Here is a 70,342-nt window from a genome sequence, read left to right on the forward strand (position 1 = left end):
GATGCATCTGAGATACGATGAATGGTACCCCGTACCTTGGTGAAGCGCGAGATGAAGGCCCGGAGCGTTTCCCCGGGTTTTTGCCTCACGGCGTGAAGGTGTGCCTCCACACCATGCTGCTGGTAGGCGCTGGCGAAGTTCGCTGTGAACCTCGCGCAGAGCTCTTCCCAGGACTGGATCGTCCCAGGTGTGAGGTTCATGAGCCAGGTCCGGGCTGGCCCAGACAAGGCTACATGAAAGTAGCTTGCCATGACGGCGCCGTTACCACCAGCCGCTGTGATGGCGGTAACGTACACCTGCAGGAATTTCGACGGGTTAGTAGTACCGTCGTACTTTTCCGGCAGGTGTGGGCGGAACTTGGGTGGCCACGCCACGGCACGGAGGTGCTCCGCAAGTGCAGCACAGCCCACCCCAGCCACCGGTGCGCCTGACTGTATCCGGGCGTTCACCGGAGGCCTGGGTGCTACCTCGTCCAGATCAACATTGAGGTTGCGTCCCTCAATGTTGAGACGGCGCTCTCGCTCCCTCTCGACGGAGATGCGGGCATCCTCTCCCACACGCCGGCGGTTGAGCTCCGCCCGCAGGTCCTCTGTTCGTGCACCCCTCACGGTAGGGGAGCGCACGGACACCGACGCGCCGCCCTGACGCTGGTGGTAAGGTACCACCGCGTTGCCGGGCGAAGGTCGTTGCCCAGTCCTTGCAGAACTGGGGGAGGCCTGAGCCAGGTGGAGGAGACGGTCAACGTCGTCCCGCCACTGCTTCAGGGCGTCTGGCGAGGCTGCCTCAGCCGGGGGGTTGCGAAGCAACTCCCTAGCCGCTGCCAGCGCTCCGCCGCTCGCAGCCTGTGAGGGGGCCCTTGATGGGCGCCCTGACTCTTGCCGGCGAGCGGCGCGCGCCGCCGCCAACGGTGGCTGCTCCACAGGCACAGTTGCCCCTGGAGCAGGAACGCGAGAGGCATGTGGCATGGAGGACGCCACACCCTCCGTCATCTCTACGTCATCCACGCGAACCATGGGGACGAAGAAGAAGATGAAATGCGACCAGCTAAATGGCCCCTACCTGGCGCGCCAAATGTCGTGGTGCTGCAAACCACAGCCGGGTGGCGGAAGGCACCCGCCCTAGCCCAGAGGGTGTGTACTCGGGGGTTAGCTAGTCTTAGATTGATCTCACTCAAGAACACGATGAACACGGCAGGATTTAGAGTGGTTCGGGCCGCCGGAGCGTAATACCCTACGTCCACTGTGTGTTGTATTGCCTTTCCACGAGAGTGAGAAGGTTGCGAGAGCTTGAGTCTGTCTGGATGTCCCTGTGCACAGCGAGCGCCTCCCTTTTATATCTCAAGGGGGCGCGTACACAGCTGTTGGGTCCCCGACAAGTGGGTCCAATGTTGTAGTATAAAATAACGTACTGTTCATACATTATGGCGTCGCAGGCAAGGGTGATCTCTCTCTGGATTCCCTTGCCTGCTCCCGGAGCCCTTCGTCCATCATGTCCTGGCACTGTCTTGTCGGGACGGTGCCTGACGTAGCTAGTGGCATCGCCCGCCACGTTGCTTAAGTAGGCGGTGTAGCTTGCGGCGTAGGCGGCATGATGGAAAAGTGACGTGCTGTCGTATCCATTTAATGCTGCAGGCGGACTCTGCGCGGCCGCGGCACAGGCGGCTGCACTGTGCTCCTTGGTAATACGCGGTGTACAGCGAGGCCTGACAAAGGCTGTCTCGCGTGCAGCGGCGGCAGAGCACGCCTTGTCCATCTGCATTAAATGCGGTAGGCGCGCGGGTCTTCGAGCGGAAGGCTCGCGCGCGAGCCCGTTCCTCCGGGCTACGTGGCAGCTCCGGACCCCTACGCGATAAAGGGAGGTCCGGGCGTACGCAGGGGGCCTCGGACCCTTACGGGGGGTCCGAGGCCCCGGTGGTCAACATGGAGCTTCCCTTTTATAGAGACACGTGGCGTCTCCGGACCCTTCCCCAGGCGGAGAACGGGTCCGGGGCCGTTGGCCTGGTGAGGGAAGAGCCTGACCCGTGGGCCTGACTACTCCGTTCTTCTCACGCAGTTACGGATAACTACGCAGGTCCTGCCTTACTGCAGTAAGAGTGGGTATCCCTGCTACAGGATACCAACAGATTAGCTAACATGCATGTGGCGCTAGCTGCCTAGTAGCTGTGTGTTGTTGTTAGGCAGTCAAGAACTGAGACCGTTTGTGCATGCATGGCAGCGATCGACCAAGGTACCTTGCTACGTGCAGCTTCGATGTCGATCTATACATCCACCGTACCGATCGATCGTATCCGTCGGTGGCGACTCGCGCGTGCGCTGCCTGCCTGTTTTCCATCTGCTCGAATATAATCTATCTTTGTCCATCTGAAGCCTTTGGAGCTGTCGATAAATCTGAAGCCTAGCAGCTAGCACGATCTATCAGCTCAGCTGTGTTGTCCATCGATCTCAAGTGGACACGCCCGCCCGCCCGCCCGCCCGCCCGATCATGAGGTCTGGGCGCGTGACACGCCACAGCTAGCCCACAACTAGTTTAAATTTGGGAGAAAAGATATGATCGAGACGACGGCCGGCGGCGGGTCGCAAGTGAAGGCATAGTGTACGTACATTTTGGTTATGGCGTGCAGCAGATGAGATCGATCTTTAATTTCTTGCTGGTCGGTGGCTACATACGTACTACACCAAGGAAGATAGCCAATAGTATTTCTAGGCGCGGCAGTCTAGTGTTGGTCTGTTTGGCTATACAGAAATACTGTGGTATTCTATAATATTTTTTTAAAATTATTTACTCAACTACGCACTGGCTCCGTACGTGGACTATCCTTCAGAAGCATACTTTGTAGAACAAACTTGTAGCAGCATCTCATTTTTTGGAACAGGTGGTCAAGGATTTTTTTTCCCAGGCACATGAGTGGCGGTCTAGTCTTAGGATTGATAGTTATTAGTGTCGAAGGCTCTTTGTCAAACTCTTTTAGGCTGTGTGTCGGTTAGTCAGAGGTCTGGAAAATTTTAAGATGATGTATCACCTTGATGTATTGTGCTTAAAATCAATAAAATTTTCCTTTTAAAAAAACACCAAAGAAGATAATAAGCAGCGTCCACATTGATGCCGATTGACCAATTGAGGCGCAGCGGACCACCGCATGCAGTGTAGGATAGATTACGGTTTCCTTATAAAAGGCATTAGAAATTTGGCGTCAGGCTGACCGGCAACGACTTGCAGCACCAGCTAGTCGTTAGAAGATCTGCCGGCCGGGCAGCCACTATATAGTTGTTAAGATGAGACGCCATTATTATTCAACTAAATACTATAGCTGGTCTGGCCTTAATTTTGAGCTACGTATAAGACCAGTCTCAGTGGAAATTTTATAGGCACAGTTACAAAAACTGAAAACTAGGTAACTGTGCCAGATGAGTTTTATGGTGATGAAACTTTCCTCACATCTCATAAAACTCTAATTTTTCTCTCCTTGACATGTCAATAAAATTGATGATATTTAATTCTATAAAATTTTTTATAAAACTCCTATTGAGACTGGAATAAGATCTGCCTGCCGGTGGCTGGCTAGCTGTTTTTGCGTGTGTAGTACGTAGCTAGACGATGCAATGGATGGCTGGCCGACGATGGAATATATAGCTAGCTGTTATGCCGGTGGCTGCTGGCTGGTTTAATTCGTGCAGCTGCTGAATCGCAATGGAACGGAGCACACAAGTACTGCTAGCTAGTACTACTAGCTCGTACAGGATGCTATTTGCATCTTTAGCTCTTAAACTAATTTGAGGACTAAAATTTAGATATTGAATTAGCTCTCTAAAACTTAGCCTCTAGAGTTGTTTGGATTCATAGGCTAATTTGAGGACTAAAACATATATTCCAATTATTGGCTCTACCTTCCATGCATAGAGTGTGAGGAGAAAAATGATTTTTTGATGGGATCCACACAGAAATAATTCCAATAAACACCTCTTGGATGGACTAATTTAGGGGGACTAATTCACTTTAGCCCCAACCAAATATTTGGATTTTTGGGGGCTAAAAGAGGATGAGCTAATTTTTAGCCCCCGGATCCAAAAAGGCCCCAAGTACTTCAGCGCACGCTCTGAGCAAAGATTGTTAGGTTAATTGGAGCTGCATTGAATTGAAACAACGCAACGGGGCGCACAGAATTTGAGATGCACCTATTTGAAATATTAGCTCAGGGATAATTTCGACGCAACGCCGCGGCTGGCGCGCACGGACGCGCCATGACCGACCAAGAGGCGTGGGCGCCACCACTCCCGCCACGGCCGGCATCTGTGGGTGCGCGTGCAGAGGGAGCAGGCCTCCGGCGCGGCGAAGCAGGACGCGAATGGGACCGCGTACACCTTCAGCATGGCGGGAAGCTGACCACGGTGGTGGGCGGGGCGGATCTGGTGAGACCCTACCGGCGACGGCACAGATGGGGTTGGGTCAAGACGGTGGAGCGGATGAAGTTGGGTCTGGGCGGCGGTGGCGCGGAGATGAATGTAATGGAGGGTGAGGACGGTGGCGCGCATGGATGATGGAGGGTCAGGGCGGCAAATGGCGACCACGATGGCAGGGGACGCGCCGCCGCGAGCGGATGGGGTGCGGCGGGGTTCGGAGGGAGGATGGGGTGCGGCGGGTGGAGGACGGATGAGTTTCGCGAATGGAGAGGTAGAGAGCCGATAGGGGTGCAGAACAATAAATTTCAGTGGGGCACATATAAAATTAACCCTATTAGTACCCTTTGGAGAGGTTAAGGACGGGAGCTAATGTCTTTTAGCTCAAAATTATTCTATCTATTTGGATGCATGAAGGTTAAGTTAAAACTAAAAGAGTTAGGGCTAACAAGTAACAATTATCCTAGGTATCCAAACAAAAACCCTAGGCCTCTCCACGAGACCACTGCACGACGAGTCGACTCCGTCCATACCAAAGGGGCAAAAGGTGCAGGTGCAGCATCCCATCCCTTCCCATTGTCGTCTCGTCTTTTAATACCACTACGATGAAGATGAAGGAACTCCGGACGCCGCGCCAACGCGCTACGCGACGGCCCTCCTCCTCTCGTCTTTGCATTGCACGATTTTTTGGCTGGCCTGGGGTTGGTTTTGGATGCCAAGGGAAGGTCGCGGATGGGAATGGATCATTCTGTTTGGATTCAACCAAGCTTGTTTGCGGTTGAAATGCACTGCGGAGCCCACAGCCCAGCCAACGTTGTTTAGCTAGTACTATACTATAGATCCAAACGCCAAAGGCAAAGCATTTATTCTCCATCTTGACTTGAGCGCTGATTTATGTTATTTCTTTCCTTCCAGTCAGTCCCTAGTAAAATCAAGTTCCTGTTTAGTTCAAAAAAAATTACACAGTACCTATCACATCGAATTTTCGGGCACATGTATGGAGCATTAAATATAGTTAAAAAATAACTAATTACACAGTCTAACTGATTAGTATGAGCTGAATCTTTTAAGCCTAATTAGTCCATAATTAGACATTATTTGTCAAGTAATAACGAAATATACTACAGGACAAAAGCCCAAATTTTTTCACCAACTAAACACACCCCTAGTATTCACCCCGTTCGGCTGGTGGGGTGGGGGCTGCTTCCGGCTGCTGCGGGCTGCTGCTGCTGTTCGGCTGCTCGCCTACTAGGAGGCTGGTCGCTGCTGCTGGCTGCTGCTGCGAGCAGCCCCCACCCCACCAGCCGAACGAGGTGATTATAGGTAAGCAGAATGAATGATGAGCTGGAAGAGAGGAGATGAGAGAGAGGAAGCAGGATGTAAGCTTGCAGCGGATTTCGACACAAGAATCAAAAAAATTTATGAGAGAGATATGTAAGCCATATTAATAATGAACAAACTAACCACTATACAAGTGCGCTGAGAGGTATGCTGTAAGTATTTTTGCAACTAGCAGCCAGTTAATTTATTGTCCTTACTCTAACCATTATCAGTCACACGTGTTTTGTCCTACTCGTTCGTCATCTCATGATCGATCAAAGAAGAAGAAGAAAAATACGGACTCCAAAGGGAAAAAAAATGTTTTTGTTCTGTGAAAGCAGCAGATAGAGCAGCCACACTAGACTCCATGGCCGGAACCGCAAGGGAGGGGAATAAAGGCCCGCCGGCGGCAGGCGAGGACGCGTCTTTGTTTTGTTGCGGCGCGGGCGTCGTCGCGTTGCGGGGATCGATTTATTCTCCTCCAGCTCGCCGCCTCGCGACAACGCCCGTGGGGGAGGGGCTGGCCCGCCCGGGTTCCCAGTTTCCTCCCTGGCTCCCTCCCACTACGTCACGAGGCCAAAAGCCCTAGCCACGCATGGCTTGGCTTGGTCCTGGCCTGGGCCACCACGTTTTTGCACATCCAGCGCCCTCCTATCCGTCCCGGAATAGCAACAACGCCTCGCTCTCTATCTTATTTGCTATTACTAATTGGAGGTTCATTTGAAATTTTCACTTGAAGCCATCTAAAATTCTAAATAGACACTCTAAAAAATAAAGAAATACTAAAAATTCTCACAAAAATTAAAAATATCTAACCATCCATCTAAGTACTTTAATCATAATAATAGTCATTGGATCTGTTATATTTTCTAAGAAATTACATACCTCTGTCATTATAAAATTAGACTAAAGCAACTCCCTAGTATCTAAATTACCCACCTCTACCATTATAAAAAAAATCTAAAATAACCTTCTAATCTTCTATGCCATTGAAACAATAACGCAAAATGGCCCCTAAAACCCCCTAAATCTGAATCTAAATTATATAATTATAATAAAATTTTAAAATATATCAATATAAAATTTTAAATTACTATTATTATATTATTATTTCTATAAAAAAACTACTTATGATAAGTGTCACTGTGTATTCATGTACAATGAAAGAAATAAGAACACTAATCCATAAAAAAATAGTTCAATTAAATATGTATATCAAACACACATGTTATAATCCTTATTTTTATATTAATCCTAATTAGCCGTGCGGGAAAACGGGTTGATAGGCTAGTTCTAATAATTACCCATATGGAGTAAGAGCAGATTTCCATCAAATTTCATTCAGTAGGCCAATTTCGAGTACTATATATAAGAAGAAGAAGAAGAATGCAGATCGAGAAATCTTTTCTTTGTAAAAAAACAGAAAGGAAACTGTAAGCAGTTTAGGCGTATCTTCGGGCAAGCATCTGGCCACCTCACCAAACTGCACGAGGATCCGGCCACCGCCCGCCAGGGTCTGTGTCTGTGCAGGTTAACAACAAGTGAAGAAGAACAAGGAACGGTTTTGTTTTGCGATGAGGGTGGCGATGGCGAGTGCGTCCACGTAGATTGAGCGAGGAGAATAGAAGGCTGTCCTGTCCTGTGTGCGCTTGCCTTGCTTGCGCGGGTGCGGACAAAAGCCCCAGCCCCGTTTCTTGTCGCCACCCCACCGCACACGCCTCGAAAAGCCCAAGACACCCTCTTCTCTCCTCTGCTTCTTCCTCTTCCTTCCTTCCTCCTCCATCTCTCCCTCCTCTTGCTAGGCTGCTACCTGCCCTTGCCGGAGTAGAGTATCTGCGTCGTCCGCGTCTCCTCCCCCCTCCTCTGGCAAGCAGCAAGCGCGCGTGCAAGAGCAAGACGACTCCCAACCCGCCCGAGGTGAAGGTGAGCACCACCCTCTTCTCTTTTGTTCGCTTCTGCTTCTGCGCCGGCGATGGTGGCGCTGCCGCTGCTTCGCTTGGCCCCCCTCTCTCCCTGCTTCCCTCATTCATCAGCGCTGCGCTCCCTCCTGATGAGTAGGAGTACGTACGGAATAAATGGCTCCTCTGCTGCAGCAGCTGCCCACCCAGTGGAGTGATTTCCCTTTGTCCTCTTCCCCGTCCCCGGCTGCTTGTATTTTTTTTTTCGCGAGCTGTTCCTTCCTGCTTGGTGCCACCTCCTTGGCCTTTCCGTTTTGGCGCTTCTTCTTCTTTTATCCCTACTACTAGTACAGTAGGTACTGTATCTAAGAGCTTCGTTCCGTTGCTCGGAAAATCAATCCGTCCATTTTTCCTCTCTCTAAAAAAAAGCTGGTGCCTCTGATTATTGGTGGATTCCCTGCCCTGTCTCCTTCCTCACACCGTTTCTCTCCGCATGCAGGTGCCGCAGGCTTTGCCAGGCCGCCTCCGCCTACTCCCACTGACTTTACCCGATTGGATTGGCTTGGCGCTCCCACCCAGCAGCAGCCATCAATTGTTCCTCAGCCATACCATTTCCGTCGTATAAATCCACAAGAAACAGCGCCAAAGCTCCAAGCTTTTGCTTCTGCTCGCTTCATAAAAGTTTCCGGCCGGGGACGACGGGCGAATAAGCAAGCTGGCGAGGCTCATGGTCCAGGACGACGCCTCAGCCTCAGCCTCCACGTCGTCGGTCACGTCCTCCCCGCTCCACAACTTCTCCAGCATGCCGCTCCACCCGGCCGCCGCCCCGACGCCGCCCTGGCTACTGCGGGAGCTCCGCTCCGACGAGCGCGGCCTCTGCCTCATCCACCTCCTCCTCAACTGCGCCGCCGCCGCCGCCGCCGGCCGCCTCGACGCCGCCAACGCCGCGCTCGAGCACATCGCCTCGCTCGCCGCCCCCGACGGCGACGCCATGCAGCGCGTCGCCGCGGCCTTCGCGGAGGCCCTGGCGCGCCGCGCGCTCCGGGCCTGGCCGGGCCTCTGCCGGGCGCTGCTCCTGCCCCGCGCCGCGCCCACCGCCGCCGAGCTCGCCGCCGCGCGCCGCCACTTCCTCGACCTCTGCCCGTTCCTCCGCCTCGCGGGCGCCGCCGCCAACCAGTCCATCCTGGAGGCCATGGAGTCGGAGAAGATCGTGCACGTCGTCGACCTCGGCGGCGCCGACGGCACCCAGTGGCTCGAGCTCCTCCACCTCCTGGCCGCGCGCCCCGAGGGCCCGCCGCACCTCCGCCTCACGGCCGTCCACGAGCACAAGGACGTGCTCACCCAGACGGCCATGGTGCTCACCAAGGAGGCCGAGCGCCTGGACGTGCCCTTCCAGTTCAACCCCGTGGTGTCCCGCCTCGAGGCGCTGGACGTGGAGTCCCTCCGCGTGAAGACCGGCGAGGCGCTGGCCATCACCTCCAGCCTGCAGCTGCACTGCCTGCTCGCCTCCGACGACGACTCCGGCGGCGGCAAGGACACGGGCAAGGAGGGCAAGCGCAGCAGCCCCGAGTCCGGGGTGTCCCCGTCGACGTCGCGCGCGGACGCGTTCCTGGGCGCGCTGTGGGGCCTGTCGCCCAAGGTGATGGTGGTGACGGAGCAGGAGGCGAGCCACAACGCGGCGGCGCTGACGGAGCGGTTCGTGGAGGCGCTCAACTACTACGCGGCGCTGTTCGACTGCCTGGAGGTGGTGGCGGCGCGCGGGTCGGTGGAGCGCGCGCGCGTCGAGCGGTGGCTCCTCTGCGAGGAGATCAAGAACATCGTGGCGTGCGACGGCGGCGAGCGGCGGGAGCGGCACGAGCGGCTGGAGCGGTGGGCGGCGCGGATGGAGGGCGCCGGCTTCGGCCGCGTGGCGCTGAGCTACTACGCGCTGCTGCAGGCGCGGCGGGCGGCGCAGGGCCTTTGCTGCGACGGTTTCAAGGTGCGCGAGGAGAAGGGCTCCTTCTTCCTCTGCTGGCAGGACCGCGCCATCTTCTCCGTCTCCGCCTGGCGCGGCCGCCGCTTCGACTGACTCCCAGACGCCGTCGGCGGCGGCGCCGCTGCCCTTCCCGTATTTTGTGGGAAGGAGACGTAGATTCGCTCGTGGTACTCGCGTCACGTAGTATTTGTTTTGGACCGTGTTAATCTTAGGGTGGGTGGTGTCCTGGTCGGATTGAGATCCGCTGCAGTTGGGGTGGCTGACTTTGAGCCACTCCATGTGGGGCCCACTAGCGCTGGGCCCGCTGGCAGTGACCCAATGTCAGCAGCCCCAACGTCAGCTGATCCGGTTCTGTCGTGGTCAGCTCAGGCGAAGTCGGTTGTCCTGTGTTGTTTTGTTCATAGTAAGGAGTGTATCCTCTCCGTTTGGGATGAAATGCATACTTTCCTAGGAATGAATGATCTAAACAAAAATTATTCTGTTTCTTCCCCAAACGACGTTTGATCGAGTGCTTGGATTGGATTGTTTGGCGCCTTTTTGTTCACTTCATCCAGACATCCACCATGACGTCGTTGTTGGTTACATCAAGTGACGAGGATTTGCATTTTTTTTTGTTTTAAATGGAACCGGCAGGAGAGCTCTTCCTTATATTAACAAAATCCTTATATATTAATAAGAAGAGTAAACCCTAGCAGCTAGGAGACTGAAAAAAGAAAACTTTCTAGAGAAAGACAGTACAAAACTGAAAAAACTTTACAAAACGGAAACGAGGATTTGCATTGGGCAAAAAAAAAAGAAGAGTATTAGTGGCACTACGAAAACGTGAATCGATCTCTTACGAGTTACGTAAAGGGTGACGAGGCTGATGATGAGGGGCATGCTAGTGGTCAGTGGAGAGGCATCTCGCCACCTCTGACTTTAGGCGTAAAGGTTGGGTGGAATTGCAGAAGTAGGGGGAGGTGGAACTCTCTGTTTTTCCCATGCTCTGAAACTGAAACCTCTCCGTTTGAATTGATCCAACAGCTTGGACTTTTGTAAAAAAACAAAACAGCAGCTTGGACTTTGCAGAGAAACTTCAACGTGTCGGAGGAAACCGGCCAAAGGTCGCCTTGTCGGAACTCGGACGGGATCGCGTAGGTTCAGAATGGCTTATGCAGCATTGCGTCAGGCGTGACACGATCTTTCTTGACAAAAACGTTTTCTTCTGCTGCCGTCCACCATGCACTACTGTGCAGCGCGGGGGTGCAGGCCACAGGTGTGCGGTTCCAGCTTCTCATCGGCGCGTACGTACTACATTATCATCTCATCTTCTCATCAGATGAAAGCAGATGGAAAAGAGGATTGATGGATTTGGATCCCTTTCCTTCGTCGGCAGCCCAAAAGTCTTCGCTGTTTCTGCGGAAACATGGCGGGTGCTGGTGCTGTGCTGTGTACCCCTTTTTCACATGTCCGAACCTTCTTTTCTTTTCCTGGAAGTGCAGGTGCTGCTGCCTGCTGCCACTGTAGCATGTTGTTTGTTTGTTTGAAGGCTCTGGAGTGCTGCTGCTGCGGATTTCTGCCACTGTAGCGCTATTGTTGCCTTCCCCCCTTTTTTGGGTAGTGTCTGACTGACTGATAGAGATCTGTCCACAAAACGCAGAGGAAAAATAAAGATTAGACATCATCGACAACACACAGAACAAGACCTACCCGAAAAGAAAAAGAGAAGAGAGAAGGCCAGCCCAAAAAAAAAAAAGGACAGCCCAAATGCTTGCTTCTCCACCGCAGGCATCTCATATTTCCTTTCCTTTTGTGTAACCGCCGCGTTGCGGCCCATGAAAACGGACGGGCTTAGCTAGTAGCGGCCCAGTCTGAGCCATAGCCCCCGGCCGAATTTTTTTAACTTTTATATTTTTTTCATTTTTTAAAAAATATATGCTGATTTTTTTTGCAAATTTGTCACCGTGCCACCGGTTCATCCGGCGGAAGGTGAGGCCTACCGCCGAATGGTCCGGCGGTAAGCGCCTCGCCAGTTCAAACGGCGATAGCGGGTCACTTACCGCCGGACCATCCGGCGGTAAGCGCCCCCCCTTAAAAATCGCCCGCGGTCCGGCCTGAGCCGCCTCCCCCGCGCGCTCAGCTCGTCCTTCCCCAGCGCGGCGCCGCTCGTCCCCGCCGCCCGCGCGCCGCCGCTCGCCCCCGCTCGTCCCCGCACCCGCCCCCGGCCGTTGTGCGGTAGGTGTGGGCCGCTGCCCGCACGCCGCCGCTCGCCCCCTCCGGCCGCTGAGCGGCACCGGGAGGCGGCCCCACCAGCCGTTGCGCACCACCAGTGGCCGGCGCTGGTCAGTGGTCGGCTGCCCGACGGTGCGAGGAGGGCCACTGCGCCGCTTTAGTTTCAGATACCATTCGAAATGTTTAGAAGTTCATTCGAAAAATTAGGATAGAAGTATTAGTTAAATAAAAAATAAAAATTTAAACATGATTATTAGTTTAGATAATATTAGTTTAAATACGATTATTAGTTTAAATATTAGTGAGTTGAATTATTAGTTTAGATAGGATTATTAGTTTAGATATAAGTAGTTTAAATACTATTATTAGTTTAAATAGAATTATTAGTTTAAATATTAGTGAGTTGAATTATTAGTTTAGATATTATTAATTTAAATACTATTATTAATTTAAATATTAATGAGTTGAATTTAGAATATTAGTTTGCTAGAACTATTAGTAAGTTATATTATTTTAGATATAAATACTAGAACTATTAGTCCGTTACAGAAATTTTAGGGAAAAACTTAAGGTACATATTAAAAAATAATTACTCATATTACTTATTTGAATAGTACATGTTTTAAAAATTAAGGTACCTGTTTTAAAATTATATTTGTTTTAGATTTGAATGGTCAGCACAGTAATATCAGCGGCTCACATATATTATTTATTTAATTAAAATATGGGTAGAAAATATTGTTAATATTTAGACTGTGGTCTGAATTTAACTTCACAAAATAATAAAAAGATTCACTGGCGCAAATTTTGGCAGGCATGTCAGATGATTTGTATTTTCAAGTATTCTATAGGTCAGGAGAAGTTAGATATGGTCCTGAAGGGGTAGATTTGACAGAGTTTAGCTCGATCACAAAAAAATTACCCAGAGCAAGAGAAAGGACTTAGATTTCAATATCCAATTGGCTATTTAAAGCTTTCGGACTTAATCGAGATGTACATGAGATCTCTGTCATGACAGTGGTCAGTCGAAGGGAACCAGTATTTTGGGAGCTATTGCCGCTTGAAGGGACGCAAAACTGGAAGAAGTACTAGCCGAGGGTTACTGTTTGCATTGTTTGTTCAAGTTTTCGAGAAGGTTAGGTTTAGTACTGCAGGGGGCGGAGAACATGGAGGCCAAGGAAATATAGTATCGAAAGATCCGGAGACAATGCATGAACCTCATGAAGAAGGGGCTGAACTCGAGATTGTTGAAGATGTTACAAATGCTTCACACGAACCCCGTCAAGGAACTGGTGAGGCTGATGAGGGGGAATATATTCCCGAGATAGTTAAAGAGTTTCAGAGGGAGGCTGAACAGCATAACCCTGCAATGGATGACGACTCCTCGGATGATGACGACGACGACGATGATGATGATTATCATGTCCCACAGAATTGGTCCGGGTATGATTTTTCAAAATTAAGTGTAAATGAAGGTGAAGCGGTCCTTTGGGAGTACAAGAAAAATGAGGTATGCATCGGTTCGACGTATGCCAACAGTGACAATATGAAGAAAGCTGTAAAACGGTGGTCCAACCTATCTTTACAAAGACAGTTCAAAGTAGTCAAGAGCAGTCCAAGAGCATATGACGTGCATTGTGTGCGAAGCGAATGCTCATTCAGGGTGTATGCTTCTAAGGGAAAGTGGCAGGATTTCTGGGAGATCAGAAAAGTTGTGGAGCACACATGCCTGCTTGAGCAATTAGAACCACAGCACCGTAACCTCAGTGCCGGTTTCATAGCTAACTACATGTACCCTTTGATCGTGAACAATCCTAGTTATGAACCGAAGTCAATTATTTGTGGTGTTGAGCATGAGTTTAAATATAAAATTAGGTACAACAAAGCTTACATAGCGAAGCAGAAAGCGCTGGAGATGAGGTGAGGGACGTATGAAGCTTCATATCATAATATACCGGCACTGCTGCAGACCATATGTCTTAGAAATTCTGGAAGCTACTACGACTTAAAAACATATCCATGTGCCCAGAAGCCCGGGAAGCAGGTACTGCAACGGCCGTTCTTGGCCTTGGGGGCTTGCATTGAGGCGTTTCCGCACTGCCGGCCTGTCATTTGCATAGATGGGATATTTTTGACAGGAAGGTATAAAGGCACAATCCTCACAGCTGATGCAGCTGATGGTAACAGGCAATTATTGCATTTGGCAATTGCCTTCGTGGAGAAAGAATCAGGGAATAGTTGGTATTGGTTTTTACAGAGGGTGAAGCAGATGATTGTGAAAGATGTAGAGAATGTGTGTTTGATTCATGACTGGCACAAGAGTATCTTACAAGTAATTGAAGACATACATAATGGTAGTACTGAGCGTCGTAGGTCTGCACTATGACCGGACCTAAAAAGTAGGTGGTGCATGAGGCATATGGGGGCAAACTTTCATAGCCAATTCAAGAACAAAACCCTTATGAAGCTGTTCAAGCGGTTATGCAGCCAGAATCAGGAAAAAAATTCAACTTGCTGTGGAAAAAATTGGATGAGCTGACAAAGAAGCAGACAATGGAGTTTTCGAAGAGACCTGTCAATACAGAGGAGGACGACCAGGTCTCACTTGAAGACGTCGGCTTAGACGGTCCGAATGTCAGGCGCAAAAGGAGAAGGGCAATTAAGACATTCTCGGAGTGGATTGAGCATGAACCCAAAGAGAAATGGGCTTTACTATTTGACGAAGGAGGTGCTAGGTACGGTATAATGACTACAAACCTAGCTGAGGTGTACAATTGGATGCTGCGTGGTGTCAGATCGCTGCCACTTATTGGGATCGTGGAGTTCTTCTTGTATCGCACTTGCGAGTACTTTAGGGACCGGTACGCTGTGGCAGAGAAAGATATGGCTGATAATCGGAAAGTTTACGGATACAAGATTACCGAGTACATGGAGGCGGCATTTAAAAAAGCCCATTTACACCGGGTCACTCCAATTGGCAGTATGGAACATCGGTACGAGGTGATGTGTTGGGACAAAGCCCGCATGGGAGGCCGGCGTGAGAAGCATGTGCAGGAGTGTGTTCTTCGTACCGATACTTGTATTTGCTCATGTCATAAGCCAAAGCTGCTACACCTGTCGTGCACACATGTCATTGTTGTATGTTTTGAAGCTGGGGGACTACAGCCTCGTATGTATGCCTCAAATTATTTCATGAAGGAAACCATTTGGATGACTTGGAGGCATGAGATTTATGGATTCCGTATTCTGGGAGACTTCATAACTGATCCTAGACGCAATGCAAGCTACATTCTAGATCCAGATCCAGAAATATTTCAAGGGGTGGGGCGACGCAAGAAGAAACGCATTCGGAATAACATGGATCGATCAGAGGCTGGTCGAGACGTGCGCCTCTGCTCGAAGTGCCATGAGACGGGTAATACGTACAAGGATTTCACGGCATTGACTTATGGTGGCCACACAGATGGAGCGGACTCATCAGAAGCTGCTCCAAATCCGGCAATGCAGCCAACGGGTCGTCGTGGCCGTTGTGTCAACAACGATGGCCTTGTGTGATCGATGACGTTGTCATCTGTGTTATTCGCTACGAATAATGTCCTATGTTAAATTATGCAATGTTAAGAACTACTATATCATAAACTGATTTCATCTTGGCGTACGAATATTTGTTGTAATGTGTGGCGTAATCGTATGTTCAACTTTGTTGTTGTAATTGGAAATTCAAGTTATATGATATGTAATTTATTGTGCATCATTTATTAGTTTATTACGTTATGCTTTATTTAGTATTTCATTTAGTATTTGTTGTATTATTTAATATTATTATGCTTAATATTATTATTTATATTCTGAATTTTTTTAATAAATCTTATTATGCAGGTATGGCGCACGAGGAAGGAGCCACTCCTGAGTTGCTTGATGCTCTCGTCGACAAACGCCACCGGTCGTACATGTCTGCGGTTCGTGGCATAAGCTTGGGGATGTTTCGGGCTCGTGTGCCCATGTCGACGATGCCGATACACCGTCGCTGGGTTCTTAGGTACGGGTTACATTTATCACATATTTTCATTGTTTCGGTAACCGTTTGTTCTAACTTGATGTTTTATTTTCGCGCTGCAGGCTACGCGCTTCGGGTCTTCTCCCGATTGCGTGACTTGTAAAGGGTGATATGGCAGACCCTGCACATCGTCCTAGGGTTAGGGCTCCACAGTTCCAGTTCGACATGTCCCTCCTCGCGGCACTTCTCGACCGTTGGCGTCCGGAGACGCACACGTTTCACCTCCCGGTCGGTGAGATGACCCCTACTCTTCAGGACGTGGCGATGTTTCTAGACTTGCCGTGTGGTGGATGAGCCGTGGGTGCAGAGGACGTGGGACTCTCGTGGCGCGATGACCTCTTGGCTCGGTTCGCCGGGGTTCAGCGTAACGACCTAGCGTTGCCGTATCGGCCCTTGCCTGCGAACCACGGACACGGACCGACAAAGAGGTGGCTCCTACATTTTAGTATCCATGCACTATTCCATATTGCAACTGCCTGTGTCACAACAACAATCCACCAGCACCGCCAGCACCTCCTGCTACGAGAGCATACTATGGAGACGGTTCGACACAATTTGCTAATTGGGAGCAGTATTAGGAGTTAGATATCGTGTTCGCTTGATGTTGTGTTAGTATTTGTTGTTTGTTAGAATTACCTAAGGCATGTTAGATTAAGTCCAGGACCTCGTTACTGTTGTGTTCAAGAGGTCGTCACATGTCATTTTATGTGTTGTGTGCGTTGAATTATATAAAACCATACTTTATTTGTGTTTAATATGTGAAGGTTGCATTGGATTCGAATATGAATGTGTTGAACGTTATGGCCGACATAGGATGCATACAGTTGTCATTTTCCGCTGCACAGCTGGGCCAGCCTCATTTAATCGTGCATTGGATTCGACTATGAAGTAAAGTGACATAAGGCCACGTTCAAAGGACGCTCATTGATTGCTTTGCCTGTCCTGGCGTGCGAGTGCAGTAGTGTGCCGCAGTGAACGGATATAGCTTTTACTATCCTGGCGTAGAGCAGTGAGAGGTCGTGTCGTTGTTTAAAGTGGGAGGAGTGAGCGGTGCGGAGCGTGCGAGAGCAGAAGTCAGGATCAGTGAGAGGTCGTGTCCGTGTTTGAACGGCGAGCAGTGAGCGCTGTGGAGCGTGCGAGTGGAGAAGTGTGGCCGACTGTGGAGCAGTGATTGGTCATGTCTGTGTTTAAAGTACTTGGATGATGCAGGCAGTCCTGCGTGTATAAAAGGCGAGCATGTGGTTGCCGAGAGCACAGACTTGCAATTCAGGTTCCACATATTTTTAGTTAGTCCAAACAAATGGCTATGAGCTCCACATTCTCCCGGGCAGGTTTCCGTCGGGAAATGGAGGCTAATTTAGGACCCTCTCCTAACGATCACAATAGATGTATTACAGATTGCAATGTATGGCCGAAAGGTGTAGAGCCACCCGATTGCTATTGCCAGATGCGTTGTGTTCCCAACATATCTCATGATTACGAGACTTTTGGCCAGAGGTATTGGTGTTGCAAGAATATCGAGAAAGTCCAAAAAAGAGGTGCAACATCACTGGTATAGATTAATTTTTAAATATATTTGTCTAATGGTTTTGTTATTTTTAATAATTTTGAATCGTTTCTTGTTTGCGAAAGTACGTTGGTGATGACACGCATACTCATTGGTGGTGTCATTTCCAAGATTGGATTGACACGTGGATCACTTGTCGTGATCAGCAATATATGGAGTGGTTGAAGAAAGTGGATGAAGATGTACGCAACTGTGAGCGTGCGAAAGCAGACAGGACGGGACGTGATAAGGGTACTAACCGTGAATGATTGATGTTGTACTGCTCCGTCTGAATAAGTAATGTAGCTGCCCGGCCAATATGTTGCGTGTTTATTTTCGGCAGCCTCTTTCGCCTGCCTATGTAATGTTGTTTGTTGGAATTATCTAAGGCATGTTAAGTTTAGTCTTGGACCTCGTTACCGTAGCTTGCAACAGGTCCTGACATGTCATGTCATGTGTTGTGTGCGTTGAATTGTCTAGACCACTATTTTATTTGTGTTCAATGTATGAAGGGTGATTGTTTTATTTGTTTCTATTGTGTGTAGTGGCCGACATACGCTCATAGAGTTGTCATTACGTCGGTCTGAAAAATTTACTTGTAGACCAATACTTCTGAAAAGTATAGTTGTAGCTCATGTTTTATGAAACGGGTACTTGTAGTAGAAAGTACAAAATGTAGATTAATTAGACATTAAAATTACAAAAACAATTGCACTGGCATGTGCATGGAACACGCTAACATCATATTCGAACTAGACCTAACATGCCTTAGGCAATATGAAATTTGGACATTAAATGATAGTGATCTACTGAGTGCACGAAGGATACTTCCTCTTCTTAATAGCCTCGGGCCCCGCCTCCTTCGCACGGCGGCCCTCTCTCGCTTCCTCTCCCTATCAGCTTCACGCTCCTCCGCCTGTCGACGTTCCACATCTGCGAATCTCTTCTGGATCTCTTCTTTATCTTTCTTGCGCTTCTCCTCCATTTTTTCCTCTTGCAGCATTCGCTGCCACCTTTTCGCAGCCCACCTTGCTTCGCGCTCAACGTGCTCCTTAGTTTCGGTAGATTGCTCCGTGTCTAGCCATTGTATGAAATCACAAAGAGGTGGTGGACTCTATTTGCAAGCCGAGTTAGATTTAACTTACTGTACTCCGAAGGCACAAACTAGATAGTGCGAGGTGATACCTTCGGTTTGTCCTTGCCGTAGCACTTTGGCGGGTCGTACTCGTAGTTATCACACATGAAGAACCTCTTGCCGAAGTCATCTTCCAAAACTTTGGACTCCATCAGCTTGTACAACGAACCGCAAAAGCACATTGTAACCTACACTCCTTGAGGCACAGGTTCTCTAACACTGTTCCACGGAATGTATGTAGAACCAGAGGAAGACATGGTGGTAGTGCGGAGATATCTAGTGATTTCGTATGAGATCGGGTGATGTCACTATTTATAGATGGAGATATTTGATCTATAGACATGGTTCACGCAACCTGAAAAGCGCACATCTGTCAATTGACGTACGAGTACATGCACACACACAGTGAACGAGTGGGGGTGCAAAAGAATCCGATGCAAACTGACAGGACATCGAAATCGTAAGTGAAACTCATAAAAATATATTTTCACATTCTATTAGAGTTAAATCTAATTTGTAGTAGTTTACAAAAAGTATTTACATAAACTCTGCTTGCTCTACTATCTTTTTAAAATATATCTAAACATAATTAAAATAATTAGAGGACAGGAAAAAAAATAATTAGAAAAAAATGGCAGAGGACCCATCGCCGTTTCAAACAACGAAATGTTAACAGTCATCTACAGTGCATCTACAGCGCGGTTATAGCCGGTTGTAGCTCGGCGATAGCTCCTTCCACCCTTCCGCTGGATGAACCGGCGGCACGGTGACAAATTTGTAAAAAAAAAATCAGCATTTTTTTTTGAAAAACGAAAAAATAAATAAAAATTAAGCCTAAAATCGCGTCACTTTCCCCAACCACAGCCCACCTGCCGATCGGAAGGGGACGGCCGGCTTTCCAGTCAGAGGAGAGCGGAGGGCGCTGCGACTGCGAGCGGCAGCCCCAACCAACCCCCCGGCGATGGCGTCGGGCTCCGCCGCCGCCGGTGAGAGCGACTTCTCCGTGCTCGTGCTGGGCTCCGACTTCGCGACCGACGCAGGCGCCGCGCTCCTCACCCACGCCGACCGCGAGGACTGGCACGACTGCCTCCCCGACCTCTCCGAGGCCGAGGCCGACGCCTGCTTCTCCGACCTCGAGGAGCTCCAGGTCGTGCGCGTCCAGGGCACCGACCGGGCCGGCCGGACTATCGTCCGCGTCGTCGGCAAGTTCTTCCCTGGTGCGTGAATCCGCCCCATATATTTCAATCGATCGCCCCGCTTTTGTTCGGTTAATCCCCTCCACAAGTGGGTTGGTAGGGATTGAGGGGGATTTTGACTTGTTAGGGATTTAATCCCTCCCAACCCCCTCCAATCCCCTTCAATCATCTCCAAACCGAACAAGCCTTGCTGAGTTACTTTTTTTAGACAAAAGGTTTCCCTCGCTTTATTACAAGCATAAAGCGTACAAAGTTTTAAGCATTCTCAGTATCAGCGTATTCTAGGCGCGCCCGCCAATTACAGTTTCAGCAACAGGTTGAAAAATAGGATCAAACCCCCACACTTCAGACGACATCGGAATGGTCGGAGGAGCAGCTGTGAAGCCCAACCGGGAGAGATCCCCACGTGACAGATTCGAGCTTGATTCTTGCAGTGGTGAAGAGCTGCCCCCTAGCGTTGGTGGTTTGGATCCCTCCTCTAGAAGGTGTTGTGCAGTGCATTCCAACTTCGCTTGCTTGTCCGGCTTCAATAGCACGGACCAACGCCTCAGCATCCTGGCAATCGAGCAAAGGACTTGCCCTATCCCCTGCCATCCCTTTCCCTGAAAGCACAAGTTGTTACGAAGTTTCCATATGGACCACAAGGTCGCAGCACAAACACAGTTTAAAACTGTATTTTTGTTATTACTAATCCACCACCTACCGATGGATTCAAAATCTGAACCAACTTGCACACCAAGCTCTATAGAAATGTAATTCCAGGTCAGCGAAGCAACACAGCAGTCAAAGAAGAGATGATTAACAGTTTCTTCTTCGCAGCAGAACAAACAAGTTTTGTCCGCAACATCTCTTCTCTTTTGAAGGTTATCTCTAGTAAGCAATTTATTGTTATACAAAAGCCACAGAAAAATATGGACTCTAGGAGGGATATTTAGCTGCCACACAGCCGGGATGTGGATGGGGGAAACCCCTCTAAAATTGAGGACAGCATAAAGTGACTGGACAGAATATAGGCCACTAGAATTAAACTTCCAAATGATAGCATCCTCCTCAGTACTGAGTGTAATACTGCTAACAATTTGACTAAGTTCATCCCATTGGAGCATAAGCTGCTGGGAGACTGCCCTTCTAAAGGTCAGTTTCAGGTCCACACCATCCCACACTTGACTAATTGTAGCACCCTGCTCATTATTAATGGTATAAAGCCGCCAGAACTGAACAGCTAAGCTTGAGTTACCAAACCAATGGTCTTCCCAGAACCTGACCTTCTTACCATCACCAACTACCCACTGATAACCCAAAGCCGCGGCCTGAGCCGCCCACTGAACACCCTTCCAAAAAGGAGAAGCGTTTCGGTCTGAACAACAAAACATATTGGGATTATCAGTCCTATACTTCATCTTAATGATCTGAGACCAAAGCGCATTATTGTGCAAATGGTACCTCTGGATCCAAGAAGCTAGTAGGCATATGTTTAGGGTTCGTAGGTCAGGGACTCCAAGTCCCCCAAACTCTTTTTTCTGGGTTATCATGGGCCATCTAGCCAGATGATACTTGTGCCTTTCTTCTGAGTTATCCCGGAAGAAGTGGGCCATTTGGGAGTTGATCATCTCAATAGCCCAAATTGGAAACTTAATAATGGAAAGCAAGTAGATAGGGATGCTGGCAAGGCAGGATTTAAGAAGGACAAGCCTTCCCCCATACGAGAGAAGCTTCCCTTTCCAGCCAGTAATCCTCTTAACGACCTTATCAACTATTGGCTGAATGTCATCCTTTCTCAGCTTACTATGATGTAAAGGAACACCGAGGTATTTTAGCGGGAACTCACCTTTCTTACAGCAGAAAATCTTGGCCATGTCATTCTCCTCCTTCTCCAACAAACCTATGGTAAGCAAATCACTTTTGTCATAGTTAATCTTCAAGCCAGATAAATGTTCAAAACAAACTAATAACCACTTCAAGTTACGGGCTTTATCCAGGTCATTCTTAAGGAAGAGGAGGGTATCATTAGCATATTGGAGGCTAACAATGCCCCCTTCACATACATTAGTAAGTAAACCAGTAATCAACTGTTCCCTAGCTGCCTTCTCTAGAATTTTCGTGAACACATCCGCAACCAGATTGAAGAGGAAAGGGGATAGAGGATCCCCTTGGCGTAACCCTTTACCAGGTTTAAAGTAACCCCCATTCTCCTCATTAATTCTCACACAGATGGAGCCCCCCTTAACCACTTTCCTAGTCCACATTCTCCATTTTTCCCCAAAACCCCTCGAGATAAGCATCTCATCAAGAAACTCCCAACTTACTCTATCGTAAGCTTTTTCGTAGTCTAATTTGAGGATGACACCTCGCTCATTCTTCCTGAAAATCTCATGCACTACTTCATGAGCCGCCACCACACTTTCTAGAATATACCTTCCTTTAATGAAGGCTGTCTGATTTGTAGAAATCAACCTGTCGGCTATCTTAATAAGTCTATTATTCAAAGCCTTAGCGAAAATTTTAAAGCTGCAATTGATAAGACTAATCGGCCTAAATTTCTTGAGGTGCTTAGCCTCTTCTTCTTTGGGGATCAACGTTATCATAGCATAGTTGAGCCTATCTAGATCCAGCTCGCCAGACTCAAAGAGATTAATCAAGGACATTAGGTCTTGTTTAATCAAGTCCCAAAACTGTTGGTAGAAAAGGAAAGAGAAACCATCTGGGCCAGGAGCTCCATCAGCAAAAGACCCAAAGACGGCTTCCTTAATCTCTGCTTCAGAGAAGGGAGCCTCTAGCCACTCATTTTCTACCATCGTAACCTTGTCACTTGCTTCCCAAAAGTTGTCATCTAACTTAATATCCAGTTGTTCCTCAAAGCCAAAGAGGTTTCTATAGAAGTCACTAGCTAAAGCTAGCATACTCTTTGTATCTGTGACAGGGCCATTAGGGCCTTCCAGTATATCAATCTTCTTCTTCCTATTCCTTTGGTTGGCTAAAGCCTGGAAATAGAAAGTATTTTTGTCTCCCTCTTTAATAATCCTATCTCTGGATCTCTGTTTGGCTTTAGTTTCCTCCATCTTCCAGATATCTTCTAACTCCTCTAGAACTTCTTTCATCCTCAACTTTTCATCGTCATTCAGAGCATTGGATTCTTGGAAAACATCAAGAATTTCAAACTCCTTTAGTAGATTTTGTTTCCTCCTTTTAATCTCAGCTCCCACATTGAGAGCCCAACCCTTGATCTTTTTTCTAAGAGATCTTATCTTATATTGCCAAGTATCCAGAGGGTTTTGGAAGCTGCAAGGCTTATTCCAGATTGACTTAACCAAATCATGGAAGTCTGCCCTATCCAGCCACTATTTTTCAAACCTAAATAAACCAGGTTTTCTAATTGGTACCAGCCCCAGGTCGATGACAAGTGGGACATGGTCACTTCCAGCTCTAGAGACAGCCTGAACACTGGCTAGAGGGAAGTTGTTTTCAAAGTTAGTAGAACAAAAAATTTTGTCAATAGCTGCCATAATAGGCTGGTCTTGACCATTGGTCCAAGTAAAGGATCTAGTAGGATTTTTATATTCCACTAGGGCCCAGACATTGATCCAGTCAATGAATAGATCAGCCCAGTGTTGGTTAATCACACCATTACTTTTCTCATTGTGACTGCAGATCAAGTTGAAGTCACCACCGATAAGGGTTGGACCATCCCAATTGTCAAGCAGCTCATGAAGCTCTGTAATGAACTCGAGCTTGCCCTCGTCATACGCAGACCCATACACAACAATAAACCTCCAAATAAAGCCATCTACAATGTTTTTAACCATAGCAGAAATATCATATTTTTTATTTTGCCAGTAGATAACCTCAAACTTCCTATCATCAAACCCCACCAGGATACCCCCAGCAGTACCATTGGCAGGGAGAGAATGCCAATTAAAGTGGCAGTTGACAGCTTTTAAAAAGCTCTCACTAAAGTTCTCTTTCTTGGTTTCCTGGAAACCAACAAAATCTAAATTCTGATCCTGAATAAAGTCAGATATACACTTAAGTTTGCCAGCCTTATTCAGGCCTCTAACATTCCAAACTGCACCTATCATTGCTAACAGATTTATTAATTATTCTTTCCTCAGAAACCACCTTAGACCAGGATCTGCCCTCTCGACAAGCTGGTCCTTTTAAAGGAGCAGCATTAGGTGAAAGAGGAGGGAAGTCCAAGGAGCAGCATTAGGTGAAAGAGGAGGGAAGTCCTCAGCATTGGACTTCAAGTCCAAGTTAGCAGGAAGATTAATCTCAGGATTATTGGTTTCAAAAACCAGCCTTTGTTCTAATTTATTCAGTTTTAAAGCATCAATATTATTATTGATCATAGTAATGTCAGACCCCAATTTTAAATTCACTTTAGATGCTACTCTATTTAAGAGATCATTAGAAAGAGAGGCAAAGGGTTTACCAGGTTTAATATCAGTCTCAAGGTTTTTGTACTTGGTGAATTCCGCTGCTCTCTGAGAGATTGTCCTCCCATCATCAGGAAATCTTCTAGGTCTGTCTATCCTCTGGATAGGTCCCCAGTTGGTCTTCTTTTTCTTAGGCACTGGAGCTTCCTTGGGCACCTCAACCTCTATCTCAGGATCTGAGGTCACCATCTGATCATTGCTTGACACACCAGCATCAGCCAAGAAAGTTTGCTCAATCACAGCCTCCATCTCTTCTTCATCAGAATCCTCTAATTCCATAGTTCTTAGGAAGAAGGAACATTCAGCATCAGTTGACCCATTTTCAGCCAATTTCATCAGGTTCTCCCATCCAGAATGTGGGTCTGAGTCATCTGCAATTCTCTTTTGTTTTAGGCCACCTTTGCTGTAGTCAGAGGATACCATTTGGCATTGTGGCGAAGGAGTTATCTCCCCATTCTTGGCAAAACTAGATTTAAAATCTGATGACCCAGGGTTAAAGCCTTTGTCACCAGCCTCAGAATCAGACTGTGGAGTAGAGTCCAGTGTTTTCCTTGCTGTCATCAAATGACATAATAACTGGCTCTGGTTCAAACCATCAATTGCAGCACTGCTCAAAACAGTCTTAGCCCCAGACCTAGCTTCACTCATTCTGTTACCAGGGGTGTTTTGTCCAGCATTTTGGTCGGGGTTGGCAAAATTGTCAAGAACCATCTGGTATTTTCCTTTCGGGTCATCATCCAAATCATCAGCTTCGTCATCGTCTTCTCCATTGTCTCTATCATTCCTTTTGTCATCATTATCATCATTGTTGTCACCTCCAGTTTTAGGTTGTGGTGGGTTCTCCTCCACTTCAAAGGAAATTATGAACAATTTTTTACACATCTCGTAGAGCCTTTCAGCTGGGATTTTTCTTGCATCTCTGCATGCTACTTTGACCCTCACCACTTCATAGAAAGACTTAAACAAGGTCGACCAATCAACCTCCACCATCAGACCAAAACCAGAGGCAATCTGAGCAAAAACTTTCCAGTGGCACCATTTTGGAGGGATCCCCCTCATCTGAATCCACACCTCTTGCAGCTCACTGAAAGGGTCAAGGTCACCTACCCACTCCAAGACTTCCACTTGTACACCTTCCTCAGGTTGAAGGATGGGTAGTTTTTGATGTCTGCAACTTTCTTGTGTGGAGGGAACCTGACAAGAAACTTACCAGCATCCAATTCCCTAATCTGCCAGGGCCAGTCCTTGCAATAGATTTCAGATAGTTCAATCTCCAGCTCAGACAGTGTGATCTGACCAGATTTAACCTGGACAACACCACAGTTGTTCATATTCAGCCACTGAGTAGACTCTAGATCAGGCACTTCCACATGTAAGAACCCAAGGCCTTGGCTAGCACTCCCCATATACATAGCCATTGGGTGGCTGGATTTCCACAGAGGACAGGCAGTCATATGGTGTCCCGGTACCGCACACATGAAGCAGATTTTAGGCTTAGTGCAGATCCCAACAAAATGCCCCGGCTCCCCACAGTTATAGCAAGTCATACTCCTGTATCTCGCATCAATGGTGAAAGGTAGATTTTCCTGGTCGATAGGTACCTTCTGCTGACGTTGCGGCGGCTGCCTTCTTGTTGCTTGAAGTGGCGGAGGTTGGGGCTGGGGAGCTCGATTGGCAGGCGGCTGCTGTCCTTGGCGCTGATTTGGGTGGAACTGAGGAGGGCCCCCCCGACCTTGATCCTGGCGCGGCTGAGGGGGCTGCTGCTGCGGCTGTAGAGGTGGCGGTGCAGGGCGGTTCGGAGGGGGGCGGGGGAACCCCTGGTAGCGCTTGGGTGGAGGTTGGGGCTGCCATACCCAGCGCCCCTGTTCCCGCTCCGTCATCGGCCGACGCCGGAGGATCTCCGCGTACGTGCTCCTACCGGTCTTCTGCGCCCACAGATCTCGAGAGAAACTGATCCGCGTTGGAGGACCTTCGAATCGATCAGAGCGGAGGACCGGGTAGCAATCGTCAGCACCAAACGCTTTCGATTGAACCAGCTCTTTCCGAATCCAAACAAGCACCCCTCTCGAATTTGGGGTTGGAGGAACCCTAGGGCGAGCGGTGGGGGAAGGGATGGCCCATAATTGACCGAAGTGTTCTTCGATCTGTTCTTCCTCGCGCTGAAATCGATCCTCCCTCCCCCCTCCTTCCACCTGATCCAACGTCTCAGCACGCACCAGGTGGCGCGTGATGGGTGGGTAGGACCTGACGGGTGGGGACGAGCAGGAAGTGTCCGACGTGGGCGCTCCAGGGAGACCCACCCGCCATGGTGGAGGGCCCGGGGGCGCAACTTCAGCGGGGGAAACCCCCGCCGGCGGCGAGCCCACCGGCCGCGACGCCGGAGAGACCTCCGGGGAAGTCGCCGAAGGAGACGCCATCCTCCTCGCTGGGAACATATCTGTCGTGGATTCAGAATATGCCCTTACTGAGTTACTGTCCCTCACCCGCTCTTTTTGGGTCGTGTCAGTTAGTGATTGGGGATACTTGATGCGCCTGTACTATCTGATGATTTAGGTGTGGCTTCCAGTAACGATTGGTTCGAGCTAGATCTCATCTTTGCCGATAGTTTATGTAGCTGCGTTGATGTCTAATTGTGTATGAAATATGAAGTGGAGTACTTGCTACACGGGATTCTGATTTCCCCTAAAAAGATTTGATGATAGATGGTGTTACAGGTTCAGAACTATGTACGAATCGACTTGTATTCAATGCATGCCAGTGCTAGGTTTTCACCATGGTCGGACACATGAATCTTTTGATTGAAGTGATAATAAATTTACCACACTTCCAGCGGAACATCTGCACATTCTTTTACATGCATTAAATGATAAATTTGATGAAGGTCGTTTAATTTTAATCTATTATATTGAAGTTCAGGCATGTTTTTTTTTCATAATATTCGTTTTATCAGTGCTACTGTTTAGCTTACATCAGTCCTTCACTATTACTACTAACAAGTCGGTAAGCCTTGTCTTACCATGATATTGCTCCCCAGATTTTTCTCATTGTCAATGTTAACATGACATTTACTTTGGAATGTGGACTTCCAGCTCCAGTAATTGATGGTGAACGTCTGAAGAAATATGTGTTCTACAAGCTCCGAACTGAATTGCCAGAGGGTCCATTCTGCATTTTGTACATTCACACTACTGTGCAGTCAGATGACAACAACCCAGGGATGTCAATCTTGAGGACGATTTATGAGGAGCTTCCACCTGAATACAAAGAAAGGCTTCAAGTTTTCTACTTCTTGCATCCTGGACTTCGCTCCAGGTTGGCCATTGCCACTCTTGGCAGGCTATTCTTAAGTGGAGGGTCAGTACTCTTGCATATAATTCCCATGCACTACTAATTTTGAAGTAGCTTAAGTTCTTTCACAATGACACTTTAAACAAAATGAGAATGTCACAAAACTGAATGTAAGCCTCTTGCTGTACCCTAAACCCTAATGAAAATGCCATACTCATACACGTTATTTATCCCTGTTGATCATTTTCCTTTTGCTGATAAGACGAACACATCAAATAGAAGGTTTAATTAGAATATTGGTGGCCACCAGCTACTAGAGTAGTTTGAATACGACAACTTTTTTCATGTTGTGCCACATGAACTGCGAAGAAACATTGTGCTGCACCCAGTTATCTCATTGCTGCTGTCTTACAAATTATGAATTAGATTGGTTTGTTTCTGACTTTTTGTTCTTAGTGCAGCTGGCTACAATTTGTTCAACTTTGGAATAAACATATTCCTGAGTCCTGACCTCTGTTAGTTATTCTGTTACAGGTTGTATTGGAAAATCAAGTACATTAGTCGACTAGAATATCTCTGGGGAGATATAAGAAAAGGGGTGGTTGAAATTCCAGATTTTGTTGTTGAGCACGATAAGATTCTTGAGCACCGACCATTGACTGATTATGGCATAGAACCTGATCCACTGCATCTAGCTTCTGTACCTGCTGTGGGATATTCGCTTGGAAGATTTGAAAATAAGTGGGCTCCTGAAGATCGATGGTATTCTCAAAATTACATGTGAACTGTTCTGTTGTAGCCAAAAGGCTTAAAAGATGATTGTATTTGTATAGTAATAGTGGACTGAGATTTGTAATGTCAGGTTAACGTGGAAACCTTTGCTTAAAAAGTTCTGTCTTAACCTTTTGTAAGACTTTTGAGCAGACGCAATATGCTGTGATTTTATAATCAGTGGTTTAGAGCTCTGGTTGATTTGCAACTTCGTGTCTGCTTATGTACCTGGTGATATGTTCAATTGTTCTTTATAAAACTTCCTTTTGCCTGCTTAGTTCCTATAAAAATATATTATTTGATGATCAATTTCTCCTCCCATTTCTAGGTTTATGGGCTGACTGCATTTTAATGCAGGTGGTGACGTGGCACAAAGCTTTGTTAGTTTTGAAACTGAAAGCACTAAGCACCTACGATTTATATATTAGCAAGGAAACAGATAATTAACCCTATGCCACCTGATTCTGCAAAACATATTTAACCGATTACATCACGGCTGCTCTAAAAGCTGCCAAGTTATTATCCCAACAATTCACACATTGAATTCAACGCGAATATACCAAGAGAATGCAACTGTCGATATCTGGTAAAATGAACTTCAACCTAGATCTAGGACAGTTCGCGGCAACGCTTTGCGGCAGCAACAACAGCACTGATCAGCGTTCCACGGAACGCACCCTTCTCGAGCTCCTGAACCCCAGCTATAGTAGTGCCTGCTGGTGAAGTGACCTGATCCTTCAGTTGGCCTGGATGTTTTCCTGTCTCGCTCACCATGGTTGCAGCACCGAGAACCTACAAAGCAGATAATAGATGAAGATGGTAAATGAGAAAGTGCAATAATAAACAGAAATCACTATAAAACAGAAGATAACGGTAGAGTAAATTGAATATGTAAAGCATAAAGGAACTCAGTTTATTGAAGCAAAATACAAACGTCTATCAGGAGACAGGTGACTTAAAAGCATATGCAAAGAGCAGAACTCAGTTTAATGTAATGAGCACTAACTGTTTGAGATGCAAGACCAAGTGCAAGGTCCCGAGGAAGCCCAGCAGCGACTCCACCATCAGCCATGGCCTCTATTGCTAAGAAAATGTAGGCCGGACCGCTACCACTGTGTTGAAAAAAGAAGAAGTTCAGCTTCATTCTTGAACTGATCACACATATACATAATCAGCTACATACCTCAGGCCAGTTACAGCATCAAAATATTTCTCTTCAGCTGTCCAAACCTTTCCAATGGCGCTGAATAAACTTCTTACACGATTCTCATCTTTCTGAGTAGCCATCTCTCCCAAACACATCACTGAGGAGCAGCAAAGACATCAGAGACTGTTGCATCTTGTTACCTTCCCTGATAATTTCATTTACTAGCACTAAAATAAGGATAATTCAATGTTTCCACAGTGGAAGCGTCCTGAAGCCAATTTGCTATAATCGTAACTATTAAGCGTATAAAGCAGCCACTTCATGATAGATGCTGCCTAGCAATTTTCATTCCTTCAAGAAGCATACTACATTTCACCTTTCGTTGATAGGTTAAAATGTATAAAGCTAACTATACTGGAAAACGTGGCTGGTGGATTGTCAGGAAATGCTACCTGATGCAGCTTGTCCAACAGCTGAAGGGGTGTTGGGCATTACTCTAATAATTCTCCGTTGACCAGACCAATCCTGAAATGAAAAGGGAGAGAGGAAGGGTCTCAGGATATAATATTCCAGCATAGCATACAACTTGTCGACCTGGAGAAAACAATACTATAATAGTACTTAGACAGCAGAGCTTAAATACTGATTGGGGTAAGCTTGTAGACTCTAGTGTTAGTAGAAATAGTCATATTCAGAATCGGAGATACTGAACGATGAAGAAATAGCTACTAGTTAACTGAAAGTTAAAATGAGCATTACCCAATAAGTTCAATCTTGTCTATTAAGAAATCATTTTGAACACATTATATCCAATATCGTCATATAAATTAATTTCCACATACTGCAAATCATAGATCTGTATGACAGTTTTTATACTCGGGAAATTCCGATCACAAAATAAGCCCATCAAATAAAAAAAATCCAACTCCAGAACAAAGAAGTTAAATACATCTATGGATTTAAAATTGTATGCATGAAATTCAGGAAGGAACTAACATGAGAAGTGTGATTCATCCAAAACACAACCCTTCTATTTTTTTCAGATAGGTTCGATAGATTGGGAATAGGCATAAGCAGGGGCTTTGTGTACGGAACTATCCATTCACAACACATGTCATCAGTTTGTTCGTGGTAAACTGGAATACAAAAATGTGAAGAAAAAAATGCATTCCCATCCGCATAATTTAAGTTGACTGGGATGAGAAAATTGTCTTCTAAAAGCATGCTGACCTGCAAATCTTTCATCTTGACGCCAGCAGCAATAGACACCAGAAGCTTTTCATCTGACAGCAGTGGCTTCAGTTCAAGAAGAACCTGCTTTACTGCAATTTGATGTGCGCATAACATCAAAACAACGAACAGAGACTAAAACAAATATCACGAGAACAAGTAGGACACGGCAACGAATGGTTCATGGAGCACGGGATATGATAAGATGGCACAACTACTAACTCCTTTCGACCCCGAAAAACAACACGCCCAACACAAAAGGATTGATGCCACTTACCGATCTGAGGCTTGACGGAGATGACAATCACATCACTGTCGCCGACGACCTAACACGGGGTTAAAATTCGCGTAAGAGCTGGGAGTATTTACTGTGATGGTTTAGGGATACGCACAGAATCAAGAGGACCCGAGCAACAAAGGGGGAAAGACGACGACGTGAAACCTGGGCATTGGTGTCGAGCAGGCAGGCGCCGATGGAGGCGAAGGCCGTGCCGCGCTCGGGGCGGCGGTGGGGCGCGGTGCAGATGGCGGAGGCCGGGAGGACGCCCGACGCCGCGACGCCGCGGGCGATGCTCTCGGCCAGGTTGCCCGGGCCGATGAAACCCACTCGGAACGCGTCGCCGTTCACGGCCGCGGGCGGCGGCACGGGCTGGAGCGGCGGCGCTGCCATTGCGGGAGACGGAGTGGGGGGAGGGAGCGCCGCAGCGGGTTTGGGGGCTTGGGTGCAAGTGGCAGGGGCCGGCGTGAGATTTCTGGCGATCCAGCGGGGGCTTTATGGTAAAAAATGGGAGCCGATTTCGTCGCCTTGTGGCTGCAAATCTGGCTCGCCGGCTGCCGCTCTCGCCGGATTCATAGGACATCCGGTACGTCAAGATTCCCTCGAGATTTGGATGGAGGAGATGCCCGGCACGTTCCCCTACCCACATCATCCATCCATCGACGGATTGAATTAGGCTAGGACCACCCGTCCTCGCACCCCCCGCTGACATGCACACAACCCAGTTCACCAACTAAATTGTACCCAGAAAACACAACTCTGTAAAGATCAACGCTTCCAAACACTCCTGCCTCCAATCCAACGGCCCTGGATCGTTGGCTTCAACGCGTTGAAGCGGAATCGCGTTGAGCCCGTGCGTCGCCCGCCCCTCTACCCCCCGCGCCCCGCGTTCGATTTCCTACCAAAAGTAGTGGCGCTTCTTCTTCCTCCCGGCGGGATCCCGCGCGCTGGCTTCCAATTCCAGCGCCCACCTCCGCGGCTCCGCCTCGCCCGCAGCCGGCCCCTACGCCGCCTCCGGCCGTCGCGAACCGCACCCTGCGCCGAGTCCGGCCGTGGCCTCCACCCGTGGCCGCCTACGCCTGCGCCTCCTCCGCCCGTGGCCGCGGCGGCCTCCGGGTCCGACGCGGCCGCCTCCTGCGCCGGCCTGAAGCCTCGGGCCTCGCCCGTGGCCGTGTCCGGCCGTGGCCGCGGCCGCCTCCGGGTCCGCCTCCGGGTCCGACGCGTCGCGGAAGGAGGGGGACGGCGACACGAGCGCCGGGGAGCCGTGAAGGAGGGGCAGAACGAGGCGCTGGCGAGGGAGGGGCACGGCCGCGAGCAGGTTCGTCCGCCGATGCCGTGGCCCGCAGGCGGGCTCGGCCGCCGCTGCCGGCACGCGCGCGGGTTCCGCCGCCGCCGCCAGCACGCGCGCAGGCGCAGGATCCGACTACCACTCAAAAGGAGGTGCACCCATCGAACGCCCTGAAGAGAGCTGAAGGTGAGTAGATGGGACTTGCTCAATTTCACCTGCAGCGATGTTTTTTTTTTGACTGGATCTGCAGCGATGCTGATTCTTGCTGTTGTGGTAGTGCTGTAGTGATGCCTCCTTTTGAGTGGTAGTTTCCCATGAGTTCTATGGATTTGCCGATCGAAACACAGAGCAGGTAGGCTGGAGCTCCAGTACCAAGACTGCAGACAGGTGAATAGATGATTATGCAAAATACTAACCAACGATTGACTGACTAATAATAGCATATGTTTAGATGTGAAGATATGTACCAAATGTGTGCGTGCCAGTCTGTAGGTTCCGAGTCTAATTGTCTTTTACTTTTTTTTTTCTTGCACAAGATAGTTACAATGGTGGCCAATGTTATCGAATTGTTCCGTCATAGACAATGCAAATATTTTGATTGCAATTTGCAATGCTGGATGGAGTGGCAGATTTTATATTCTGCTGACCAAGCATAAGTTTTCAGGTTTTCTATTTTGTATTTAGGAAACTAGCTGGCAGCATTATTTGTATGCATGTTGATTAGTCACCACCTTTCTTAAAGTGTTTCTGTTTCATGTGTCCTGTAGGGCATTCTTCTTGAATAGAGCTGAGAAGAGTCAACTATTTCAGCAGCAAGGCATTACCATAAGCATTGGAGAAGTAACTTCCACAATGAAGCCCATAGTTCGTGAGATATGGCAAATCCCACAAAGAGTAAAGAAGCTAATAGAGCTCTTACCTCATCAAGAGGTACGGTTTCTTTTTCATCTGAACCTGCACATGGGCTGATTTCATTTTGTGTGTGGGTATGAAATGCAACAGTCTATGGTAAGTAATTTAAAAATTAGAGAACTAATTTGCAATTGGATCATCATTTGCTTATTGCCTAATAAATCCAGTATATGTATATGCATATAAATACAGTATATGTATATGGATTTGCCAGACTTTCTTTACAATGTAAAATATTGCAGTGAGAAAATTTGCTCATATGTGCTACAAGAAGATGCTATAAGTGAGCAATTGCTTGAAAGTTCTTTCTAATTTTATCTGGAGCACAGGTATGTTTCTCTGATGATTACCTTGAATCATGAACTTGCCACTTTGCATTGCTGTTAGTTTTTTTTTTGTTATCTTCTCTGGTTAATTGAGTGATCTTCTGATGGATGCTTAATTCTAATACACTTGATCACTGAAACCCCAGAGACCCCTAGGCAATATAATCTTACTCAAGTGTCATGCTGAGAATGAGATAATACACACCCTTGCATTCTTAGCTGGTGCCATGGTTTGGTCACAGGTACTAATAACTCACCTCTCTAGACCATAATCTATGTTAAGTCAATTATGTTTCCCCCCTATCTATATTGCACTCTGATTAGCTTTAATAGTCTTTCGGCACTTAAAATGGAATATGTATAAAGTGAGATATTTGCTTCGTTTCGTTGAACCGGCAGCTATATCGTGCCATGCTGGGTTATCTATGGGTATGATGCTAATAATTGTTATGACTTAGGAGTCAGGACTGGCATAATTATGTGGTCTGCACTTAAATATATTTGTTTTTTTAATCCGTAGCGTTAGCACGGGCCAACTTACTAGTACGGGGAAATGGACACACCGTCCAGTCATCCAGTCATGATCACGATGAGTCACAAAACATCTCTCTGTTGAACTAGTTTGCCTGCACAATGGTAATCTGTTCTGTTGGTGTACTCCATCAGCAACCACTATCACTTTACACTTTACAGACGAAAGAAGAGTACCACGTCGCTAACTACACAAGCTGTATCTTCTATTCTTTTTCGTTCAAGCGAAATTCGTTGGATCTCAAAAGCAAAACACTACCTTTTCGCGCAATCCACTACAAACAACATACAATCAAGCTACAGCTATAGTAGATAATTCACAGCACAAAATCCGGTGCAGTCCTGAAGGAAAGCTTCCGGTGAAGTAGTGAGATGCGCCACCTGGAACATGAACTCCATTTGGTTCGAGAGGTCGTCCCTGCTGACTACAATCTTTCTTCAACAGCACAGTCAGATGCCATTGCCCGGCATAACGGCAGCCTGCACATGCCTGGTTACTCATGCCATTTCCCACAAGTCACTGCATCGACATATCTCAGCACTTAAAAATAGCTAGACTGTGTTTGCAGCAGCTCCAGGTGAGCCAGTATCTTGCCGATCATTGGCTTCAGGGAAGGATCTCCTTTCTGAGCCAGATCAATCAGCAAGGCCTGAGCAATTTCGCCATACCGCTCCCTATGTGATTCAAGCCGGAAAATCCTCTCCAGCATCCATATCCCCTTATCCTGGGAACTCAAGTCACCCGCTTCGGCAACTCTCAGAAGAGCATGGATACCTGATGCCTTTTCTATCACCCTGCTCCCGTTTTCCCAAATCTCATCCTGCATAAGGGTTGCCAGCGCCTCCAACACTGCTATGTCTGCTTCACGCTCTTCACCTTCTAGTATTCGTAGCAGAGGGTTGACGGCACCAGCTTTTACTAAGCAGAAAGTGCCTTTGACAGTGCATTGGCAGCTGTGAACAATACAGTAGGATTCAGCTGATGGAGGAACACAAAGCCACCTTGGTGATTTTGACTTACTCAATGCCATTGTACTCTGTGACAATTGAGCCAAGGATGTTGCCGCTTTAGACTTGGCGTCTACCGATCCTTCTGTAAGCAACTTGATAAGGCAAGGAACCACCCCACATCCAACTGCTAAGCTCTGCAGTTTCTTATCCCAGGTAACTGTGAACCGAGTAAATACACCAGCAATACCCTCAAGTAACCGCATCCTTTGAGGCGTCACAGAAGCTGTGATATTCGCTTCAAACAAGGAGATAAGAATAGGAAGCAAGTTCGCTCGTGTTAGAATCTCAGTTATCTTCTTGTCTGTCACTGGGAGGTTGCTTAGGATACCAACAGCTGCAGCCTTCTCATCTCGAGAAGTAGGTGAAGAGATGATCTTTACCAAAATATCTAGATGGGTCTCCCTGAACTGTTCAGCCAATTCTTGCGAAGAATCTTTTGACAGATGGAACGTTAAATTCAAAGCAGCAATTTTGATCTCCACATTCTTTTCTGTTAGGAAAGGCAGAAGCAGTTGCACCCCACCATTTTGTCTAATTTTACTTCTGGCTCTTCTAGCATTCTTGTGCCCAGAAATACTAATCAGGGCCCTTAGAAGATGAAGTTGAATTACTGGACTCGACAAATTAAGAAGTGAGAGCATCTGAGGAGCTACATCTTTATAAAGCAGAATACGTTCAGATTGTGTGATAGCTGCTAGTATAGCTGAGGCTGGTTCTCTGAGGGTCATGAGCGCCGATGTAACAGAGAAAAGGAGCTGGAGCAGTGATCCTGTTATTCCAGAATTTATCAGAAGTTCTGCATTCTGTAGAGAACTAGAGAGATTGCGTATGGCACCTAAGGCTGAGTGCTTGGTTTCAAGATTTCCATATTTAAACATTTGCACAAGGGGTTCGATAACTCCATCTTCACCGAGGGAAGATTTCATATGCTCAGATAGGAACATCTTTGAAATAGAAGTGGCCATTAGGACCTTGTTCATGTCAGAACCTGCAATGTAATAGGAGAATAGAGTAGTTGATCATATGGTTACATAGAGTGAAGAAAATTTCGTCTGACATTGTATTCCAATTTATAAGGTCACATTGCTCTGAGACAATGTGAGTATTGTAATCTGGAGGAGAAGAGATGGAAAGGACCGATCAAACCAAAATTCTTGGTAGATAAATTTGACAAATCAAGTAACAGTTAGCATGTAGTCTTGTGGTTATTGTTCTTACAAGAACAAGAGCCCAAATTTGGAGTTTCCGCACCTTTTGGAGAGCTTTGTATGAAATGGAATATTTCGAATGCCTAATTCTAGATGCCTGTTCTTAGAAACATATGCTGAAAAAGGTCTGGTTAAAGTATAGTACAAGAGCTAATACCTTCTTTTAGGTAGTGTATCAATGGTCGAAAATAACCAGCCTCCGCCATCAACAGCACATTTTGTGGGTTGGAAGACAGAATGTGCAGCAACTTGTCTGCATCATCATTGGTGCCTGATTCATGTGCGCTCCTCAACGTGACTAGCATTACGATGCACCCTTTGATCCTGCCGATCCTCTGCCGGACTTGTGGGATGTCTGACAGATCCAATAGCACTGCAATTGCTTCTGTTCGCTCATCAACATCCCTCGACAAGGAACGGACAATGCTCGAAAGCGCCTCGATGCTTGCCAACCTCTCCTGCAGAGCCATTGAGAGCATAACTTGAGTGTGACTGTGACTAGAACGATGATTGGGAAGATGTAAATCTGATAATCAGTTGACACGTTTGATTAATGGTAATGCTCTCATGACCTGCTTATTCAGAATCCAAAGGGAAACAAAATGCAGCTCGGCCTGGCTAATTAAGGGCGACAAACCCAAATGCAGCTAGAGCCACGATCCACCGTACCAAGCGAAGCGCCACCATACTAGCAGCTCACCGGGAGCATAGCATCGAGCACAAAGCGTGCGCAAGCATATACGGAGTATGGGCAAGAAGCCAAGAAGAAAGAGCAGAAATCAAAACCGGGTGGCACCGTGGCAGTCTCAGTCTCACCTTGCTCTCGCTGCCAACGCATCCCGCGAGGCGGCGCAGCGCGGCCATTACGCTGACCCTGGCCTCGGCGCTGCCCGCGGCGTCGAGCCGCACGAGGAGCGCCGGGACGAGGAGCCCATCGTCGTCGTCGTCCTCCCCGAGCCTGCCCTCCTCGGCGAGCGCGGCCACCTCCCGCGCGACGGCGGCGAGCTCGGCGTCGTCGCCGTTCTTGACGCGGACCAGGAGGTCCTCGACGTCCACCGCCGTACTCGCCATCGCGGCGCCGCAGCCGCCCGTCCGCCGGCAGCGCGCCGAGAAGAAGAAGAAGCAGAACAAGAGCGGCCGGCAGTGGCAGCGACCGCTGTACACAGGTAACGACCAGGTGGTGGACTGGTGGTAGCTTTGTGGGAACCGCCCGCGCGCGTCGCGGGAGGGAGGAATAGCGCGGGGGGCGGTGATGGAGCCGGCGAAGAGGTCAACTCGTCCATGGGGAAGGGGAGGAGACGACCTGGCCGCGGCCGGGGATGGGGTGGCTGCGTCGCTCCGCTGTCCCTCTCCGCCTCCGTTTTTTGGGACACGCGGGGGCCAGTCAGAAGCGAGGCCGTGCTGTTTCAGAATTCAGGCAGGCAGCTGACGATGTACTACTACAAGGTGATGAATCTCTCAGATGATTCCAATAATTTTACTTCTATTATTATACTACTGTAGTCGAAAAAAAAGACGAAATAGGAGTATTTCTTTACGTTTTTTGTCGTGTTTTTTTTCTTTTCTGATTGTAAGGTGGGGTTCAATCAAGGCGCGGGTGTGGGGAAGGAAGCAACTAGCAACCCAGCACGTCGCAATCGTCAGTCAGTGAGGCAGCGTTTAGTTCCCTAACTATTTTGTACAGCATCCGTCCCATCAAATTTTTGAACACATGCATGGAATATTAAATACAGTTAGAAAAAATAACTAATTACACAGTCTAATTGATTCCTATGCTATAGTGCTTAAACCCAAACTTTTTCACCAACAAGACGAGATACTACGGCGGATTTGGCGATGTGTCATTCGGCCACAGCAGCAGCGTACGCGTTTGTTTGACCCGTTCTGGGAGAAAATGACGGGCATGGCGCACGACCTCGTCGTCGGTGCTGACTGGACCACCGGGAAAGGCAGAAGCTTCAAACAGTTGTCAGAGAAGAAGAAAAAGATTTTTTTTTGAGGGGTAGAAGAAGAAGAAGATAATACCAAGCCATGCCAATCAACAAAAGGCGGAAAAATTGACTGAGGACGCTCCTTGTGTGGCCGAACAGCAGAGCAGGCAGAACGTTGGGCCTTCCAGCCCACCGGGCCATCTACCGCCCATTTCATTACGCAGGTAGGAACGCCCGGCGGCCCGTCAGAAAGCGGCCGCGTACGAGAAAAGGTGGTCCGTCCTAAGCCCACGGCGCGTGCTGCGGCCCAAACCCATATAGCACAATTTACGAGAAACAAACGGCCCATGAGGCTTTCAAGCACTGTAGGAAATCTCGCGCACTCACAAGCACGACAGCGAAAGAAAGTTTTCAAGTTGAGACTAGAAGGTTGACGACTGTAAATAACACACGGTCACGGCACTACACAAGCAACAGAACAATACAAGGATGTACACGTACAAGGTACAACACAGCACGTCTCATCAGTTTATTTGTAGAAATCTCCCTACACTAATAACAACAAGGGTAATTAAACATGAAACCACACAGCTGGAATTATATAGTATACTGTAGACAAACACAACGCGACGCCTCCCCTTGTGAAAGATAGATCAAAGATGCATGCTGGTGAGATGGCTAGTCGCAGCACATCTCGCAGATCCAGCAGCAGCACAGCGCCGCGATGCTGAAGTCAGGTTGGCGCCAAATTAGTTTTCATCAGAGAATGAAATTGATTCCAAAAGATTTTTCAGTCATCAGGAGATTATTATTACCATCCTTCAATGAAGCCTTTCTCTCCGCGCGAGGTCGTCTTCCCCCGGCGCCCCTTCTTCCCTCCCTGCTGCTCCGCGCCCGCCGCCGTCGGGTAGCCTAGCCGTCCACGCAAGCCATGAACGGGTTCAGAATCCAGTCCAGGCAGAGGCAGCAACAAACTGAATCCACCTAAAAGTCATGTTAGAGATTCAGAAACCTGACCTGGTGGTGGCGGCGCCTGGTTGTTGCTGTTGCTCTCCATTCTTCCTTGCCTCGCTTCTAGAGCACGATGATGCAGATTCTACTAGCTGATTGATTGATATAGGTAGGTGGTTTGTTTATATAGCGAAGCTGTAAGCCGCCAGGTGCAGAGCAGTGTGTCGCTGGTGCCTTCCTTGCCGCCCTGGTCTTCTTACAGATAAGACGGACGGATCCTCTACACATGGAAAGCAGAGGGTGGCAAAAGGTGTCGCGGCCTTTCTAGCGCGCAGTCACAGATTGACAAATCGCCACTTCTCTCTTTGTTTTAGGAACATGACCCCGTACAGCTCTGACCAATTGACGAAACTCAACTAATAATGTGCGCCTGCAAATGTTTTCACCTCTCGTTAGTGTTCGTAATCAGAAAGAAAAGAGTACAAGGCTGCACATTTGCACGGCATCGAATCAAAGTTTGTTGAACAGAGCAGAGGGACACGAGCGGGTGCAGAAAGGGCTGCCACCGGCGGTGCGTTTGGTCGGCGGCTGGAGCGCGGAGGATTGGAGGAAGCAAAGCTCCATGCGGCCGTGGCACCTTTTTTCTCTCTCGAAGTTTGACGTGTATGAGATGTTCAGATCACGGGGAATCTGGTTCCCTCCAGAACGGAGAGCAAAATTAAAAGATCAGATGCAAAGCGGCAACCTTTACCTGTTCACACCACATCATCGTCTCGGATTCTCGGGTTTGTTTAGTTTTCGGTTTTCCTCTCATCCTCTTGACGTTTTCCTACGATTCCAGCCAGCAGCAGGAATCCCTCCTGTGCTGTGCATCCACCCAGACACTGGATTCTACTTTGTTTGTTCCGGGCACGCCGCTGTTTCGGCTTGGCTTTCAACGTCCGGTACGTCGCTAGCTGCGTATCCCTCCGTCGTACAATTGCGACTGGAAACGGTTGCTGTTCCTCATCGATCACTGCACCGGATTAAGCAAACCAGCAGGCAGAGTGTGAAGCGAACTTATGCCTGCGTTGCAGCAATGGCGCATTTTTGACTAGTGGCTAGCATCTGGACCTGGGCGGCGGCTGGGCGATGGCGTGCCGCCGCCCGTCTCGAGCTCACGACGAGACGAGGCAGATGCGCCATCACTCTGTCGAGGCAACTACGCTCTCCGGCAGTGGTCGCATTCGGCTGTTCTTTAATTGCAAGTTGACTAACCAGATGCATCGCCATTTGGGTCTAGCTGCATTTGATCCTTCCCAGTTGATGAAACCAGATCAAAAGTTTTGACTAACCTCTGCATTTGTGATCAATCTGAGCATGCGTCGTTGGATTTGAGAATATTGACATAATTTGATTAAAATTCGGTACAATCACAAAACTTATTCGAATCTGATCAGAAATAGAACAAAATATAACTGACCATCAATAATATATGCACAATGCTAGCGGACCTATAATGCTTTAAATTGGGAATTCAAGTACCGTGCTAGTTAGGCCACACCACTTGATTGTCATTTTGGTCCTACATATGGTTATAAGAGTAAGAAGGTGGAGAAAAAATAATGTTTCTATCGAATCATAGCTAGGTAGTGCAACATGATATATACAAAAGAAAGCACGAGTCCAAAAAGCTAAATCTAGCGAAAGATTCACTGTATCTGAAAAATCTTGAGGCTATTTTCACAGGTAAAGTTTTCAACTACTAGTATGCCACTGTTGGTGTTTGATGTACTGCCTCCTGTGGGGAAAATTTCTCATCAAGCAAAGCTCTTACACGTTGGGCCTTCCAGCCCACCGGGCCATCCACCGTCAAAAAGCGGCCGCGTGCGAGAAAAGGTGAGTTTTTTTAATTTTTATATTATTTTTTTTCCGATTTGTCAAAAATATATGCCGAAATTTTTTATTTGCAAAAATGTCATCCTGCCGCCAGTTCAACCGGCGGAATGAAGGTACCGCCGGATGAACCGGCGGCAGGTGCACTGCACAAAGCATACCGCCGGTTCATCCGGCGAAAAGGGTACTGTAGCGATCCGCGCCGGTACTATAGCGACTTACCGCGAAAGGAAACGGCGGTACTGTAGTAATTTACTGTAGCATATTTTCGAAAAATTATACCAAATTCATATGGATTCGGATGGTGATAAAATTTATACGAAAATTATAGACCTTGACGAGATCTACAACTTTGTAATTCAAACTTTTTTCATTTGGAATCATTCTGGTGTTTAAATAATCGACACAACATTTAGATCTAAAAAATCAGATCTAAACAAGTCGTGCTGCTCATCGGGAGTGAACCGGGAATCAGATGTTACAATAAGTCACGCGCGCGGGGGTATACGTGTTATGAATCACAAGGTCCCTCGCAGGTCCGGTGTACGCATGCTCCAGCCCACAAGTTTGATTCGCCCCAACAAAAAACATTTGCGCGCGCATACAGCAGCAAGTGGAAAAAAGGAGGGAAGGCCCAACAAGCATGATGAGCCAGCCCAAGTGAAAAGGCCCAACAAGCAAGGCAAAACTATGTTTGCGATGCCCCAGCTAATTTTTTTTTTCGAGCTCCATGCAGATGACGCCTTGCACTAGATGTTGATGCAGACCCAACGGACCTGTTAATAAGCACATATTTTTTCCTTCATCATTCATAGAGAGGCGAGAGGAAGCTTTGCCTGTCATCCATGTTGATGTAGCAGCTGAGGTAGAAAGAGATGGATCCTCATTAAAAAAATGATAGAGAATGTTGAGTAGTGATTTGCAGATTTAGCGATCTCGGAGCCAGCGGGAAACGATACGTGGGCCTCAGCCCGGTGATGTATGGCGCATTTTGTATAGCCTTTTATTGTGAGGACCTCTGGTCTTAGAGAGAGGATCGCAGTCTCCTGGTGGGCCACATCTCGTCCGTCCAGCGCCCTCCCTCTTGTTTCTTTTTGTTGGTTGGCCGCCCTTAACCATATTAAACTTTACTAGCATTGTTCGTGCGTTGCTATGGATAATATAATAGATCTACGTAATACCATCAATTTTGTGTTCATTCACTCCATGTATAAGCCGCGCCACGATTGCGCGAGATATTAATTGCCTGTGTTCCAATTGGAATTCCGATTGAATCGATTTGGATTGATTTGTCCGGACTCCATTAGGATTCCGATTGACGGACCAAGAAAATAATGTTTGTTTTCAGAAATAGGTGCAGATAAGGCAATTATTTCTGTGCGGATAGAGTTGATGTAGTATCGGATACATATAGTTGTCCGTTTGTTAATTCGTTGTCCGTTTGTTAATTCGTAGGGATCTACATGATTGAGTCGTGAATGGAGGGCTGACCCGATTCGCATACGAGATGGATTAAAGCCCACTTGGTAACGACATAAGACGGACGAAACAAAAATTTAGGTGGAGACTTTATTTGCTTTAGAAATAGGTATATATGGATATAGATTTCGAAGACACCAACTGCTTAACTAGAACGAACAGGATCGGATGAGACCAAGAGAACAAACGCTGGACAGCCCATGAGTGTCATTCATCCACTCTTACATGTTTATTATTATAGGTTCTTTACAGTGGAACCTATATGTACCGTTTTTCGGAAAAAAAAAACAGAATATACAAAGATACTTCTCACTTATTAGGATTCCGCTATCATACACGAGATAGAAATTATATATTCAAATGATGTTAAGAACTATATAGTCATCAAATGGTTTCATATTAATTTTTGATATTTAAGCCTTGAGAACACTTATTAAGAGAAGCACTAAATAGACACATGCCAATCTTGCTATATAACTCATGAACGCTAGTTATCCCATAAATAACCCATTTTACCAACTTATATACTAGTACATATCAAAACAGTATTACAATGCTCTTCTTGGTTTCCTATAAATGTGTGTTCCCACCCTATTTTCTGTATCTTTTTCTTGGTCTCTACTAATATATACTTCAAACTAAATGATCTTACTATTCCTTAATCCTTATATGTGTTGATTCATCCTCGAATGAGATGTGCTAGAAAAAAAGGGATCATACAAATTATTCATGAAAAAAATGTTAAGAGAATTTAATATGAATATCGATTTAGTGGACTTTAATCGTCATTGACAACAACGAACCCATGTGTCTCCTCTAAATTACTCAACTGTGTATGGTTATAGGAAAAAAAATATACCTAATCCCAAGAGTTGTTTCTCGATTACCCACCTCTACTGTTAAAAAATTAAATCCAAGTATCTCCACACTTCCTTATATATAAATCACCAATTATGAAAACAAACCCATGCCTTCATTTTTTTTGAAATGGAAACTCATGCCTTCATGCCTGCTTTTAAATTTCTTATTTTATAATGTTACGATAAATTACTTGAAGTAACATTTTCTTGTAGGTTTATTAGTCCCCTCCCCTCCCCAATTACTAGTGTATTCTGTATACGAAACTAAAATATAAAGAATTCAAGATAATACGCTATGGACGGGCACACACACACACATAAAATACTTTTTTTTAAAGAAACTAGTCATATTCAATAGGGAACACAGTAATGAAATGTGTGCAAATACACACGTCAATCATATGTAAACCTGAATAATAGATATTTCAAGAAGCTCTATTATCCCTATGTTTTCTAATCATATTGAAAGCCCATGTGGGCTGAAGGACTAATATGGTAGACATGTTATATTAACATGATATATCTATAAGACCAAATGATATTATATCTGCCAACATATGATCATAACACACTAAAAAGCAATAAATACTTAGTAATCACACACTTATGGGATACATCCATAATACATGTCAACATTATTTTGAGTTGATGAAATGCCTTGGCTTGTAAAATCAATGGATTAACGTTGGGTGACAGTAGTTTATAGGAAATGCATGATTTTGACATAAAAAATGTAGTGAATAGTATAATTCCCAAAGGTAGAATAACAAATACACAAGTCATACAAATAAACTATTTTTCTATTTTTTGTACTAACTAATCGCATTTGTTTGTTTCGTTTCAGGTTAACATTTTGATATTCGCTTTGAACCGCATCCACACCACATCTAAGACGATCATGTCATACAGTAGTATCTTCAGATAAACATATATAAAATAAAATGTTCAAGTCAGTTGTGCAACTCACATACAAGTTGAGCTTAGAAAATTGTTGTATAACCTCACAAGTCACCAGATATGGACTGCAAACCTACAATATCTATAGCAAAGAAACAAAGTAGTCTGTTCTCAAATGCAGACAAATCACACAATGAGCCAATAGAAAGTCCAAAATAAGGAAAAACACAAAACAAGTTTAAGTTAAGAAAGGTAATAACCAAGACAATCCTTTTGTCGCAGATGCTACATCACACTATCTTAGTTGATGATGATAGCCCCCCCTTGTGCTATCTTATATCTAGCAGCAAGCTGCTACGATACAAATTAGAATAGTGGTGTTACTATGAATTGATCTCATTTTATTTGTGAACCTATGCACATGCCAATGGGCTTATTTATTCATGCATTATTAGTACACAAAGCACAGATCTTAACTGATCAACATTATACAGTAGGCAGGGATATATATATATATATATATATATATATATATATATATATATATATATATATATATATATATATATATATATATATGTGTAGCATCATATATATACAACGTACCAATATGCACACCTAACATCACTTGGTCTAAATAAATTGTTAATTTCTGGAGGATGCAAGAGCGAGGGAGTCAAACACACATGCAAAATAAACTTACCTGGCTCGCCACAGAACCAAGTAACAGTGAGAGACAGAGATCAGCTGCAGAGCTTTTGCATTGCAAGACAAACCAGTAACACAAATGGAAAGTAAAGGTGTGGCGGGAGCCAAATTAAAGAGACGAGGCCATATATACAGGAACAACAGGCCTGGGGGAGCTCTGATCTGTTTGGAATTAACAATGTGCTCATATCTGGAGAGAGGTAGGAGAGAGATCAGAGGGAGAGAGAGAGAAGAGAAGAGGCCTGTGTGGAGAGAGAAAGGGAGGTGTACATGTAGGTAGAATACAATGCAGCACGGACGCATGGTGTGTGCGCGCGCGTCGTGTAGTCACCCTCAGTGTTGCACTCATACAACATGCAAGACAAGGGATCCGTTTGTCCACAGCTGTGCAAACCCCACTATTTTTCCTGGCAGCGTGTGAGCCCAGGCACTATTGGGCCATAAAGATAGATAGGCCATGCATGTCTCATGGAAAGCTAGTAGCAGCGCTGCACTAGCCACCAGCCACTAGAGAGAGAAACAGCAGCAAGGGGCCGGCCGGGTAGGCCGGAGAGAGATAAGTAATACATATAGGCCCTGTTTAGTTGGAGCACAAAATGTTTTTTATGTTGGAATTTTACTAATTTGAAGTACTAAATGAAGTCTAATTACAAAACATTTTGCATAGATGGATTGTAAATTGCGAGACAAATCTAATGATACTAATTAATTCATAATTAATCAATAATTAGCGGATGATTACTGTAGCATCACCTGTAGCATCACCGTTGCAAATTATGAATTAAGTAGGCTCATTAGATTCGTCTCGCGATTTACAGCCCATCTATGCAAAAAGTTTTATAAATAGACTTCATTTAGTACTCCATGCATGTGTCGAAACATTCGATGTGACGATTTTTTTTGCGTTTACGGGATGGAAACTAAACAGTGCCATAGTCCGAGTCTCTATAATCAATACATGCAATAGTCATGCACTGTTGATCAAGGAGAGATGGCGCAAAAGAGGGGACACACAGCACCTCTGCTCGCTAGCTGAAATAATTTCATTCGATCAGTCATCTAAAAATAAGCTTAATTAGTAAGAAGGCTTAAAAGTTGTCAGAAACCATATGCTGAAACCTCCATGAACGGAGGAAATTAATTAAGCAAGACCAAGATGAACAAAAGATAAATAGAAGCAAGGGAGAAAAAAAGAATGACAATAAAATGGAAAAAGTCCCCATCATCCAGTAGAGATCTCTCTTTCAAACTGGTTATAAATTGCAAGTGGCAACATGCATGGAAGGAGACCGGAATTGCAATAAGAACAAACGGGGAGGGGTTGCGAGGTTAAAGCATTGACCGGCATCGATCGCTTCCATCATTCACAGCTCAAGTTAGATTCTGGTTGTCTCCCTCTTCATATCCCCCACATGCTTGTGTTTGTGTGTGTACCCCCGGCCCGGCCCCGGCTCTCTAGCTAGCTAGTAGAGCCCATCGCGCCAAATACTCGAAAAAATATTTCAGCCGCAAATAACTCCAAAAGACAACACACTACAAACAGTTGAAAGCAGCAATGACATTTCCGGCCTGTCATTAAAAGCTTCCTTTACTTTACATGCATGTTCACTCATTTACAGGAAACAGACACACACAAAAAAGTACTTTATTACATGTACATTGATTTGGTTAAATGAACACAGTACTAAAGATTATTGTCACGAACTCACGATCTTTTACATTATTGGCTAAAATGTTGCAATTTTTATATGTGCATGGATGGCTCTTATTAGAAAAAAGAAAATATTTTATAAATGGGCCTGGAGGTCATACATACATGAAGATTGAATGGATCGGTCACTTGTGTGCCTTTTAATTAAAGGATTGAATTGGAAGATATATGGTTGAGAAAGATTAAGATACTGCAAGGTCAAGTTCTAGCTTTCTTGCTTGTCTATGCATTACCAATGCACTACATGACCCACCAACAAACAAAAACTGTTTTACCTCATGACACCTCTTAAATTTCCAAAACAGCACCCCTCAACTACAAGACACCAAAATTAAGATTAGTAGCCCACCAAGATACTCTTGTGATGTATCATTTGCATGAACGTCCCTCTCTAATATATTAATTAATCTCTACCAAGAGTCAGATGAGAGGATGATATATATATATATATATGGCAGCAAAAGGATTCTCATCATCTCCTGTAATTAATGTGGATATGAATAACATGTAATTAATTAGTTCTAAGCTTACAAGGAGATAGTAGAGCAGCCGCTCGCTCCGGCTTGTCAATGGTAGCCATGCGGGGAAAACAAAGAAGACGGGCCTCCTTGCCCTCTGCTCCCGCCGTCATCGCCGTCGCCGCCGTCGCTCATCTTGCCGAACTGCGCATCCATCCCTAGGTTCAGATACACCATCCTGTTGTCCAAGCTCAGATTCACCATGCTCGAGTTGGTGCCGCTCGCATTGTACACGGGGCCGGCGCCCCCGGAAGGCTCGCTGTACATGGGCGCGGCATTGACCGCCGCGGCCGCAGTGTGCGCGTCCTCCCGGGACATGACCATGGCCGCCGACTGCACGAGCTCGAGGCACAGCCGGAGCTTGTTGGGCTCGATGTGCGCGAGCCCCGGCACGGCGCCCTTGAACAGGAAATCGGAGGTGAGCGTGCGGAGGATGTCGAGTGGCGTCACGCCCTCCACGGTGCGCACGTTAGGGTCGGCGTGGTGGTCGAGCAGCACAGCGACCATGTCGGGGCACACCATCTCGGCCGCGACGTGCAGCGGCGTCTTCCCGGCGGGCCCGGCCGGGTGGTTCACGTCGGCGGCGCCGAGCTCCAGCAGCGCCTTGACGACCTCCCGGCTGCAGTTCTCCACGGCGTAGTGAAGCGCCAGCGCCTCGTCGAGGTTGAGCCCCTCGCCCATGACCATGAGCTTGACGAGCTCGACGTCGGACGAGTCGAGGGCGCGGCGCATGCGGCGGATCTTGTTGTGGTCGTCGAGCTCCCGCGCGGACGAGGTCTCGATGCCCGCCGCCAGGTGGTTCGGATGGTGGTGCGCCAGGAACGGCGAGCGGCGGGACATCGAGGACTTGAGGCGGAGCTCGTCGATCTTGGCGACGACGTCGATTGGCAGGTGCTTGGCGAGTACCTCCGGCGGGAGGCCGGACTTGGCGACGAGGTGGGAGCAGGTGGTCCAGAGCTGGTGCAGGTCCTGCTTCCGCGACGCCATGAGCACCTTCATCACGTCCTCGATCGACGCCTTCTCCACCATCCCGGCCAGCTGCTTCTGCAACAACCAAAATTTTCAGTGTGACCTTGCTGGCTTTCACTGTGACTGTGACTTGTAAGTAGCGCATTGCAAAAGCACAAAGGCATGGAGCACTGCATGCATGCGGGGGATGGAATGGAATATAAAGGGGAGAGGGAGAAAGAGAGAGCTGGCCCTGGGCCCTGGCTGAGAGAATCGGATAAGCTACCATAGTGGATTGGCCCTGTGCATAAAATATAGAGAAGGGGTGCCACAGTATGGGAGCATCATGGTGCTGATTGGGGAGCAAAGTTTTGGGGGAAACCAGAGGAATTAAACAAACAACACTAGGTATTTGAGACCCAGCATGACGAAACCCTAGACAAAAATTGCAAATCAGTGGGGAAAACAGGGACCTTTCCTTTCCTGACAGGAATACTAATTGCACAGTTTGCATGACGGAAAGCCATCTCTGTCGATCTGTGCAGCTTGCTTAACATTTTAGCAACAGTGAGTGACCAAAAAGGAGAGAGGAAGATGGGGAGATAAGTGCGGCAGCGAGCAATGGCATTCGTCGGAGAGAAATACTCCCAAAGAAGAACATGGGAGGGCGATGCGATGCGGCAACAGTGGCGTGGAAAGGAAAAGAGAAATTTCCGTGTAACGAACCCTAGGTGCGATGAAAGGAGAAAGCAAGCGAGCAGGGAGGACGAAAGGATGCGAGCGCTGCAGCAGCAGGCCGACGGACGGACGGACGGACAGAAAGATGGATGGACAAAGAGAGAAAGAAAGCAAGATAAGCGCAGGTACGCACGCGTGCGCAGGCTGGCGGCGACGGCGACGATGACCACTGCCTGCCTGCTGCAGCTAGCAGCTGCTGCTGGTGCTGCGGCTACTCATCATCCTTCACTTCATTTAAAAAGGGCGGAGCGGAAGCAGGGGTACAGATCGAGATCAAATCAATGCTGCAGAATGCTCGCCAATCCCAACATAACCAACCCCAACTCGCATCTTGATCCCCGCAATCCTCAATTCCCCAGCAAGCAGTGCCGAAAAAGAGAAGGCGCGCGGCAAGAAGAAATTTTTTTCTCTTTTTTCTAGTACATCTATTTCAAGAGCAACAGAAACAATGAAGAAGAAACCAAGAAGGTGATTCGTTAGACGAGCGAGACGGTTAAGACAACAATTACCTGGGTGAGGAGGGCGAGCTCCTCGACGCCGAAGGAGCGGGCGGCGGCGAGGGTGTCGAGCGCGAGGTCGACGGCGGCGGCACAGTGGGTGTGCCAGCACCCGCGCTCGCCGCAGCCCGGCCGGGGCTCCCCCTTCTGCGGCACCAGGGACACCTGCCCGCTGTACAGGAACTGGAGCAGCAGCAGGAACACCTCGTAGCTCACCGAGTTCACGGGTATCACGGCGCCCGGCGCGGCCGCCGCCGCCGCCGCTGCCGCGGAGGCGCCCGCGCCGCGCGGGGAGGACGCCGAGGCGCCGGAAGGCGAGCGCGGGCTGAGGTGGTCCAGCAGCAGCGCGCCGGGCCCGGGCGCGGCGGCCTGGTCGGCGGCGGCGGCGCCGCAGAAGAACTTGCGGAAGAAGAGGCTGCGCGCGGCGAGGATGCAGCGGTGCGCGTGCACGAGGCGGCCCTCGACGTTGAACGTGACGTCGCTGAAGGCCTGCCCGTTGATGAGCAGGTTGAGGTAGTCCATGGACAGCGACTTGAGGGTGTCCTCCATGGCCGGCCGCCGCCCCCTGGCCCGGCCGCGCCGATCTCCTGATCCGTCCCCTAGCGGCCTTAAGTCGCTGCTAGCTAGGGTGGTGGATCGGAGCTGCCGAATTAGACGGCGGATCGGAGGGGAGGGGAGAGAGGGAGGCCAGCACGGACGGAGCACAGCCTGCTTTGCTGCGGTCTCGCTCCTGAGCTTGCTTGGACTGAGCCGCCCGCACAGGCTGAGAGAGTCAGGGGGAGGGGTAGTGGAAGCGGTTGCTGCTGCTGCTTTCTTGGCTGTGCTCCTGCTGCAGCAGCTCGAACTCGCGCTGCATCTCTCGATCTCTTTTGATCTTCTCTTCTGTCTGTGACCACTTCTCCTCTCCTCTCCTCTCTTCACCACCACCTGTTCCTCTCTCTGTCTCTCTCTCCTCTTTCTCCCTCTCGAGTTATTGTCCCTTCCTTTTTCTCTCTCTAGAAGAGCTAGAGGTGGACTGGGGCTACTGTTACTCTTTGTGCTCGAGATTTTTTTGGAGGCTGTCTCGCAGGGAGGGGTTTGAGGTGTCTGTATGGAGGAAGGAGGGCAATGTGGGTGGCTGTCCTGCCCGCCCGGGGGCATAAATAATTGCTACTAGTATGGTGCGTTTAAAAAATGCATGTCGTCAGGAGAGAGAAGAGAGGAGAGGAGAGAGAGTGAGAGAGTAACCGTACCCTACCTGCATGCGCAAACAAAGCATGTACATGTCTACAATTCAGTAGCGTGTGAAGAAAATTAAGAGAGTTGCTTACTTTGACAGTTTTTTGACCGGTGAAAGTCATAAATCAAGTACTAGCGTGTGATGGAACTATCCGCTCCCGTACACAGTTTATTTTATTTTTCAGTTGTAGCTATATTAAATTGGAAACAAAGTCATGATGTGCGTTTTGTTTCCAAATTTATTTTCCTTAATTAATGCTACATAATACTAGGGATCGGACAGTCATCCTTGCTTAGAAGAAACACGAAACTGACTATTTTTATGCATATATGCATGGCTCAAGCTACGACACATGCATGTATATTGTGTGGCTAGCTATTATATTGCAAAAAAAAAAACTGGGAAAGCCGGTGAACAAGTTATTGCTAGCTAGTGGGTGATACATCACAATGCATGATTCCTAACTAGGTAGAAAGTAGTACAGGGGACAATATATATATTATTAGAGTTTATGTAGTAAGTCAAATTACTAGGTAGAAAAATATGGGCGAAAGAGTGACGCGCTGCCAATAAAATGATTTGGTGATAATTGCGTCCCACCTAGCTTCCCAAAAAAGAATGCCCGGCTCCAAAGCTTTCAAGTGGCGTATCGGCCCAGGCATGCCCGGCCCTTTATTACCTTCCGTTCCGTGCAACATGACAAGGAAGACAGCATCTATCTATCTATTCAGAATTTCAGATAGGTGTGTATGTGTATGATGCAGGGGACGGATATTGTTGTATATATACACATACGCTTGCTGCTATATATATGATTCTTTCTGTTGACTAGCTAAATGGACAAGATTCCTCACCGGCCATGTGTTTGATAATAGCCCGACCAAATGATCCCAAGCATTATTAGCCAAGCATAAAGTATTAGGAAGAGATCTTTGTTAATTATTACCTCTTTTGGTTTATAATAAAGATTCATCAGTTGCAAAAGCTACATAGATGTTCTTTATGTTGCCTTATTGACTTTTAGTTCTATCATTTTCTTTTCTTTCTTTTTCTCTCCCCTTTTTCATTCTTTCACTAAGATTGGATGAGATATGAAAAGGTACAGATAACGGCATGACGTGTGATCGAGTATATTCTTTGATCGCTACAATTAATATAGTTCCGGCAGATTGCTCTTTAGAGATAAAGAATACGTGGAGAAATAACCGATCGAGAACACTCCCATCAATAGCTACTGACAAGCATCACATATGCATGGTTGCTTGGCTACTGATTGAAACAATTGAAAGCGTGGGGTCGCTAGCAACCACAACAACATTATAAGTAACCGTGTCATAATCCATTCATAGATTCACAATAATATTGGCATGGTTCTACTTTGTTTTCTAATTAGTAGGTTTAATATTTGAGTTAGAAAAAAATGTAGGGGGTTCCCCTGCTGACTTCCTTGAAATAAAAAATTAAGTTATAAGTCTAGAAGCCAAGCCTGATGTATATTAAGGGAATATAAGAAGTTACTTGAGTGGCTAGCTAATTAGTAAATACAAACACCATTACGATAACTAAGTTATATAAGTTGGCATGCTGATTATAGCATCTTAAAACTACATTCTCTGCATGATGATATATTTATGTGCTAAACTATTCACCAATCAATCTTGTTGGAGTTAGTTGTTGGGGTAGCTGTACGTGGTTGGTTATTTCAACGAAACTCTAGAGTAACAAATCTGGACAATAGATTCCGTGGAGTATATAAAACTTGTCCTTTTAAAACTCTGGCGTGATTATTAAGCACAAACCATGAAACTTCCACTGATCTGAACTCACGCAATGCCACACCATCTCTAAACCCTCACCATGTCATTTTTTTAGATAAAGGAATATTGAACAATATCCCAGCCTCTATATGAAAGCGATATCCGGCCCTTATTACAAACTTTGAGAGATAAACAGGAAGCAAATTACAAGCCACAAAGCCTATTACTAAACTGTCATCCGTTCCGTGCAAAGATGTCCATCACCGCACTTCCAAGGCGCGGCATGCATCTGCAATCAAGCCTCTGTCCTCCTTTTGCAAAATCGCCCATGTTCTGGTAAGATGAGTGGCCCTGAAAAGGATCTAGAGAACAGTTTGTTTTTGAGTATTATGAAAAACTACACCATTTCTGGATAACCAGATTGATCAGAGAAGCGCACATAAGCCCGTGAATATAACTTTTTTCTTTTCCCACATGAAACTCTGCAGCCAAGACCCGAATAAATGCACAATATTATTAGGTTTTGTAAGGTCGAATGTGATGAAAATAATCCTCCAAAGTAACCTAGCCATATGACACCCGAAGAAGAGATGCGTAATAGTTTCGTCATTCATGCAAAAACAACATTGTTTGCTCCCCTTCCAATTGCGCTTGGCTAAACTATCCTTTGTTAGGATAACCCCGCGGTGGAGTAGCCAAATAAATATTTTACTTCAAAGGAATTTTCAATTTCCATACGGCTTGTTTATGGGTAGAACTCGAACACTTAATAGAGCTGAGTACACAGAACGAATTGAAACTGGCCACTTTTGTGAAGTTGCCAGATTCCAATATCCTTATTATCTCCCAACTGGATGTTAGCAACACGATATCCCAAATCCATCCAGTCCCTCAGGTTATTTCCTATAAAGTGTCTCCTAAACGAGACATTCAAAGGGTCTCCATTAAGCACAGTATGAACTGTAGCATGTTTGCGATGAACCATATTGAACAAATTGGGATATTGATCTTTAAGGGCCGAGTTCCCCAACCACTTGTCTTCCTAAAATCTGATTTGTTTCCCATTATGTACCTTAAAAGAAAATCTTTTATAACTGACATAAGCCCTGACCAAAACTTTGAATCACCAGGTTTTTTCTCAACCAGAGTGCCCTCACCATGCCATTAAGTATATATGAAAGATACTGGTGGTGCCGGAGTCTTTTTTGTTTGTTCTTTAGTTGTTGCTTTAGGATAAATAGGGGCAGATTTTTTAGAATTCCTCCTGTATAAATTTTTCTTTGGATATCCACTGAAGGTCAAAACACAGCCACGTGTGAAGATTACCCTGAAACCTTATCGAACTCAAAAGTTGTATGGAACTAACAATGAACATGCATGGTTGTTTGAAGCTAGCATCCAAAACATAATTTGTTTGCTAATCCTAATTTTCATTTAGCACTTGTAACACCCCGGGTGTTTACACAGTAATTAAATAGGTGTCTGCACAGTAATTGTGTTTGTTGCTATGCATCTTGTGCTGGAAATGCGTAAAAAGGTTTTTTTTGTAATTATGAAAGGTTATATGTGTAATTATGATTTTATGCGAGGTCCTTTATAAAGTTATTTGTGTAATTATAGTTTTAGTGGAGGGTGTTTGTGCAAAATTTCAGTGCATTTAATGCATGGTAGTCATTTTGCTTGTAAGTCTACTTTTGAAGTGATTTTGCATTGAAAAAGACAAAATTCCTAGAGTTTAAAATCCCTCTTGTGTTTTCAAATTTAGCTCTCTATCCTTTGGTCAAATAAATTTTTGCACAACATCAAAGTTGTAGATCTTGAAAAGTTGAACCACTTTCATGTTGGGCACTTTTTCATTTGAGCTTTAGTTTAAAAGTTATTGCTTGTTTACAGAAAGGTCCCTGGAACTTTTGGAAATTGCAAAATCGTCCTTATGACCATCTCCCCCTCCCTGCTCTGCTTCTCGCCGCCGGCCACCGACAGCGCCGCCCGCCGACGCCTTCCCGGCTTTCCCGGCCATTACTTCGCCGTGCGCTGGCTCCCACGCGTCGCCGGCGAGCTCCTCCCCCTCCTGTTGCCTCGCGCTGGAGCCCCCACCCCTCGCCACGCACCCCCGCCGCGCCCAGAACCTCCCCGGCGGCCGCCACCGCGACGCCGCCGTGGAGAGCCCAAACCAGAGGCCCAGCTCTCGATCTTTCGCGCGCCTGAGCACTACAAGAACCCCAGGATTCGATTTCACTCGCTCCTTTGCTCTCTCCTCGCTCCCACGCTGCAGAACACCACCGCCGCCCCGCTTGAACCCCGGCGAGCTCCACCCCGCCGCGGAGCCGCCAACCCAGACCCGCTCCACCCCTACACCCCCCACCATTAGCACCGCCTCGACCTCGCGCAGCTCCCAGGCCATTTTCCCTCACCCGAACACCACCGGAGCCACCCCGCCGCCGTGCTCCGAGCCCGCAAGCCGCCGCTCGCCGTCGACACCCCCTCTCCGACCGCCCTAGCTTCGATTCCAAGCACCCAGAGGTGCGCCTTGAACCCGTGAGGCTCACGCACCCCTCCACCCTCGCCGCCGGTGAGCCCCTCGCCGGGAAACCGCCGGTCAAACCTCGTCTCCCCCTCTGACCCGACCCGAGGACCTCGGTTTTGAATTTGAGAAAGCTCAGGGGGTTGTCTGCGATGTCAGTGACTCAGAGGAATAGTGCTCTAAGGACTTGTTTGAAATAGTTTGCTGTGATCTTTGAAATTCAATATCAATTTGTAGAAAATTCGTAAAATAGAAAATCTTGATGTTTTGAAATCCTCTTGAAGAGCTCTATGCAGTAGAACCATAATATGTTAGGTTTTAGTTGCAAGTTTTTGCTGTATAAATGGTTTTGTGTCACTAGGTAAATAAATACTAGTTATTTAATCTTTTTCTTATCTGATGCTTGGAAGCTGATATTGCTATGAAATTTTGGTGGTAGTTTACTCATGTAACACTAGATTTTCTATAAAAATTTCATGATCAGTTCTTTGTTGTAGCTATTTATTTGATTTAATCTTTGTTTAATAGACTTTATTCATGGTAAATAGTTTCGGTTCTTAATAAATCATGAAAATATTCCTGAGTGTTCTTCTGGAGTATGTTATATTGTCCAGGAAGTTTGAGCCTTAGTTCATGGCTAGATCAGGGGCTAAAATATAAATTTTGCTAATCTGTTGTCTGTTTTATTTATTTTCTCAGAATTATTTCGGTGTAGATAAAATCATGAAAAATTCACAGTAGATAGATCTTACCTGTGTAGATCTCCTGTTAAATTTTGAGCTTCTGTTTTGATCTATTTTGATCTGTATAATTCAAGCTTGTACTAGGTGTTGCCGGCATAAATGATTTATTGTGATTAAATGATTACATGTCTTGGCATGATTTTTGTAGGGTAGATTACTTTGTTCATGTTCTGTTTAGAGTAATTTTGGTAGATTTTATTACTGTTTGTACTCTAATTTGTTGATTTATTTACAAAACCATGCCTTAGTGGTATAGTAAATCACCACCACTCATTTTATGAAGTTAGTTAACTTCTTTTGTGCTGTTGATCATGATGCCTTGTGTAGTTAAATTTGTTATTTAACTACTCTATAAACGATTGCCCATGTTTGTTTATAATGTTGTTCTTGCATTACATATAGATACGACTACTTTGTCAGACGGGACGTACGAGTTGATTCCGGAGTCTGACGGAGGTGATCTCGAAGCTCAAGTAAACACTGCGGAACTAACTGAAGCCCCGGACCAAAGTTCGGAAGAGCCTAGGGCTGAAATAGTTAGCAACTACCGAGAAGGCAAGCCCCGGACATAACCTATACTTCAAATTATTATCACTACTGTATTACTTACTTGTGCATTTACAGTTCATAGGATTTGAATTGAAACCCTAGATGCATGATCCTAGAAACCTATGTACTGAACACTAGACCTGCGTTCGACTACTTGCTAAGCTTATAGGACCGGTAAAAGTCGAGTGATTGCCTGTCACTCGCGAGCTTTATAGGAATTGATTGTTTACTTTCTGTCATCAATATAAGGACGACGGACGGGGTTGTGTTCGATATCATGACCTTATGTGATACCCCGTCTGTGTTGATGAACTTACTAAGGTCGCGGTGTGTGGTAGCGGTGGCTAAGTTTTTGAAAGTACTAGCCACATGCCGTAAATATGGTACGCGGCAAGCCTAGTAACCGATTGGACCGGGGAGTGGATATACCTGACACTCTCTCTTAGAGATAGGTTTTATTTTATGTTGCGCAACACCACGACTTCTAGGGACAAGGGTGGACCGAGCACGGGTGGACCTTGGAGCCCTGTAGTCGGGGAGAGTGTTCCTATCCACAAGCCGGAAAGAAAGGTCAACGGTTGTTTGGGAATGACCCGACGGTATTCCAGACGTGTGTGCTAGGTTACCCTTGCAAGGTTGAATTTCGATTCAGAATCGTCCGCCTCTCACGATGAAATGAGACTGCTTGATCCCTTTGCCACACAGAGTAATAAGAGCAACAATATTATTTATTAATCTTGATGTTTGCTTAGTTTTCTACCATGTTTGGTTAGTAGTTGCTTACATAGAATGGTTAATCTACTAGAATCTTGAAGGCTAAAACTTGAAAGTAAGGATCTACTCTTTATTGCTTTTCAGCAAAAAGGAAAACCAGAGCCTCACAATCCTTGCATAGTCTAGCTATAGTGGGCTACTTATACCCGTTGACGGTTAAGTCTTGCTGAGTATTAGAATACTCAGCCTTGCTGTTGAAACCCTTTTTCAGGTACGAGTCTTGAGGACCAGGTCGCTAGTTTGACCTATCCCTGCTCTTTGCCTCCTGGCTGGTCTGTAGAATGGGATACGTCTTCAGCCGGCAATGACTGTGACGAGTAATACCGTGCTTGGGCTAGCTTGGTATACTTTTGCGACGTGTTGTAGTCATCGTGTCTCATCTTCCGCTGTTTAGACTCTGAACTTATAATCATAATTTGTATAACTGCTTTTTAAAGTTTGTACTTGTAATAATATTTTAGAACTGGTTTGTAATCATTACTATGCCTGTGTTGTAAAAATTGTGGTTGTAATATCTCTGGACTCGCCTTCGTGCGGGGTATGCTTGTTCGATCCGAGAATCGGTGGTTGTATCGGGACGTTACCCGACAGACCAAAAATTGTTCCGTTTGAAGTGCGTTTAAGCTAATGTTGCCTTTATGGTGATGGTTTACGCACTTGAGCCGGGATAATTTAGGCGGTTCTGCCACAGCTGGCATCAGAGCTACAAGCATATACCAGAGGTGTTGGAACCTTAAAAATCGCTTTCCATATAAAATTGGAACCATAAAGAATTTCGGAAAACTACGTTGGATTCGTTAAGAGTTGTGTTTAGAACGTAAAGTCCTAGGGAATTTATGGGAATTACTAGGTGGTTATTTTTGTATGGTTTATGTTATCTGACTTCCAGCACTTTACATTTTGTCAAACCATACTCACAAGCAACTCTTAATTCTTGTAACGACGCACCTACGTAAGGTAAGATGGTAAGGATCCTCAGTCAGCTGAGGGAGTCTGACCTTCCCGTCGGTGATGCGAGCCGAACGCTGCCCTCAAGCAGTGGCTTACTTGAGGTGCTTCCAATATACCGACTATTAGTTGACTATATTGGGAGTAAAGTGTACTCAGTCAGCTGAGGGAGTCTGACCTTCCCGTCGGCGATGCGAACCGAACGCTGCGCTCAAGCAGTGACTTACTTGAGCTGCTGCCAATATACCGATCTCGGTCGACTATATTGGGAGTAAAGGAACTCGTGAATACGCCACTAAGTAGCGTATGTTAACGTTGGCCATACGGCGGAAATTGTATGGCTGCCACTTCTATAGTGAGCGGTAATGTTTGGGAACGCTTTCATGTGTGCTGGCATGAAAGGTTCATTGGGGTTATATATTTATGTTCTGTCAATCTTATGTAGGTACGCTAACCACGATTCGATAAGATAAGAACGGTTAGAATGTATCGACTAGCTATATAGGGAGAGCCGTATTTATGTATGCCACCGTGCTAACCACGTAAGCCCAACGATAGTTGGCAATTGTTTATCTTGTGAGGAACGAACAGGACGTGCATGCATATCTAGTTGATGTTTGATTTGTTCCTAGTACTTGATGTTGCTACATGAGCTTGTTAAGGAATTTCTAGTATGAATCCTTATAATATAAGTGTTAGTGTGCTTAAAACATGAGTGAGTGAAACTCTGATGTTAGTAGCATATTAGTAAAATGCTTAGGTTTCCTTAGATGAAAAATATGGTTTCGAGTCATGCCTTCCTTCTAAGCCCCATCTTGTTGTTATAAGGATCTTTTCATTCTTTAGAATCTCAAATGATGAACCAGTACCGATTGTGGTTTATTATTCTTTGAGTTTGGAATCATATCATCTTGTGAATTAGAATCACATTTGTTTTACCGCAGTCTTCTTAAAGCTTTATTTGAGAAGTCTTGAGATAATTGTATTACTCACATTTGAATCCTTTTTGATTCAGATGGCGACTTGTTCCCAGATCTTTTGGGATGAGGAGGGAAATGCTCATACCGATTGTCTGTACTGGGAGGGTTTTCCGAGGATTCTTTGGGATTCACTTCGTATCTTCCACTACCCAGATCCACCCCAGTACACGGGACGCCAGTTTTCGGAGGATGGAATTAAGAAGAACAGAGTTAAGATGATCATTCCTCAGCACCCCACCTTGGAGTGGCCACCAATTGAGATTGAGGTGATTGGGTATCGTCTTGTGGATGCGTTTGAGAAAGCAGCTCTCAACGCTATCACCACTTTTTGTGAGCACCATCCCGAGGAGGTAGCAGCATATCCTATTGGTTTGTTTCCAGCAGTCAGTGCTGGCAATGCAGAGTGGCTGTTCAGGGTCACACACTTTGGGCACTTGATTGGTGATGTAGCGGATGAGACTATCGAGGCAGTAGTCAGATATATGAATGCCCAGTCTCACTACCAGATACTTCAGCAGCGACACATGGACCAGGTGATAGACTTGGCCCAGAGTTTTCAGCGAGGCCTTCGTCTGAAGGATATTCAGATTGGGGGACTTCAGGATGCCGTTGCTGGGAGGGACACTGCTATTGCACAGTTTGAGCATCAGGCTATGGAGTATGGTGCTGAGATAGAGCAGCGCAACACAGTTATCGGTTTTCTTCAGGCGCAGGTGAATGAGCTGCAAGCAGATTGGGCTGATGCTTTAGCACATGTTGGTATGCTCCAGGAGCAACTAGATGCCCCAGCTGAGCCGGCAGCAGCAGAGGAGGACCCAGAGGAGATTGAGGGAGTATCTGACTTAGATTCAGAGCACGCACTTGCTGAGCCTAACCCTCAGCCGGACGACTCTTCTTCCGGTAGTGCCTCTTCTGTGGGCAACCTCGACGACTTCTAGGCGTCTTAGACTTGTCCTAGATAGTTGTGTTCTCTTGTTGTATCATATGTATATAGGGAAGATGTTATTGTAAAATAGCTTTAGGGAGGAGTACCACTTGCTGTATTATATGTGGTAAGGTTAAGCGATGTTAGGTTGTAAGAACAAGGCTGCTTTGGATGTAATATAAGTAGCGACTACCAGTTTGGAAATCATAATCTTTCTACTTAGCTAATCTCTTTATTTGTGCATCTTCACGCCGTTTGATGAATACAAGAGGTTGCAAATTTTTGTGGCATATGTGCTCATCAAATGTTAGCATGTTGAATCTGTGAGACTAAATTTTAGTCCAACCCCTTCTATGATCTCTGTTGTTTAGCAACATAGTACATAGCGATGAAGAGCGAATTGATAGATTATTTCCTTTACTCTTTGCTCTCACCATTGAGTCTCTATACGATGAAGCATGAAGCTATCTAGCTGCTGACCAGTTTTGAATTTTTGCGGGTTGCACATTTATGTGTTGTGCACATTGTGCTACACCGCATCTAGTTACATTTTTGCTGATTTTGTTTTATCCAAATGTATGATCATTATACGTACCATTGATTTTGGAAGCGAGAAATATGTATCTAATGGATGTCTTCCACGATTACAGATGGTTGGTCATACACGCGGAACTCCTGATGGCTTCGGTTGTGAAAATGGCAGTGGATCTCAGCAACCACCGCCACCCCCGTCGAATCTGGCCGAGTTAATGGCCATGCAAACAGAGCTGCTTCGCCAGCTAGTCCATGGGCAACAAAATCAGCCACGCCAACAGTATGGAGGAAGGGAGGCACAACCAGCGGGTTACCAGGAATTCTTTGGTACCCAACCTCCACTTTTCAGCAAAGCTGATGACCCATTGGATGCCGATGCTTGGCTTCGTACAATCAATTCCAAGTTTGCTTTGTTAGCGGTACCATGTATTGATGCGAACAAGGCCCCCTTTGCCGCCCAACAGCTTCACGGTCCTGCACGTATATGGTGGGATAATTATTGTGAAATGCAGCCTGCTGAACATATCATATCTTGGGAGGAATTCAGAACTGCATTCAGATCACATCATATTCCGGAAGGACTAATTGAAAGAAAGTTGAATGAATTCTTGGCTCTAGATCAGGGAACCCACACTGTTCTTCAATATGCACAGACCTTCAATCATCTGTGCCAATATGCGGGCCATCATGCTGATACTGATGCCAAGAAACGTGATCGTTTCCGTCGTGGCCTCAATACTAAGCTCAAAGAACGTTTAAACTTGGTTCAGCCCAATACCTATAATGAGCTAGTTAATATGGCCATTACACAGGAAGATTGTATTGCTGCACATCGTGCTGAGAAAAAGCGGAAGGCACCAACGGGACCCTCGAGTGCCCAGCCACCGAGGTATCGCCTGGTGCAAAATACTCCACCTAGGCCTCCACAAAGAAATGCCCCAGTGGGTAGGTTTGTCTTTAGGCCGCCTCAGCAACAAGGAGGATTCAGACCTCCAGTGCCTCAGCAACAGCAACAGCAGCAGTTTAGCCCAAGGACGAATGCCCCACAGTTCAATAGTGGGAATAGTAATAATCGATGTTTCAACTGCGGCAGTGCTTCTCATTTTGCCAAGAATTGTCCACAACCCAGAAGGAATAATCCAGGGCAAAACTCTAATCAGAACAACAACAACAACAACAACAACAACAACAACAACAAGGGCAAGGGCAAGAGGCAAATGGTGCAAGTCCGGCAAGGGCGAGTTAATTTCACTACTCTTGCAGACCTTCCAGCAGGAGCACCAGTTATGACGGGTACTTTCTCTATCCACAATAAACCCACAGTCATATTATTTGATTCTGGTGCAACGCATAGTTTTATAAGTGCCAAATTTGGAGCCAGATTAGGATTGGATTTTTGTCATACTAAGGGATCTTTTATGATAACAACCCCTGGTGGGAGGATAGCTTCCAATCAAATCACTACACATGTACCCCTTAAGTTGGGTAGTAAAGTGATAAAGACAGATTTGATTTTGTTGAATTTAGAAGGCATGGATGTTATTTTGGGCATGGATTGGATGACTAAACATAAAGTACTGTTAGATATCTCTTCCCGAGCTATCGAGATAGATTCACCACATCAAGGAGCCACCATACTCTATCTGCCGCAACGAGAGTGCATTAACTCTTGTGCTTATGCCACAAAAGAAATTAAACTTGAAGATATCCCTATCGTGTGGGAGTATGCGGATGTATTCCCAGAGGATTTACCTGGAATGCCTCCTGATAGGGACATCGAGTTTGTTATCGAACTTCAACCCGGTACCGCCCCTATTTCTAAGAGGTCGTACCGAATGCCTCCAAATGAATTAGCAGAATTGAAAGTCCAACTCCAAGACCTTCTTGACAAAGGTTTTATACGTCCAAGTTCTTCACCCTGGGGATGTCCAGCCCTGTTTGTGAAGAAGAAAGACAATAGTTTGAGGCTATGTGTTGATTATCGACCACTCAATGCGGTCACTATTAAAAACAAGTATCCTCTTCCCCGCATTGATATTCTGTTTGATCAGTTAGCTGGAGCTAAGGTTTTCTCTAAGATTGATCTTCGTTCTGGCTACCATCAAATAAAGATCAAGCCTTGTGATATTCCAAAGACTGCTTTCTCTACCAGATATGGACTATATGAATATTTGGTTATGTCTTTTGGTCTTACCAACGCCCCAGCATATTTTATGTACTTGATGAATTCAGTCTTCATGCCGGAGCTGGATAAATTCGTCGTGGTTTTCATTGACGATATCTTGATCTACTCCAAGAATGAAGAAGATCATGCTGAACATTTGCGTATCGTTCTCCAACGATTACGAGATCATCATCTTTATGCCAAATTCTCCAAGTGTGAATTTTGGTTGGACAGTGTGAAATTCTTAGGTCACACTATCTCCAGTGATGGTATATCTGTTGATCCAACTAAAGTACAAGAAGTGATGGATTGGGAATCTCCTATTTCAGTTCATCAAATTCGCAGTTTTCTTGGTTTAGCTGGATATTATCGTCGATTCATTACTGATTTCTCCAGAATAGCCAAGCCTATGACGGAGTTATTGAAGAAGGGAGTGAAGTTTGTTTGGAATGATAAGTGTGAAGAAGCTTTCCAAACTCTCAAAGCAAGATTAACTACCGCTCCAGTATTGTCTACACCGGACAGTACTAAACCTTTTGATGTCTATTGTGATGCGTCAGGTACGGGACTTGGTTGTGTGCTTATGCAGGACAACCGGGTTATCTCTTATGCATCAAGAGCTCTCCGGGATCATGAGAAGAATTATCCAACCCATGATCTGGAATTAGCAGCTGTCATTCACGCTCTTAAGATGTGGAGACATCATCTTATGGGAACTCACTGTAATATTTACACTGACCATAAGAGCCTCAAATATATCTTTACTCAAGCTGATCTCAACATGAGGCAGAGACGCTGGCTAGAGTTAATAAAGGATTATGATCTAGAAGTGCACTATCATCCAGGAAAGGCTAATGTGGTTGCGGATGCACTCAGCCGCAAGTCACAATGCCATTGTCTATCTGTAGAACCATTCAATGAAACTCTATGCCAGGAAATGATGAAGTTAAACCTAGAAATGGTACCTCAAGGAAGTTTGAACCATATATCCCTTGAGCCTACACTTCATGATAGCATCATCATGGGGCAATTACATGATGAGGGTATCAAGGTCATCAAGGAAAAGTTATCACAAGGTGAAGCAAAGTATAAATGTTTCAGAGTGGATCATAGAGGAGTTTTATGGTTTGAATCTCGACTAGTTGTACCCAAGAATCATGAGCTTAGAAAACAAATCCTTGATGAAGCACATCTATCGAAGTTTTCGATCCATCCCGGTGGTACCAAGATGTACCATGATCTCAAACAAAATTTCTGGTGGACTCGAATGAAAAGAGAGATCGCTAGATATGTTTCTGAGTGTGATGTCTGTCAAAGAGTTAAAGCTAGTCATTTGAAAGTAGCTGGTACTCTCCAACCTTTATCTATTCCATCCTGGAAATGGGAGGACATCAGTATGGATTTTATCGTTGGTTTACCCACTACTCCTCATAAGCATGATTCTGTTTGGGTAATCGTTGATAGACTCACCAAGACCGCTCATTTTATTCCAGTACACACCACTTATTCTGCCAAGAAGTACGCAGAGATTTATCTCGATCAGATTGTTCGTTTACATGGTATTCCAAAGACGATTATTTCTGATCGTGGGCCTCAGTTTATAGCACGTTTCTGGGAGCAAATGCAGGAATCCCTTGGAACAAAATTGATTCGTAGTTCAGCTTATCATCCACAAACAGATGGGCAAACTGAACGAATCAATCAAATCCTTGAAGACATGTTGAGGGCATGTGTTATTCAATATGGCAAGAATTGGGTTAAGTGCCTAGCACTGGCAGAGTTTTCATACAATAACAGTTATCAATCCAGCTTGCAAATGGCACCATTTGAAGCATTATATGGTCGAAGGTGTCGAACTCCTTTGAATTGGTCCCAAGCAGGGGAACGCAAAATTTTTGGGCCAGATTTAGTCTCTGAGGCAGAGGAGCAAGTCAGAATTATCCAGGTTAATCTTAAAGCAGCCCAATCAAGACAGAAAAGTTATGCAGACAAAAGAAGAGATCCTTTACAATTCGAGGTAGGAGACTTTGTATATTTGCGAGTATCTCCTACTAAAGGTGTTCAACGCTTTGGCTTAAAAGGAAAATTAGCACCCCGATACATCGGACCATTTGAAATTATCGAAACTTGTGGACCCGTTGCCTACCGACTTCGCCTTCCTTCTCAGTTGGCCGCCGTTCATGATGTCTTCCATGTATCACAACTTCGGAAGTGCACCAGGGTACCTACTGAAATCCTTGAACCACAGGATATTGAGATTGAATCCGATCTATCTTATACGGAGTATCCAATCAAGATTCTTGACACCAAAGAAAGAAGTACTAGAAGAGAGAAAGTTAAAATGTACAAGATCCAGTGGAATCAGCATACTGTAGAAGAAGCTACTTGGGAAACTGAAAATTTTCTCCAAAGAAACTTTCCCGACTTTCTTAGAACCAATCCAGGTACCAATTCTTTGCACCCTTTTCTTCCTGTAATCTCGGGACGAGATTCCTGTTAGGGGGAAAGGCTGTAACACCCCGGGTGTTTACACAGTAATTAAATAGGTGTCTGCACAGTAATTGTGTTTGTTGCTATGCATCTTGTGCTGGAAATGCGTAAACAGGATCTTTTTGTAATTATGAAAGGTTATATGTGTAATTATGATTTTATGCGAGGTCCTTTATAAAGTTATTTGTGTAATTATAGTTTTAGTGGAGGGTGTTTGTGCAAAATTTCAGTGCATTTAATGCATGGTAGTCATTTTGCTTGTAAGTCTACTTTTGAAGTGATTTTGCATTGAAAAAGACAAAATTCCTAGAGTTTAAAATCCCTCTTGTGTTTTCAAATTTAGCTCTCTATCCTTTGGTCAAATAAATTTTTGCACAACATCAAAGTTGTAGATCTTGAAAAGTTGAACCACTTTCATGTTGGGCACTTTTTCATTTGAGCTTTAGTTTAAAAGTTATTGCTTGTTTACAGAAAGGTCCCTGGAACTTTTGGAAATTGCAAAATCGCCCTTATGACCATCTCCCCCTCCCTGCTCTGCTTCTCGCCGCCGGCCACCGACAGCGCCGCCCGCCGACGCCTTCCCGGCTTTCCCGGCCATTACTTCGCCGTGCGCTGGCTCCCACGCGTCGCCGGCGAGCTCCTCCCCCTCCTGTTGCCTCGCGCTGGAGCCCCCACCCCTCGCCACGCACCCCCGCCGCGCCCAGAACCTCCCCGGCGGCCGCCACCGCGACGCCGCCGTGGAGAGCCCAAACCAGAGGCCCAGCTCTCGATCTTTCGCGCGCCTGAGCACTACAAGAACCCCAGGATTCGATTTCACTCGCTCCTTTGCTCTCTCCTCGCTCCCACGCTGCAGAACACCACCGCCGCCCCGCTTGAACCCCGGCGAGCTCCACCCCGCCGCGGAGCCGCCAACCCAGACCCGCTCCACCCCTACACCCCCCACCATTAGCACCGCCTCGACCTCGCGCAGCTCCCAGGCCATTTTCCCTCACCCGAACACCACCGGAGCCACCCCGCCGCCGTGCTCCGAGCCCGCAAGCCGCCGCTCGCCGTCGACACCCCCTCTCCGACCGCCCTAGCTTCGATTCCAAGCACCCAGAGGTGCGCCTTGAACCCGTGAGGCTCACGCACCCCTCCACCCTCGCCGCCGGTGAGCCCCTCGCCGGGAAACCGCCGGTCAAACCTCGTCTCCCCCTCTGACCCGACCCGAGGACCTCGGTTTTGAATTTGAGAAAGCTCAGGGGGTTGTCTGCGATGTCAGTGACTCAGAGGAATAGTGCTCTAAGGACTTGTTTGAAATAGTTTGCTGTGATCTTTGAAATTCAATATCAATTTGTAGAAAATTCGTAAAATAGAAAATCTTGATGTTTTGAAATCCTCTTGAAGAGCTCTATGCAGTAGAACCATAATATGTTAGGTTTTAGTTGCAAGTTTTTGCTGTATAAATGGTTTTGTGTCACTAGGTAAATAAATACTAGTTATTTAATCTTTTTCTTATCTGATGCTTGGAAGCTGATATTGCTATGAAATTTTGGTGGTAGTTTACTCATGTAACACTAGATTTGCTATAAAAATTTCATGATCAGTTCTTTGTTGTAGCTATTTATTTGATTTAATCTTTGTTTAATAGACTTTATTCATGGTAAATAGTTTCGGTTCTTAATAAATCATGAAAATATTCCTGAGTGTTCTTCTGGAGTATGTTATATTGTCCAGGAAGTTTGAGCCTTAGTTCATGGCTAGATCAGGGGCTAAAATATAAATTTTGCTAATCTGTTGTCTGTTTTATTTATTTTCTCAGAATTATTTCGGTGTAGATAAAATCATGAAAAATTCACAGTAGATAGATCTTACCTGTGTAGATCTCCTGTTAAATTTTGAGCTTCTGTTTTGATCTATTTTGATCTGTATAATTCAAGCTTGTACTAGGTGTTGCCGGCATAAATGATTTATTGTGATTAAATGATTACATGTCTTGGCATGATTTTTGTAGGGTAGATTACTTTGTTCATGTTCTGTTTAGAGTAATTTTGGTAGATTTTATTACTGTTTGTACTCTAATTTGTTGATTTATTTACAAAACCATGCCTTAGTGGTATAGTAAATCACCACCACTCATTTTATGAAGTTAGTTAACTTCTTTTGTGCTGTTGATCATGATGCCTTGTGTAGTTAAATTTGTTATTTAACTACTCTATAAACGATTGCCCATGTTTGTTTATAATGTTGTTCTTGCATTACATATAGATACGACTACTTTGTCAGACGGGACGTACGAGTTGATTCCGGAGTCTGACGGAGGTGATCTCGAAGCTCAAGTAAACACTGCGGAACTAACTGAAGCCCCGGACCAAAGTTCGGAAGAGCCTAGGGCTGAAATAGTTAGCAACTACCGAGAAGGCAAGCCCCGGACATAACCTATACTTCAAATTATTATCACTACTGTATTACTTACTTGTGCATTTACAGTTCATAGGATTTGAATTGAAACCCTAGATGCATGATCCTAGAAACCTATGTACTGAACACTAGACCTGCGTTCGACTACTTGCTAAGCTTATAGGACCGGTAAAAGTCGAGTGATTGCCTGTCACTCGCGAGCTTTATAGGAATTGATTGTTTACTTTCTGTCATCAATATAAGGACGACGGACGGGGTTGTGTTCGATATCATGACCTTATGTGATACCCCGTCTGTGTTGATGAACTTACTAAGGTCGCGGTGTGTGGTAGCGGTGGCTAAGTTTTTGAAAGTACTAGCCACATGCCGTAAATATGGTACGCGGCAAGCCTAGTAACCGATTGGACCGGGGAGTGGATATACCTGACACTCTCTCTTAGAGATAGGTTTTATTTTATGTTGCGCAACACCACGACTTCTAGGGACAAGGGTGGACCGAGCACGGGTGGACCTTGGAGCCCTGTAGTCGGGGAGAGTGTTCCTATCCACAAGCCGGAAAGAAAGGTCAACGGTTGTTTGGGAATGACCCGACGGTATTCCAGACGTGTGTGCTAGGTTACCCTTGCAAGGTTGAATTTCGATTCAGAATCGTCCGCCTCTCACGATGAAATGAGACTGCTTGATCCCTTTGCCACACAGAGTAATAAGAGCAACAATATTATTTATTAATCTTGATGTTTGCTTAGTTTTCTACCATGTTTGGTTAGTAGTTGCTTACATAGAATGGTTAATCTACTAGAATCTTGAAGGCTAAAACTTGAAAGTAAGGATCTACTCTTTATTGCTTTTCAGCAAAAAGGAAAACCAGAGCCTCACAATCCTTGCATAGTCTAGCTATAGTGGGCTACTTATACCCGTTGACGGTTAAGTCTTGCTGAGTATTAGAATACTCAGCCTTGCTGTTGAAACCCTTTTTCAGGTACGAGTCTTGAGGACCAGGTCGCTAGTTTGACCTATCCCTGCTCTTTGCCTCCTGGCTGGTCTGTAGAATGGGATACGTCTTCAGCCGGCAATGACTGTGACGAGTAATACCGTGCTTGGGCTAGCTTGGTATACTTTTGCGACGTGTTGTAGTCATCGTGTCTCATCTTCCGCTGTTTAGACTCTGAACTTATAATCATAATTTGTATAACTGCTTTTTAAAGTTTGTACTTGTAATAATATTTTAGAACTGGTTTGTAATCATTACTATGCCTGTGTTGTAAAAATTGTGGTTGTAATATCTCTGGACTCGCCTTCGTGCGGGGTATGCTTGTTCGATCCGAGAATCGGTGGTTGTATCGGGACGTTACCCGACAGACCAAAAATTGTTCCGTTTGAAGTGCGTTTAAGCTAATGTTGCCTTTATGGTGATGGTTTACGCACTTGAGCCGGGATAATTTAGGCGGTTCTGCCACAGCTGGCATCAGAGCTACAAGCATATACCAGAGGTGTTGGAACCTTAAAAATCGCTTTCCATATAAAATTGGAACCATAAAGAATTTCGGAAAACTACGTTGGATTCGTTAAGAGTTGTGTTTAGAACGTAAAGTCCTAGGGAATTTATGGGAATTACTAGGTGGTTATTTTTGTATGGTTTATGTTATCTGACTTCCAGCACTTTACATTTTGTCAAACCATACTCACAAGCAACTCTTAATTCTTGTAACGACGCACCTACGTAAGGTAAGATGGTAAGGATCCTCAGTCAGCTGAGGGAGTCTGACCTTCCCGTCGGTGATGCGAGCCGAACGCTGCCCTCAAGCAGTGGCTTACTTGAGGTGCTTCCAATATACCGACTATTAGTTGACTATATTGGGAGTAAAGTGTACTCAGTCAGCTGAGGGAGTCTGACCTTCCCGTCGGCGATGCGAACCGAACGCTGCGCTCAAGCAGTGACTTACTTGAGCTGCTGCCAATATACCGATCTCGGTCGACTATATTGGGAGTAAAGGAACTCGTGAATACGCCACTAAGTAGCGTATGTTAACGTTGGCCATACGGCGGAAATTGTATGGCTGCCACTTCTATAGTGAGCGGTAATGTTTGGGAACGCTTTCATGTGTGCTGGCATGAAAGGTTCATTGGGGTTATATATTTATGTTCTGTCAATCTTATGTAGGTACGCTAACCACGATTCGATAAGATAAGAACGGTTAGAATGTATCGACTAGCTATATAGGGAGAGCCGTATTTATGTATGCCACCGTGCTAACCACGTAAGCCCAACGATAGTTGGCAATTGTTTATCTTGTGAGGAACGAACAGGACGTGCATGCATATCTAGTTGATGTTTGATTTGTTCCTAGTACTTGATGTTGCTACATGAGCTTGTTAAGGAATTTCTAGTATGAATCCTTATAATATAAGTGTTAGTGTGCTTAAAACATGAGTGAGTGAAACTCTGATGTTAGTAGCATATTAGTAAAATGCTTAGGTTTCCTTAGATGAAAAATATGGTTTCGAGTCATGCCTTCCTCCTAAGCCCCATCTTGTTGTTATAAGGATCTTTTCATTCTTTAGAATCTCAAATGATGAACCAGTACCGATTGTGGTTTATTATTCTTTGAGTTTGGAATCATATCATCTTGTGAATTAGAATCACATTTGTTTTACCGCAGTCTTCTTAAAGCTTTATTTGAGAAGTCTTGAGATAATTGTATTACTCACATTTGAATCCTTTTTGATTCAGATGGCGACTTGTTCCCAGATCTTTTGGGATGAGGAGGGAAATGCTCATACCGATTGTCTGTACTGGGAGGGTTTTCCCTATCCCTGCTCTTTGCCTCCTGGCTGGTCTGTAGAATGGGATACGTCTTCAGCCGGCAATGACTGTGACGAGTAATACCGTGCTTGGGCTAGCTTGGTATACTTTTGCGACGTGTTGTAGTCATCGTGTCTCATCTTCCGCTATTTAGACTCTGAACTTATAATCATAATTTGTATAACTGCTTTTTAAAGTTTGTACTTGTAATAATATTTTAGAACTGGTTTGTAATCATTACTATGCCTGTGTTGTAAAAATTATG

The 70,342-nt window shown here is 46.1% G+C and overlaps 5 protein-coding genes and 1 long non-coding RNA gene across 7 annotated transcripts; 3 read left to right on the forward strand and 3 right to left on the reverse strand.

The window, feature by feature from the left end:
* Positions 1 to 7,113: 7,113 nt before the first annotated feature.
* Positions 7,114 to 10,074, forward strand: LOC120676279 (scarecrow-like protein 3). The gene is made up of 2 exons (XM_039957514.1): positions 7,114 to 7,637; positions 8,112 to 10,074. The coding sequence occupies exon 2, from the start codon at positions 8,340 to 8,342 to the stop codon at positions 9,678 to 9,680; it is 1,341 nt and encodes a 446-aa protein (XP_039813448.1). The 5' UTR covers positions 7,114 to 7,637; positions 8,112 to 8,339; the 3' UTR covers positions 9,681 to 10,074.
* A 9,317-nt stretch (positions 10,075 to 19,391) lies between these two features.
* Positions 19,392 to 28,432, forward strand: LOC120672326 (protein GDAP2 homolog). The gene is made up of 3 exons (XM_039952660.1): positions 19,392 to 19,753; positions 27,255 to 27,519; positions 27,988 to 28,432. The coding sequence occupies exons 1-3, from the start codon at positions 19,498 to 19,500 to the stop codon at positions 28,235 to 28,237; spliced, it is 771 nt and encodes a 256-aa protein (XP_039808594.1). The 5' UTR covers positions 19,392 to 19,497; the 3' UTR covers positions 28,238 to 28,432.
* Positions 28,433 to 28,648: 216 nt separating this feature from the next.
* On the reverse strand, positions 28,649 to 31,353 carry LOC120672325 (pyrroline-5-carboxylate reductase-like). The gene is made up of 7 exons (XM_039952659.1): positions 31,044 to 31,353; positions 30,879 to 30,927; positions 30,602 to 30,693; positions 29,824 to 29,896; positions 29,408 to 29,528; positions 29,231 to 29,336; positions 28,649 to 29,016 (listed from the first exon to the last, which is right to left on the reverse strand). Exons 1-7 carry the CDS (start codon positions 31,269 to 31,271, stop codon positions 28,834 to 28,836), a joined length of 852 nt encoding a protein of 283 aa, XP_039808593.1. The 5' UTR covers positions 31,272 to 31,353; the 3' UTR covers positions 28,649 to 28,833.
* An 863-nt stretch (positions 31,354 to 32,216) lies between these two features.
* Positions 32,217 to 33,923, forward strand: LOC120675507. Its single transcript, XR_005675376.1, has 3 exons — positions 32,217 to 32,352; positions 32,444 to 32,553; positions 32,934 to 33,923. It is a non-coding gene; the product is annotated as an uncharacterized LOC120675507 (long non-coding RNA).
* A 71-nt stretch (positions 33,924 to 33,994) lies between these two features.
* LOC120675506 (U-box domain-containing protein 43-like) lies at positions 33,995 to 37,409 on the reverse strand. The gene is made up of 3 exons (XM_039956711.1): positions 36,971 to 37,409; positions 36,312 to 36,612; positions 33,995 to 35,934 (listed from the first exon to the last, which is right to left on the reverse strand). Exons 1-3 carry the CDS (start codon positions 37,223 to 37,225, stop codon positions 34,478 to 34,480), a joined length of 2,013 nt encoding a protein of 670 aa, XP_039812645.1. The 5' UTR covers positions 37,226 to 37,409; the 3' UTR covers positions 33,995 to 34,477.
* A 9,584-nt stretch (positions 37,410 to 46,993) lies between these two features.
* Positions 46,994 to 50,388, reverse strand: LOC120675911 (BTB/POZ domain and ankyrin repeat-containing protein NPR5). 2 transcript variants are annotated; one of them, XM_039957122.1, is made up of 2 exons: positions 49,280 to 50,388; positions 46,994 to 48,122 (listed from the first exon to the last, which is right to left on the reverse strand). In XM_039957122.1, the coding sequence occupies exons 1-2, from the start codon at positions 49,814 to 49,816 to the stop codon at positions 47,133 to 47,135; spliced, it is 1,527 nt and encodes a 508-aa protein (XP_039813056.1). In that variant the 5' UTR covers positions 49,817 to 50,388; the 3' UTR covers positions 46,994 to 47,132. The 2 variants fall into 2 exon arrangements, with proteins under 2 accessions (XP_039813056.1, XP_039813055.1); XM_039957121.1 differs by having other exon boundaries at positions 46,994 to 48,128.
* Between the last annotated feature and the right edge of the window lie 19,954 nt (positions 50,389 to 70,342).

Source organism: Panicum virgatum, chromosome 5N (assembly GCF_016808335.1).
Source record: "Panicum virgatum strain AP13 chromosome 5N, P.virgatum_v5, whole genome shotgun sequence".
In the NCBI taxonomy this organism is placed as follows: domain Eukaryota; kingdom Viridiplantae; phylum Streptophyta; class Magnoliopsida; order Poales; family Poaceae; genus Panicum; species Panicum virgatum.

Bases quoted from the DNA above. Each gene is read 5' to 3' on its own strand.
- LOC120676279 (XM_039957514.1), top strand. From the start codon at position 8,340: ATGGTCCAGGACGACGCCTCAGCCTCAGCCTCCACGTCGTCGGTCACG.
- LOC120672326 (XM_039952660.1), top strand. From the start codon at position 19,498: ATGGCGTCGGGCTCCGCCGCCGCCGGTGAGAGCGACTTCTCCGTGCTC. The intron at 19,754-27,254 runs GTGCGTGAATCC...GTGGACTTCCAG, and splicing joins CGTCGGCAAGTTCTTCCCTG to CTCCAGTAATTGATGGTGAA. The intron at 27,520-27,987 runs GTCAGTACTCTT...ATTCTGTTACAG, and splicing joins AGGCTATTCTTAAGTGGAGG to GTTGTATTGGAAAATCAAGT.
- LOC120672325 (XM_039952659.1), bottom strand. From the start codon at position 31,271: ATGGCAGCGCCGCCGCTCCAGCCCGTGCCGCCGCCCGCGGCCGTGAAC. The intron at 30,928-31,043 runs GTTTCACGTCGT...ACCCCGTGTTAG, and splicing joins TGCTCGACACCAATGCCCAG to GTCGTCGGCGACAGTGATGT. The intron at 29,017-29,230 runs GTTAGTGCTCAT...TCTGCTTTGTAG, and splicing joins TTGGTCTTGCATCTCAAACA to GTTCTCGGTGCTGCAACCAT.
- LOC120675506 (XM_039956711.1), bottom strand. From the start codon at position 37,225: ATGGCGAGTACGGCGGTGGACGTCGAGGACCTCCTGGTCCGCGTCAAG. The intron at 36,613-36,970 runs GTGAGACTGAGA...ATGGCTCTGCAG, and splicing joins GCGTTGGCAGCGAGAGCAAG to GAGAGGTTGGCAAGCATCGA. The intron at 35,935-36,311 runs GTATTAGCTCTT...ATTACATTGCAG, and splicing joins GATACACTACCTAAAAGAAG to GTTCTGACATGAACAAGGTC.
- LOC120675911 (XM_039957121.1), bottom strand. From the start codon at position 49,816: ATGGAGGACACCCTCAAGTCGCTGTCCATGGACTACCTCAACCTGCTC. The intron at 48,129-49,279 runs GTAATTGTTGTC...TGGTTGTTGCAG, and splicing joins AGCTCGCCCTCCTCACCCAG to AAGCAGCTGGCCGGGATGGT.